Below are 72,089 nucleotides of genomic sequence, written 5' to 3' on the forward strand. Positions count from 1 at the left end.
ACTCAATTCACTCCCTCTTGAGTGGCCATACCCTAAGGGACCAACAACTTAGGCCCAAGGTGATGTACTATGGGACCTTCCAACACTTAGTGTGTAGGTTGAGAAAGTTCTTAGAAGTATGATGATATTATCACAAATGGCATCGCATGGTAGAAACTTGCATTTTCCTACATGCACGCATTTTATATGCATTAATCACTTAGAAGGTTCATCTTCTAATTTGATTTTATCTCCTAGAATATTTAAACATCCTAGGTAAAACAAGTAGTTCAAAGGAAAAGAAAGTTTTTGATGTGTAGTTTTGAAAGCTTCATTATTTCCTTTTGTTGGTATGTCATGTTTTGTAAATATTATGTATGTTTTTATGTGACATACTAGAATCATGTATAGGTCTATTTTGGTGATATCAAATGTATCAAGTATGTCAAAACTTATTGTATGAACTAGTTTTCATTTAAGACACGTCATTTTATTTTGGTAGAAATGAATGACTTTTTACATTCATATATTGGGTTATACTGATTTAGAAATTTATTTTAACTATTTCTAAAGATTTATGCTTCAGACGCTTGAAAAATTCTTTTTTTAAAAAAGAAAACTTGGTATATCAAAATGAATCGAAAAATTATACTCTTTAATATAAGTTATGAGTTAAATTATGTTTAATTCGTAAAAATGAGTGCACACACAAAGATTTCGCCTTGATAAAGTAAACCAAACATAAGAGTTTAGGTAGAAAGATAGGGCCACTAGAGGTAAACCTTCATAAGTGTCACTCAATAGAATACTACTATATTTGGAAAAAATAAATAATAAAAATAAAATATCAAGCAAATAAAAGTTTTGAAAGAAAAATAAAATTTACCAGAGTCGTTAATGAAGGCATATGGAGAAATTTGAAAAAAGATTTTAATTTTTTTTCAAGTTATTATGACATGAAAACATACTCCGAAGAGAGTGGTGCTTCATTAATTCGGGGATGGATAAGAGCTAAATAAGTTCAAGGAGTCTGAATCATTATTTTCCCTAACTTCATGAGGACATGGTAGAAGTTGGTTTACCAAATGTAAAGATATAAAAGATAAATTGTAATACCCCAAGAGCCCAGAGAAGTTAGAATATATCGAGGATAGTGTAAGAAATGAAACAACACCAGCTGGATACCTTTTGGGCTGAATGTTGGCAAAGAACTCCCAAGTTAAGCGTGCTTAACCTGGGGTAATCCAGGGATGGGTGACCCCCCCTGGGAAGTTCGTGTAGGCCCATCAGGGTAAGTTGTTCCGGTTTTTCCTATCGCTCGAGCGGGATGTTACAGGTGGTATCAGAGCCAACCCCCGAGCCTCTGAGCGCGGTGGTGGGGCAAACCTCAGCGAGGAGGCTGAGTCCCGAGGGGGGTGTGAGGCCCCTATGGGGGGTGCGTGTAGGCACCTTAGGCGAATCCCACATCGGCCATGCACGGGGGGAGATCTGGGACTGGTTGTAAGGTCGCATGACGAGGACGTCATGTGCTTAAGGGGGGGAGAATGTAATACCCCGAGAGCCCAGAGAAGTTAGAATATATCGAGGATAGTGTAAGAAAGGAAACAACACCAGCTGGATACCTTTTGGGCTGAATGTTGGCAAAGAACTCCCAAGTTAAGCGTGCTTAACCTGAGGTAATCCAGGGATGGGTGACCCCCCTGGGAAGTTCGTGTAGGCCCATCAGGATAAGTTGTTCTGGTTCTTCCTATCGCTCGAGCGGGATGTTACACAAATATCCAAATCAAGTTATGGAAAAGAAGGATTAACCCACTTGGTGATAAGTACACTAATCCATCAAGGAAAAAACCAAGTCACAAAGAAGGGAATGACTAGGGTACACCTTGGCTAAGCTAGGGTCGCATCTTGGCTAAGTCACCCCATAGCCTAGCTAGGGCCTCAACACATTGTTATGCCTCGTTGAGCTAACTGTTAAGCAGCTGCACTATTGTGCACGCCTTGTTGAGTTCATTGCCTACTTGAGCTTTATCACCATCAACCTTCTTTGCCAAGTTGGGTACCACTGTTATCGAGTTGGGCACATTTTGTCACACCATCATTACTAAGTTGTTGCTTTGCTTCCTCGAGCTACTGAGCTACTACATTATAAAATTTCACCTCTACAAAAGCCTTTTATCATTTCACACTCAAGGTTCTCTAATACTACATAAGCTCCCTATTTATAGGGTTCAAGAAAAGTAAGGAAACCATAAATCAAAAAATAATATCTCTTCTAACAGAGCAGTCATCCACATCTCCATCAACAATTATCATGAATAAATGACTCTCAAAAAATTAAAAGATATTAGCTTAGTTATTCCTCAAGTTAACCAAGTTTCTTTGTAAGCGCCCCTAACTAGGGACCCACAACAAGATGACAAAAATGCCAAAACCCATTAAAACATTACACATCCTCATTGACAACGGAAGCCACACTCATACATTCTTACTCATAGACAAACACAATAGTGTTCACATGCTCACATAAACAAAAGTAACTTAATATTACACACCACAAAATACCCTCAAGGACCTTTGATTAAGACGGCTCTGTACACACTGCTACCCCATAGATGCTGATTCACTTGGCTCAGCCTCTACTTTAGCCTTACCCTTACCTGAAATGATACGAGCAAACATGAGCCACAAGACCCAATAAGTATAACTGGAAGAAAGCGAACATAAGAGTCATGGGTATCAAAAAGCAAAGAGTCATGAATGCCATTTAAAGCACTTTCACATGATAATATGATGAAACATGCATCCATGCTCATATGCAATCTTTTTAAAACCATAAATATGGGATCAAAGTCCAAAACTATGGGACCAAAGTCCATAACATAAACTTGGGACCGAAGTCCATAACATAAACTTGGGACCGAACTCCAAAACATAAACTTGGGACCAAAGTCTATAACATAAACTTGGGACCGAATTCCAACTTTGAGCTCAACACTTTCTCTGCGAATATATCCTGCAGACTTATTCGCTGCGCGCATTATGAGGCATTTACATATTTTTAAAAAATCATTTTCATGTATATGCTTCATGCATTATCATAACATGCATATTCGTAATAACTTCTCATAACTGACATGCAATTAACGAAGCAATATGCACAATAGGGTAACTTTCATGCAAGATAACATCAAACCCTTGCATGTCTACAATAAAGCATCATTTCCAAGGAAAGATAGGGTGATACAAAACCCTATTTGAGATTCAATAGGTATAAATGAAAATCATGGAATAATTTACTAGAAAAAGGGAAATAACTTGTAAAATAGGAAAAAGACTTGAAATTTAAAACATAAGAGCTAGGATCTTGCAATAATAAGAGATAGAGAATGGAACTTGCAAATTAAAAACATGAACTTGAGAAGAGGGAGAAACTGAACATGCCAAATTAGGAATAAGAACTTGCAATTTAATAAGGAAGCTAAGATCTTCCCTCTTAAACAAAAAGGAAGAAGAACTTGCAAAAACTAGGAAGAGAACTTACCTTTAAATGATCGATTCTCGTCCTTATTGTTCTCTCGCTTGTTGCAAAAACTCCTCCTCAAGTTCACGACCACTGCTTCATTTCGTCCTACAATTGCACACCCATATTCCATATTTATACTCCAATTGTTACCCTCAATTCAATGTAACTCCACTGAATTATTCTTTGCACAATTCATCATTTAATTCTCTGCAAAGCCCCTTAATTTATTCTCTGCAAGGCCCCTTTATTAGAAAACATAATCATTCATTTTATTTCTTCAAGTTCCAAAAATTTTTGCATTAAAATTAGAGAACTAATGGGTGTGGCGGACAAGGGCAGGGGGCAGCCCAGCTGCTACCACTTGGCGCGACTAGAAGGGTCGCGCGGCCACGTGGTCGCGAGCATGGCGTGCGATCGGCATGGTCTCTTGCGCCCGTGCGTATGGGCACCATGAGGTGCCTTGAAACGACGTCGTTTGGCGCCTTGCTAGGAGCAAAATCCCAGCCTATTTTCCTTGCTCTCCCAACAACTCGAACCTGCGCCTTCTGCCAAGAACCCCTTGCGCTCGACCGCTGGTTTGGCTGCCACCCTTGATAAACATATCACCTAATTTATTCTTAAGGTTATTTTCTTCCCTCCAAGTTTCATTATTTCACTTACGCCCCAATTGTCCTAAAATCCACTAATTTAATTCACTTCATTGCTTCCAATTAATTTAATTTATTGCCTTAATTCCTCATTTCCTGAATACATCATAAATAACTATCTTCTCTAAATCTCTAAATAGTCAATATTAACCTCAAATACCATAAATAATTAATTTCTCTAAAATTTCCAAATAATAACCTCAAATAATTATAAATACATTAGTTTAATTCTAACAACATACCAAATTTAATATAAACTTCACATAACTCAATAAACCACCATAAAATCCATGAATTAAATATTTTTCTTAAACCCTCGAATATTCAATAATCAATTCAAATGCCAAAATTAAAAGTTGCTAATTATCTCAAATTTCGGGTTGTTACATTCTTAGCTCAAGGATTGGGGGCAAATGATGAGGGAACATGGAGAGAAATTACTCCACTACCCCTTTGGGTCCATCAATCACCATGCAACACACATGTGCCAAGGAAAGCCAATTTGAAGTCGCCATATGTTTTCACCTGAGAATGCCGCATGTCCTTTAGATTCAACTCAGCTCGAATTTGGATCCATTGTGGACATAGAAGATTCAGAATGACTTAGCCTACTCTTTTGGACTTGGTCAACTAGAAATTTCTCTAGCAGACTCAATCAACTAAGGATCTTTTTAATATCTCAAAAATCTCTACAACTATTTTAAAATCTCAGCCCAATAGTCAAATTATACCTTGAATGCCAATCCATGTCATCTATAAATAGGATTGAATTCCTAAAGGTAAAAACACATTAATATAAGAATATTCTATATTTGTTTATCTTTTCTTTATTAATTTGAGACTCTTTCGGAGGATAAAACCCCTCCACTTATAAGTATTGGATTAGAGGCAAAATTTAAATGATTCGTCCAACATCATCCTACATGCATAAAACGTGTTGCACTAGGTGCATGAATTAGTTTTCTTTGGGTAATGGAAGGCTTCTCATGTAGTCTTGTTATGGATCTATACATATTGAATCACGCAGCGAATTAGCACATAGAAACTAGAAACCACAAACAAAGAATGTTCTCCTAACTTTATTCAACCAAAAAAAATTGTCTTCTACATTCTTAGGAATCCTCACTATATAGGAACTCCATGAATAAGGAAAGTTGAAAATTAAATAAGCAAAATCAAAGCACTAATTGAAACAAGATCAGTGCCGCAAACGACAATCAAAACAAACCTTCCTACCAAAAGTTATTAGCTAATTAAACCTTCCTACAAAAAATGGAAATTGCCAAAGTATAGTAGAAATAACCAAGAAGGGAAGTGTCCATTTACTTCCTTCACGCCTGCATCAGTCTCTCCCACCTAAGAAAAACTCGACCTCGAGTTTGCTGAAGTCTCAAGATATAAGGGCTCGTAAGAATCATAACAAGGGTAAAGGTCTGCCACATTAAAGGTCTTGGATATCCCCATACTTTCTGGCAAAGCTACCACATAAGCATTATCATTTACCTTCTTAAGAATCTGGTATGGCCCATACTTCTTAGGCTGCAAGTTGTTGTATTCACCCATCGAAAACCTTTCTTTGCGTAAGAACACCATCACTTGGTCTCCAACAGTGAAAACTTGATTCCTACGATGCTTATATGCTATTGCCATGTATTTGGCATTAGACTGCTCAATTTTGCTCCTCACCTCTGCTGCAACTAACTGCCACTGCTCTACCATTTGTTTAGCTGCTACATTCCTCACACCAGAAGCTATAGGTAATTTGATCAAATCAACAGCATGCCTAGGAACCTGGGTATACACAACAGAAAATGATGACCAGCTAGTAGTGCAATGAATAACGCTGTTGTAAGCAAACTTAGCCTGTGCCAAGACAACATCCCACTGGTTGGGTTTATCTCCACAAATGCTTCGAACCAAGTTGTCTAATGTCCTATTAGTTGCTTCGATTTGGCCGTCTGTTTGGGGATGGGTCGTGGTACTATAATTCAAAGAAGAATCAAACAGTTGCCATAAAGTCTTCCAGAAATGGCTAACGACTTCCTTGAAAAACAATTTAGCTATCCCCATAGCATCTGAAGTCTTCTTGCATGGAATGAAATGCGCCATTTTTGAGAATCTGTCAACAAAAACAAAAACAAAATCGACGCCTCTTGGGGTACGAGGCAGTCCAAGTACAAAATCCATTTACAGATCTTCCCAAATATTTCCTGGGACAGGCAAAGGCATATACAAACCGGTATTCTGTGCTTATCCCTTGGATGTCTGACATACGTAGCACCTTTGCACAAATTTAGACACATCCTTTCTCAAGTGAGGCCAATAAAACCTCTTCTCTACTACAACAAGTGTCTTGTCTCTACCTAAATGTCCAGCAAGTCTACCACCATGCAGATCACGAATGACCTTTTCCCTCAAGGATGTTCTAGGGACACAAAGCTGATTTCCTCGCATTAAATAGCCATCCTGAATATGAAAATCTCCACATGGCTGGTTCGTAGAGCATTTTTCCCAAATGGCCTGAAAGTCTTCATCCTCCCTATACACCTCTTTCAGCAGCTTAAAACCCATGATCTCACTGCTTAGAGTCACCAGCAAATCTGTGTGGCGACTGCGCGCATCTGCCACTTTGTTTTGTACCCTTGCTTTATGCTGTAACTTGAAAAGGAATTTCTGTAGAAATTGTATCCACCTAGCATGCATATCTTTGCTAATTCGGGTTTGGCTACTCAGATGCTTCAAGGCGTCATAATCTAAGAATAACACAAATTCTCGCCCAACCAGGTAATGCTCTCTTGTCTTAAGAGCACGAACAATAGAATAAAACTCTTTATCGTAGGTACTCCATTTCTATCTCGCTTCACTTAATTTTTCACTAAAGAAAGCTACTGGATGCCTTTCTTGAGACAGGACGACTCCGATCCCCACACCACTCGCATCACAGTCAACCTCGAATATCTTGTTGAAATCCGGCAATGCTAAAACTGAGGCATTGCAAAGCTTCTCCTTCAGCAATGCAAAACTGTCTTCAGCTGCCTCCCCCCAATTGAACTTCCCCTTCTTTAAGCACTCTGTGATTGGAGCTGCAATACTGCTGAAATTTTTAATGAAACGCCCATAGAAGGTTGCCAATCCGTGGAAACTTCTCACTTCAGTCACTGTCTTTGGGATTGGCCAGTCCCTAATCGCCCTTATTTTTGCATCATCAACCTGGATCCCTTCAGCACTAATAACAAAACCCAGAAATACCAATTTTCTAACCATAAAACTACACTTTTTTAGGTTGGCATACAGTTTGTTTACCTGCAGGGCAGCCACTACTTCGCACAAATGCACAAGATGCTCCTCTTCCGACTTACTATAAATCAAAATATCATCGAAATAAACAACAACAAACTTCCCATGGAAAGGCTTTAATACCTAGTTCATAACTCGCATGAACGTGCTAGGAGCATTAGTCAGCCCGAAGGGTATTGCTAGCCACTCATACAGCCCATCTTTCGTTTTGAAAGTTGTCTTCCATTCATCGCTAGCCCTTATTCAAATCTGGTGGTACCCGCTCTACAAATCTATCTTGCTAAATATAGCAGCACCACTCAATCTATCCAACATGTCATTCGGCCTAGGGATGGGAAACTTATACCCCACAGTTATTTTGTTAATAGCTCTGCTGTCCATGCACATTTGCTAACTGCCATCTTTTTTTGGGGTCAATAATACTGGGATTGCGCATGGGCTCATGCTCTCCTGAATGAATCTCGTGCATAACAACTCCTCCATCTTCTCCTTTAATATCTCACTGTCCTTAGGACTCATCCTATAGTCAGGCAGATTAGGTAAACTAGCCCCCGGGATGAGATCAATATGATGCTGAATGTCCTACATTGGTGGTAGCCTATCGGGCAGGTCTTCGGGCATCAGCTCTTTAAACTCTTCTAATAATGGTCGAACAGACTCCGGATATTCCTGCTCCTTCTGTTCTTCATTAGCAACTAACACCTGCTTCGCAATCAAGGCATGAACTTCCCTCGTCTCCCCAATTTCTACCTTTATCCCACTCCTAGATTGGGCTTCCTTTATCCCACACCTAGATTGGATGATAGTAAGGAAAGAGCGTGCTTCTACCTTAGAAGCTTTAGGGCGGGATTTCCCCTTTAAAGGCAACAAAGTAAACTTCATTCCTTTTTTTTTTCTAGCTTGTACATGTTATCTCTCCCTGCATGTTGGGCATCTACATCATACTGCCAGGGTCTCCCAAACAGGAGGTGACATGCATCCATATCAACAATGTCACAGTATACTTCATCACTATATTTTCCAATGGAGAAAGGCACCTTACAACGCTCTCTTACCTCGATCTTCTCTATTGCTTTGATCCATCCTATACAATATGGATTATGATGCTTCTTAACTGGTAATTGCAACGCCTCCACAACTCCATTGCCAATGATATTTTCGCAGCTACCACTGTCAATAATCAAATCGATATTTTACTCTTAGTAATAAAATGGTTTTGATAATGACTATATGAAAATCAATCTCTACAATATGGATTATATGAATGAGAAAATAACTTTTTAATATGTGAATTTTGAAGCAAGGTATGGATTATATGAATGAGAAAAGAAATTTGTAATACATGAATTTTGAAGCAAGATATGAAAACCTATAGAAGAAATATTGAGTTTAGTTGAGTGATGTTTATTTCAAAATATACTTTTGATAATCTCAACTTGCTTTCAAAAAGATCAAAATGAGGATTTGTTAAGTTTTCTATGTTTTCATAAGGATAGTCAACTATGTGGTTTTATGCTGTTGACTATGCCTAAAAATAGTCGACTATGTTATATGGATAGTCGACTATGCATAAGGATAGTCGACTATACTGATTTGATCTGTCGACTATTTAAGGCATCTGTCGACTATTTTTACATCTGTTGACTATCAATAAAGGATAGTCGACTATTTTTGTTCATAGAATTCAAAATTCTCTTCACATTTTTACATCTGTTGATTATGCATTTGTATCTGTCGACTATGAGATTTTTGTGTTAGAAATAGTCGACTATCACTTTCTGTTTGTCGACTATGCTTAGCTTTATTTGATAAAATAGTCGACTAACCTATTTTCTTTATCGACTATGTGTTTCACATAAACTTATAACGGCTAGTTTTTGGCGCATTAAATGCTCGCCCAACCACCCACAACGATCCAAATTTTGAACTTGCCCACCATCAACTATAAATAGGTGGTTGAAGACGCATTGAAGGTTGCTGAAACATATTGAATATCTTAATCGACTGTGCCTTCACTGTTACATCGAGCTTTTACCTTTTTCTCTCTATATTTCCATTTAAGAGGCTTTGATATCTTACTGTTCTATTCTTTTAAGCCTCAATCATTCATTTAAAGAGAGAGCTTGTAACTAAGAGTTGTACTCTTAGAATCTCTCACATTCTATATTTCTTATGCTTCCTAGCTTGTGTAGCTAGAGGGCCCATTTTGAGTGGGAAGTTTTGTATTTTTCTAGCTAGGTGCTAGAGGGCTTGCTTGTATAAGCAAGAGGTTGTAATTCCTAGTCTTGGACTAGAGGACCTACTTGGTTTAAGTAGGGGGTTTTAGTAGATTGTTTGCAAAATCCTTAGTGAGGAGCTAAGGTAGTGGATTAGACTTGGGTTAAGCCGAACCACTATAAATCCTTGTGTTTCTTGTGCTTGTGCTATTTGATTTATTTATCTTTCTAAGCATTTCGTTTTTCCTCACTTGGTTCACATATTTATTTTTTGTAAACTTTCTTCTGTCACTTTTATATACTTCACGTTTTATTTCATAAAACCTCAATTTGTGTTAAAAAGCTTTTCAAGTTCAATTAAGTTTTTAAAATAACCAATTCACCCCCCCTCTTGGTGTGTGCCATAGCACCTCCCGTTCTAACACAAATCAAATACTTGATTATCAACAGTGCATCTGGTTCGGAACAGACAATGACGCTGGTTGTCTTCTTCTTGTTTTGGGGTCAGCATTAACCTTCTCACTACATAATTCTCCCATTCTTCTTCCTCATCATATTCATCGTCATCTCCATCAGGCTCACAAGCTACTTCATTTTCATCATCTCGATCGACTATATGGACTGCCTTTCTAAGAGGGCAATCATTGGATCTGTGACCTGGTTGGTTACACTTGAAACACTTCCCTGTCATCGGCTTTGCATAAGGATTCTCTACCTTCCTGGCTATTTGTCCCTCATTTCCACTTGGTGCTTTCTGCTTTCCACCTGATTTATCTTCACTTCTCCCATCATTTCTTGGTTGTATTTCTTGCACTGCCTTATTTCTATCGGTTGGTGCCTTGCATGCTTCAGTATTGTAACTCCTGCGGGAAGAATCAAACTTCCCCTTTTCATGCATCATCAGCTCTGCCTTTAAAGCCATATTCTTGGCTTCATTCAAGGTGAGCAACACCTGTACCCCTATTTTATCTTTAATTTGCGGCTTGACCCATCCAGGTACCTAGCAACCTGTTGTCCTTCAGTCTCTTTTAGGTCGTTCCTTTCAGCAAGCTGCATGAATTTGGCAGTATATTCATGGACTGAATTTTGCCCCTGATGACTTTGGTACTACTGGAATAAAATCTGCTCATAATCTGGTGGAAGGAAACTACTTCATCCTGTACCAAGTTCGCACAGGTAATTTTCCTTCACGCTGTCTCCTGGTCTGCAATCTCTCCCAACAAGCAAAGGCTCCACCTTTTAACCTGCATGCTACTAGCCGCACCCTCTTCTCCTCAGGGATCTCCATGTAATCAAAGAATCTATCTACATCTGCCAACCAATTAATAAAATCTTCAATGCCCAAGTTCCCATTAAAATAGGGAAATCTACCTTCAATCTGAAGTCACCACCATCTTGTCACTCTCACCCCTACCACCATAGTTGGGGCGACCACTAAAGTCATTCCTATGGCCGTTGTTATTTATGAACCCATAATTCTGCCTGCCTCTGTTTCTTGTAGGCCTATAGTTATTGATATAAGCTCTATTTCTTCATCTGACTCTTCATCTTTTTCATAGATGGGATGCCTACGTTCATAGATAGGTTCGCCTTGGGCACCATCCTTCCTTGGTCGTACTCCATCACCATTCCTATCTCTGTTGGCACCTACGGCTAGGACATCCAACCGATCCACAATCTCGTCAAAGCGTCTCTCCAACGCCTGGAATCTGCGATCAACATTCTGCTCCAAAGCCCTCAATGCCGCATCTTGAGCTTGGAATCCAGCCTGCGAGGCTTCCACATACTGATCACCGTCGCGAACATGACCGCCAACTGATTAGTGGTTAATTTTGTAAAAATTTTGTTATAATTATACCCTTCTTTCGATCTTAAATATGGTTTAAATTAGATATTAATATATATTTTATGGTTATATGTAAATTTAAATTGAAAGATGAATGAAATGAAGTTCTAAAATAAATAATAATAATATATAAAATTATATATAATACATATATATCATTATATGCATGCATGTAATATATATATAATATAATCTAATATATATATATGTGCCATGTGTAATACATATATATAATATATAATTTATTAATAACATTAAATTATTTTTATTTTTTTTAGGCATGAAGAATTCAAGCCCATGAAGACTTAAAGTCCATGAAGAATTCAAGTCCATGAAGAAATCAAAGCCATGGAGAAATCAAGTCCATGAAGAAATCAAACCCATGAAAAATTAAAGTCCATGAAGAATTCAAGCCCATGAAGAATTAAGGCCCAATTTGAGCAACCCATGGAAAATATTATTTAGAGAAGGCCCAAGGATTATTTTTAATCCTAATGAAGATTAAAAACCAATTTATAGAAATCTATTTTTATTTTTTATGTGAGAGCTTTATTAGGTGTGTTTTTTAGCTAAAATCCATTTAACTATTAGGTGGATATTATAGCTAAAATCCATTTAACTTTATGAGTGCTTTATTAGGTATGTATTTTAGCTAAAATCCATTTAATATTAGGTGTGTATTATACCTAAAATCCATTTAACTTTAAGTGTGTGAGTGCCCATTAGATATAATTATGTCTAATTGAATAATTGAAATTGTGTGGTTTGTATTGCATCTTGTGGCCTATAAATAGCTCACTTGATTGCATTTGTAAGTGTGATTATTATTCTTGAATAAAAGTTTAGTTGTTTCCTTATAATTCTCTCTTTGATAATTGTTCTTGTTCTTTCTCATTTTCTTTAGTACTTTCTCTTATAATCTTACTTTTTTTTCTTTCTTCTTTTAAATTCTTATGTCATTTATTATTACTTTAATTATTCACCGCCTAAATGGCCGATTAATTTGTGCCTTTAAATTTCTGCAATTTTAATTCTTGTCATTTAATTATTCACCGCCTAAATGGTCGGTTAGTTTATGCCTTTAAATTTCTTGTCATTTTAATTCTTGTTATTTAATTATTCACCGCCTAAATGGCCGGTTAGTTTATGCCTTTAAATTTCTTGTCATTTAAATTCTGTTATTTAAATTACGTCATTTAAATTTATGTCAATTAACTTTCAAATAAAAATGAGTAGTTAAATCTAATCTTGGGTTAAGGCAAGGACAGTGTCCAACGCCAATGATTCCCAAAGAAAGCTGCGCTTTAAATAAGTAACATTAATTTAAATTTCAGTATGAGTGTGTATTAATTATTAAAAAATCACTAGGTTTGGATTGGAGCGTAAGCCTAACTTAGAGCTTTCATGCTATGTATGAGAGTTACTAGAACTGGAAACGCTATCATACCCAAATCCGGATGATTAATTTAGTTGTTTTGTATATTAATTGTAATTGAATTTATGGTAGTTGCTTAAATTAGAATCCCGCATATCATGTATGGGGATTGCTTAACCTAGAACTATCATCATCTCTAATTGCATTTAATAACAAATCCTCATATCTGAAATTAAATTAATGTTGCTAATCTTTTATGCTAAAATTTGGGAATCAACGGGTTGGTACTGAAATTGTCTTAACTCAAGCACTATCCAAATTCATATTTTTACGTTTAATGTTTATTTCAATTTTTGCCTTACTTTATTTTCTAGTATCTGTTGTCTAAAAACAAAACCATAAAAAATCTTGTTGTCAATTTGTCCAAATGCGTGTGCGTGTGTGTGACATTCTTTTTCTTTTGCCATAAATAAATCTCTCAGTGGACAACCTGGATTCATCCAGAAAATATAAATTTAAATTTGAACTACAACTGCACTCGTACACTGGCGAGTATAAACCTCTCACTAAAATAAAAAAAATATAAAAGTTTTATTATGATTTGTTCTTATTATGTTTTAATTGCAGGGTGAGAGTGCAGTCACCAACTATGTTGTTGCCTCATGTCATCAGATTGGGTGAGTTTTAGCCCACTCTGATACCACCTGACGCAGCGAATTAACGTTGAGAAACTAGAAACCACAAACAAAGAATGTTCTCCCAACTTTATTCAACCAAAAAAAATTCTCTTCTACATTCTTAAGAATCCTCACTATATAGGAGCTCCATGAATAAGGAAAGTTGGAAACTAAATAAACAAAATCAAAGCACTAATTGAAACAAGATCAATGCCGTATACGGCAATCAAAACAAACCTTCCTACCAAAAGTTATTAGCTAATTAAACCTTCCTATCAAAAATGGAAACTGCCAAAGTATGGTAGAAATAACCAAGAAGGGAAGTGTCCATTTACTTCCTTCATGCCCGCATCATATAGATTGGATAACACTTCATTCAAATAAGAACAGACATGACCACAATAATTAAATTTGGTTTGACGTCTGTGATCTTCACACCAATCAAGTTAACCATTGCATACCAACAAGGACAAGGATGTTAGAAATAGAAATAGACCAAAAGTTATACGGTGACCCTTTATAAGTGTGAAATCATTATAATAAAAGTAAATTACATTTAGCATCAATAATAGTTTATTAAATTACAATATGAATTCTTATATATTAAAAATTACACTAATCACCCTTCGGTCAAATGTTTGTTAAGAAATTTCAACAATTTTATAAACTTTAAGGTACCTCATGAAACTTAAGTATAATCTTAATGGATAATTTGATAACACTTTATGTGGACTTCTCTCTCTCTCTCTCTCTAGATATATATATGTATATATATATTATGGGGAATATGCAATTCACAACTCTAAAGTAAGGATTCATGCAATCTATTTTTTTTCTCCATTGTAAGTTTAAAAGAAGTATTTTCTTGGCAGCGGCGGATTTACATGTGAGCTATCCTGGACAGCTCATAATTAAAATTAATTTTTTTAATATAAAAAAATTAATAATAAATTAGTTCAAAAAAAAATTTCAACCCACTCCAAAATCTATGATGTACAATTTTACATCTCAAAAAAAAAAAATTTAATCTCTTCCTAGATAAATTTTTAGATTCACCCCTATTTTGTGGAAACATCAAATATATTAAAGAGACAAGCTTTTAATTAATTTGAGTCATTTTCCTTATTGTAAATGTGGGGAGCCAGACATGACAAGTGTCAAGTCTGGTCCTCGTTTAAGAATCTAACTTCACCTGCATTCACCGACCTATCCAATGCTTTGACAGTTGAGAGTGGGTAATTGCCCCTAATTAATTTTGTAGAAAATATATTTTGTGCTAAGTCCAATCTTTTTCGAGATTTCCTTCCTTTCTCACTAAATTTCAAGCAAGGTGGCATGTCCAATCACATCATGGTAATACATTATTGGAAATGCTAGTTGTACAGAATGGTTTAGAGAAGTATTTGTCGGAAAAATTATTTTATTTTTTAATTTTTTTCATTTTTTCCTAAATTTCTGCCCAATTTCCATTTTCACTCTCTTTCTCTCTCTCAATCTAGCCATTGTTGCTCACACTGTCATCACCCCACCCGATCGACCACAGAAACCCGCCATTATCGCTCATACCGTCGTCATTTCTCTCTCTCTCTCTCTCTCCACTGCTTCTTCTTCGCCTCTATCCATCGCATCTCCACTACCTCGCCTTCTCCACCTCGCTCGCCTGCACTAAAGAAAGAACCCATCCCTTAAAAAATCAAGTTTAGTCAAAAATTTAAATTTAGATCTATGGAGATTCGACCATTGGATCTGGTTAGTTTTTTTATATGTAGGTCGATGGAGATAAGTATGTCGGGTGGTTGCCTCTAATCGTCGATAACCATTGACCACGGTGGCTGGTGGTGACTGCCAATGTGTTTATGCGCATGTTGGGTTTGGTCAAAAGTTTAAACTTAGATCTACAGAGATACGACCGTTAGATTCTGCTAGTTCTTGAGTATGTTGGTTAATGGGAATAAGGATGTCAGATGGTTGCCTCTAATCGCTAAAAACCACTAGCCACAGTGGTTAGTGGCATCTGCTAATGAGTTTTTTAATATTGGCCAAAAATTAAAAATCAAATGTACAAAAATCTAGCTGTTAAATCTAGCCTACTTTTGTATATGTTAACCTCCTTGACTTGATATTTCTAATGGTAGGTTCTGATCGTGGAAATATCTGTCTGGCGGCGATCATCCGTCAATCGCTCACCTGTATGTGTAATGTAATTAATTTCATATTGTGGAATTCATGTATTTGAAAAGTTAGAATTCATGTAATGTAATTAATTTCATATTCTGTAATGTACTTGAAAAGCTAGAATTCATGAATTCTATAATTACATGAATTTTAGCTTTTCAAGTACATTACAGAATATGAAATTAATTACATTACATGAATTCTAACTTTTCAAGTACATGAATTTCACAATATATATGAAATTAATTACATTACACATATGGCTAAGCGGTCGACAGATGACCACCGCCAAGTAGATATTCCTATAATCAGAGCCTAGCTACCATTAAAAACATCAAGTTAAGAGGGTTAATATACACAAAAGTAAGCTAGATTTAAGATTGAATTTTTGTAAATTTAATTTTTAATTTTTGCCCTGAACTGAAAAACGTATTGGCCACCGACCATTATGGCTAGTGATTTTTGGGGATTGGAGGCAACCACTCGAAATCTTTATCCCCATCGACTCATATATCAAAAAACTGGAAAAATTCAATGGCTAAATCTCCATTAATCTAATTAAGCTTAATTTTTTTGCCAAACTTGATTTTTGGGCAGGTGAGTTTTCGCTTTAGTGAGGGCGGGCAAGGTCAAGGAGACGTGGTGAAGTGAGAGAGAGAGAGAGAGAGAGAGAAACGGTAGTAGCAGGTTTCTATGGCCGGCGAGTGTGGACGACTGGGCCGGTGTGAGTGGTGACTGCGTTAGCAGTAGTACAGGGTTTTTATGGTTGGTTGAGTGAAGACAACGATGATGTGAATGACAGTGGTGGGGGCGACAGGGGTGGCAGGATTGAGAGAGAGAAAGTGTATGTGAGAGAGAGAGAGAGGAGGGGGGGAGTGAAAATGAAGTCAAGCAAAAATTTAAAAAAGAAAAAATAAATAAATAAATAACACCGCCACTAAAGTCCTTCCTCACTAAAGTCCAAGCAAGGTGGCATGTCCAATCACATCAACTATTAAGGCCCTGTTCTCTTTGTCGTTTTCGTGCCATTTTCTGTTTTCAATTTTTCAAAACACTCAAAACGTGTTCTCTTTGTTATTTTCAAAAACGCATTTTTGAAAACAAGTAAAAATTTTGTAAAGGAAATCCAAAATAATAAAAACTCATTTTGGCTGTTTTCAGCCAAAACACAGGTAAAAGATGAAAACATGGAAAACAGCAAGAATTTCTTCTCACGCAGTGGCAGACGCTCCCCCCTCCCGCCCTAGCCTCCATTCTCAAATCTCTTCTCTCTCTCATCTTTTTTCTCTCTCTCTCAAACCTCGGCCAAACATTGCGCCTGCCATCTCTGTCGCAGCAAGAGCCTCCATCGGCCTCGCGCGCCATCTCCGTCGCTCCTAGAGCCACTGTCGACCTCGCCCGCCACTGCCGAAAGTTGCCATCGATCCACTCCTCTCCCCCCAAATCTGGCAAACCCCATCCATTCTCTCTCTTCTCTTTTCTCTCCAAAACACCCAAAAACACAGCATCGCCTCCGCCACCGGCTATGCGAGCCGCTGTCTACCACCCACCGTCGCTCTCCTTGCATCTCGCGTCCACCATCATCGCCTCCCCTCCGTGCGAGACCCCATCCATTCTATCTTCTTTGTTTTGAATTCTTTTTTTATTTGATTTTTTTTGTTTTATTTTATTTGATTACGAATGTGTAATATGATATGTAATATAATTTTTTTTATATTAATTTTTTAATAATTTATAATTTATTAATAATTATTTATAATTTATTTTAATTAAATTTATTGAATAAAATATTATAAAATGATGTTTTTCAAACTTTCAAACCAAACTCGTTTTGTAATTTTTTTATTTAAGAAACAGTTTTTCAAAATAACAAAAAGAACACGTTTTCAAAAATCTTAAAATGGACAATAAAATCACAAAATTAAAAATGAATTCAAAATTCAAAATTAAAAACTGAAAAACTAAAAAACACCACCTAAATTAAAGAGGGGAAGGCTGTATTACTGAACGAACTCACACAAGAAAAGGCTGTATTACTGACCCAACAACTAAGTCCTGCAAATTTTTAGTTTATTTAGGTGAACTTCTCTCTCTCTCTAGATATATGTATATACATATATATTATGGGGAATATGCAATTCACAACTCCAAAGTAGTAGAGGATTCATGTAATCTGTTTTTTTCTCCCTTGCAAGTTTAATTAAGAAGCATCTTCCTGGAAAATGTCGTCTTCATCGTCTCTTACTTTCACCGTGAGAAGGCAAGAGCCTCGACTGGTTGCGCCGGCAAAGCAAACGCCTTGTGAACTCAAACCACTCTCTGACATTGACGACCAGCAGGGCCTCCGGTTTCAAGTTCTCGTGATAATGTTTTACAGGAAAAATCCTTCCAAGGATGGAGAGGATCCCGCCAAGATCATTGAAGCAGCACTCGCTGAGACCTTGGTTTTCTATTACCCGTTAGCCGGCAGGCTTATCGAAGCCAGCAACCGGAAACTCATGGTGGCCTGCACCGGCGAAGGGATTTTGTTCCTAGAGGCGGACGCCGATATCGAGCTTGAGCAGGTCAGCGACCCGCTTCAGCAGGGGTTTCCGTACTTGGCGAAGCTTCTGCAGGATGTTCCCGGATCCGATGGAATCGTCGGTTGCCCACTCCTTCTCATTCAGGTATTTTTTGTATATAAAGAATGATAGCCTATTTATAAAGATTAGTGACATTGAGATAAAAGAGCAATAATATATTTGTCGAAATTCTCCGTTTAATAAAAGGGCTTGGTCAAAACGATGCCAATAAACCTTAGAACAATCATTGGAAGCTTGAATTGGTCGTTTTAACGGATTCACGGCCATATTAACTTCCTAAGATTTGCTTGATAAACTGATAGAATATTAATGATTCTTAGTCTGAATTGAACCGAAAATCTTAGAGTGTTGGGTTAATTCGGACCAAACATTATGGCACAAAGTTACAAACTAATTAATGAAACAATACTAATTAATTTGGATTGTGATCAACACAGGTGACTCGTTTCCAATGTGGTGGCTTCGCCTTTGCAGTTCGCCTGAACCACACCATGAGTGACGGCTCTGGGCTAATCCAATTCCTGAACGCCATTGCCGAGTTTGCTCAAGGCAAAGCAGACTCCCCTTCTGTTACTCCCGTTTGGCAAAGGGAGGTTTTATTCGCGAGAAACCCTCCTCGGGTCACTTGCTTGCACAATGAATACGAGCCAGAGCTCGACCTCGAAGACCAATCCAACGGTGATGGTAATGAAACGATGATCAGTCGATGGTTCTTCTTCGGTACTAAAGAGATAGGTGCCCTTCGGAGCCATCTTCCCCCGCAGAAACGACCGAGATTCACTAGGTTCGAGATAATTACAGCTTGTATCTGGAAATGCCGCACAATTGCGCTCGGCATTGGCCCGAATGAGAGCGTTCGAATTTCATGCATTATCAATGGTCGCGGCAAGGCTGGGCTAGATATACCGGATGGATACTACGGCAACGTTTTTGTCTGTCCAGCATCGGTTTTGAAGGCCGAAACGGTTTCAAAATACCCACTGGAATATGTTGTGGAGCTGGTGAAGAAGACGAGGAGCCAAGCGATTGATGGCGAGTATTTCATGTCAGTGGCTGATCTTATGGTGACTAGGGGAAGACCGTTGTATGCAAGGAAAGGGAACTTTATTATTTCTCATGCGGCTCAACTTGGATTCGACAAAGTCGACTTTGGGTGGGGGAAGCCGGTGTACGGCGGGCCGGCTGCGGCCTTCTCTCTAATGAGCTTCCTCTCGAGTTTCAGGGACAATGAAAGAGGAGATGGGATTCTGACGGCGATATGCTTGCCGGGGTCGGCCATGCAGAGGTTCGAAGATGAACTGAAGAAGATGACCAAGGATGCTTTGAGAGATGTGAACGGTCACATCCCAGCGAGAATTGCATCTAAGCTCTAAAGTAATTGGTTGAAGATTAATTTGAATTTTCAAGATGCATGTATGTGTCTTGGTTTATCTGTGTATGCAAGTTCAATGTCACTTTATTAATTATGGGTCATGTATTAGTTATTTTGCTTCATGTAATTAGTGTGCCGAATAGATTCATATACTTGGACATATTAAGAATCATGTTTGTACCTGTAAGCACCCCATTGTATTTGAGCTTGATTAATCCTCCTCCTAAACACTCTTCTCTCTTAAAAAAGTCTCTTCCTCCTAAAGATCCCTCTCTTCTCTAACAATAATTAGGTTGTGAAACAAAATGGTTAATTAATTCTTACATAGAATAGAGATTAAGGGTATCATGTAGCAGTGGAAGTTTTTGTATTTATTAGCTAATACATATGTGTTTTTTTTTTTTTTCTAGTTAAGTTGGATATTAAGGAATTTTTTGAGTTTTAAATTAAGATCATAATTAACCCTAGCCTTAGAAGGTTAGGCTGATCTAGTTTCTTGAAGTGTCCTCTTTCACCTAAATTTGGAATTATCTAATACATGTGTTGGTTTTCTTCCTCTACTTCTTATTCTTTTTATTAATAATTTAATGCCAGAATATTATTTAAAGCAATGTATAAATGTTTTATTCACGACAAAGTTGATATGCTTATTTAGTAAAATTTAGCCTTTTATTCTCATCTTCGTTTATAAACAATAACTAATACTGTATTCATGTTAAATAAATATATAATTAGCCAATAACAAATGTCCAAGCTAAAAAAGTCATTAAGTATTTTTTTTTTTTTTTTTGCTAGGTAAACCACACTGTATTTTAGTGAACTTTTTAATATTTTTAGTACTAAATTGCACGCAGACAAATGTAGCAAAATATAAATGTGCTTCGTACACAAAATGATGCCAAGAAATTATTAAATGAATTTAATACAATGTCATATAACTAATTGATGGGGGCATCTCATTGAATTTATTTTTGTTTATTGTATTATTTAAATATTGTGGAAGGTGATTGCACATGACTGAAAAAGTTGTGAGGTTAAGGTGGAACCATGGGAAAACTTTTGTAACTGATAATGGCATGAAAAGTTATGTTGGGGGCATTCAAAATATAGACACTGTGGACCCAAATAAGTTGTCATTTTTTGAATCACAAATTTATGTGTCAGAGAGTTGAGTTACGCCAACCATTGGACATTTACTATGGGTGGGTTATAGGTGGTGATGTCCAACATTACACTTTAATTGAAGGAGATTAGGATATGATAAATTTCTATGAGACAAGTGTAGTGGTGATACGTGGATGTATTTGTTGAGCATATAAATAGTAGCGTTAATCCTTCAAAAACTGAGGGAAGTAGGTGCAAGAATCTAGTTTTGAGGGTTTGAGGGAGAGCACTGAGGAAAGTAAAGGACTGACTCCTAGGGAATAGATTATGAAAAAAAGGTTAAAATGTTACCTTTTGTAGCGCAAAGTCACTGAAGGAGAATGATCGCCTTTAACTACATCTTCCCCGGTAAAACAGTTTGAAAGAGTCTAAATGCATCTTTCTCTTCAGGAGAGTCAAGTTGTACCTATAAGTACCTCATTGTATTGAGTTTGATTAATCAAGAAAAATTCTACAATTTCTCCTCCTAAACACCCTTGTCTCTTAAAAAAGTCTCTTCCTCCTAAAAGTCCCTCTCATCTTCGACAGTTACCAGGTTGTGAAGCAAAATGGTTAATTAATTCATAAAAAGAGTAGAGATTGATGTATCATGTAGCAGTGGAAGTTTCTGTATTTATCAGCTAATACATATGTGTTTCTTTTTCTAGTTAAGTTGGACACTATGGAATTTTTTGTGTGTTAAAAGATCAAAATTAACCCTAGCCTTAAAAAGTTAGACCGATCTAGTATCTCAGAAGTGTTCTATTTTACCTAGATTTGAAATTACCCAAGTCAAATAAGTCTACATTGAAATATTTTTGATTGTAATGAAATTATATCTTATTTCTAAAAAGTGTTCTTAGGCGACAAATAAGCAGAGGAATAAGAAAGAGAAGTTGCCCCCGGGGCCGAGCCGCATGGCTCAAGGGTGAAAACTTAAGTACTTGCTGGGCACCCCCTAATTGGTTGTGCACGGATTCGATTCTTTGGGTGCGTGGCTTCCCGTGATTTATCTTCTCTGTAAGAATTAATGGGTTAAGCAACGTGGGCAATAGTAATGGAGCGTTATTAAAAAAAAAAAAAAGAGAGAGAGAGGAGCATAAACACAAGAATACAGATAGTAAAGGTGAAAAAAGCAAGGACAGGGACGATGAAAAGAAACGCAAATCAAAGGATAATGGCATAAAGAGAGAGAAGGATAAGGAGGAGAAAGCCCGTCCGCGCAAGAGGGCCGGCCAAGCACTGCCATTCGCCCCTTCTTGCGCGCAGTGCCCCTTGGCCAGTTTTCCTTGCACGAGGGCTGAATCTTTTGATTAACGAGGTATTTTGTTTTGGTTTCCTTCCTCTAGTTCTCATTCTTTTTATTAATGTTTTTTTAATGCCAGAATACTATGAAAAGCAATGTATAAGTGTTTTATTCGCAACAACGTTGATATGCTTATTTAGTAAAATTTAGCCTTTTATTCTCATATTTGTATATAAACAATAACTAATATTGTGTTCATGATAAACAAATATATAGTTAGTGAACTTTTTAATATTTTTAGTACTAAATTGTTGTCAAATTATAGCAAAATATAAAAGTGCTTGCTACACAACATGATGCTAAAAAATGATTAAATGAATTTAATACAATGTCATGTGACTAATTCACCGACACAATTATTATTTATGAATGTCAATGATTTAAGAGTTGGAATTGTGGTAATGATAAAAGACACTAATGCAAAATTCATTAATTTAAATGTTTTAGCAAGTTTTTGTAGTTTACTTTTATGGCCGATACACATCTTCCGTTAATTTTAAGTAGAGATAACATAAATTAAGGTATATTTTACCCATTTCTCCTAGAATCTTCTTCTTCTTTCTCTTTTTTTTTTCTAGGGTTTTTGAGATGACGTCCAATTAATTTTTAGGTGACCTTCCCCCTATTACATTTCCCATATTAATTTAGATGCAATCACAACTTATACACATTTGGGATAAATTTTCGAAAAGTAACTACCTTCACCGTGGACCTCTCTTTACATGTGGTCGGGACCTCGAGAGGGGCGACAAAATACACCGTGACCATGCCTTCATAAAGATTCGAACCTTCAATACTTTTATTAATCTTTTAATACTTTATCACTGTGCCAACTTTTATTAATCTCTTAATACTTTACTAGTGTGTCAAGTGCATGAGAATTTTTTTCCCCTTCTTCTTCTCTCTTTGACTGTTAGAAGTCACCACCAATTGGACTCATCTTCAGCAATGAGTTCCAGACGGCAAATATTTTATTTTATTTTTGATTGGTTTTTGTTTTTATTTTGATTTAATGAAAGCTTATTTTAACTTAATTAATATTTAACTAAAATAAAATTTAATTTAATAGAGTAAGTAACAAGGAGGGTGTTTCGCCCAAAAACTAAATCATAAAGACTAGTAAAAATATCTTCAAATCAATCCAATGATACAAATCACGTGCTTTAAGTTGATTTTACCCTAGAAGTAACTTATTTGAGTATGGTGTTATATTTTTCAAAAAAAAAAAAAAAAATTATATGGTGCTGTACTTATTAATTAAAAGCATTACTTTGGTTAATCTATATGGCATTTCTCCACTTCCAGATCCCCTTAGAACGCACACACACACATGTAGCATCATATATAAGAATAACATTTGTTCCTGCTTGCAAGACCTGCGCTAATCCCAGCATTTGGTTTGGTGTTTAAAGCATTAGCTGCTAGCCATTTTAGTTACTTAAAAACTTTTTAAAATATTTTATGACATATTACACAAGCTGATTATCCTATAAGCAGTTACTATGCATGCTTTTAAGGGCTTAAGCAAAGAACTATTGAACCTTAAAAATGGGTACGCTAGCAAATGACAATTTAGGGACTTAAATTAACCCAGTTGAATTAAACCATCGACCACGTGACCAATTAGCCTCCATAAATGCAATTCAGCCCTATGGTTGATTTAGATAATTTAAAATATAATTTTAAAATTAAACTCTCGTTAACAATTTGTCAATTTTCTAAAAATAATACTAAGAGTCATGATTGATGATAGTATCATCAGTTATATAACACCTCCTCATAGAATGAGATCAAGAAAACCAAATGCTATTGTCTCATCTACTTAGCAGCTCATCCCATGAGAATGCAACACATGATTGGTGACACTATTATCAGTCATAATTCATAATATTCCTCATTTTTTAAACCATCTCAAAATTAACTAATGCAGGAGCATAAATGCCTTAGACTAAATATTTTCATTCCAAGATTAAATTCACATCATTAGGCTTTTGAGTTTCAAGAACTTTTTTAATTTTTCCAAATGACTCTTCAGAAATTTTTGGGACTTTCATAACTTTTACTTTTCTTTTGAATTTCTCAGTAGTTAGAGGGTTGTTCCAAGATTGCCTATTAATATCACCAATCAGAATGAAAAAGGAGATTTTCTTTTGATCAACAAATAGATTGAGTGAGTGATTCCGCTACCCTTGGTTAACCAAAAATAAAGTGAGTGACTTGGTTACGTGAGTGATTCAATAAACAAATAGATTGAGTGATTCCAATTAACCAAAAATAAAGTGATGACTTGGTTACGTGAGTGATTCTATAACCAAAAATAGCCTGCATCATTAAGAAGCTGTTTGGCTTACCCTTCCCCTTTCACTTATAAGTTGTATAAAGTTTAAAAACTCACTAATGTTTAAGTTGATAATATATTTGAATAAATATGTTTTAAACTGTCATTTACACAATTATGTATTTAGTTTAAAAAATTTGATAAACTATTAGAATTTAACAAAAATATTAAAATGAACATTTTGCTAAATAATACGGATAAAATTTATAAAAATACTAATTTTTAATAAAAATAAATTATAAATTGATGTCCAATTGATAAAATTGTTACAATTATATGTTGATAAATTATACACAATTATTAAAAAATATATTAATATAATATATATATATACACACAAAGATGGAAAAGGCAGAGGCACTAGCCAATGGAGGAGGAGGCGGTGATGGAGGAGGCGACAGACGACGACGAACAATGGAGTTTGGAGGTAGCCGTTGATGGGGATAGGGTTGAAGGTAGCGATCTATGGGGATAGAGATGGGGTTGGAGGCATCGACTGTAATGGAAGAGATGGAGGTGGTGATGATAGAAGCTAGAGGGAGGTGGCGACAAAAAAGCCAGAGAGATAAAAGAGATTGGTAGAAGTTGGAAAGTAAGAAGTTGTTTTGAGAGCAAATTTGTCATTTACTTGGTCAACAAAATAAGCTACGAAGAGCTTATTTAGAAAAAACTAGGGGAGTAACTTATTGAAAACGTTGTAAAATAGGTTATAAATTTGGTAGCATTTAAACTCTTGGAGTTTTAACAAACGCATAAGTAAATAAACTTGATAATTTATAAGTTAAAGAAAGAGTTTATAAGCGGTCAAAACAAGATCCCCAAACACCCTCCAACCCTACCCAATCCTGGTATTTTTGGGTCTAGAGCAAAAAATACAATCCCACCCCATCTCATCAAACCCAATCCTTCTATTTTTAGGTTTTGTACTTGGGGTATCATCGTCTTCTTCCTGTAATAAGAAAAAGAACAAAAACACTTCTAATTATATTTATATTTCTTTTTTCTTTGGTAGAACCAGAAGCCCTAATCCTAAATTTCTTCTTGAGCAGGGCCCTCTCGCAATGGATCCTAAGCACAATGTTTCAAATTTCAATGACTTTCTCATGTAGGAGTGGACAATAGTTAAAATAATTATATATAGTCGAAGTTATAATCTTGTAATATGTGATAATTTTGATAAATTTGAAATGGCCAATTTGCATCTCCTACATGAATCTTAGTTAGTCTTTCATTAAAATGAAAATACAATTGAAATAGTTAAAACAATATTAAGTTGTACTGTCTGAAGACCTTATTTAGAATATGTTACTTACATTGTTAGAAAAAATATAGAAAGAAATTATTGTATTGAATTGTGTATAATAATACACAGTACACATAGTAAATATAAACTTAAATAAATTAATCTTAAATCTAAAACAAAGATAAACCAGGTTTAATTAAGATGTAATATAATCTAAACGAATTCAAAAGATAAATGCAATCATAAATCAAAAGATAATCTAAATGCAATCATTAATTAATGCTTCATAATTTGAAGAATAATAACAAGACATCATCTTAATTTCTATCTTGAAGAAAGATTGAAACAAAATTTTCTTTTTGCTTTGCAGTAAGTCTTTCATGCAAACACATTTTTTTCTTAAATAAAAACATTTTTGCTATGAAAGTTGACTTGTCATCGGCTTATGATTCGGTGGAATGGGATTTCCTTTTAGTCGTCCTTCATTTGATGAATTTCCCGCCTAGGTTTTGTGGTTGGATTCGTGAGTGTGTCACCACCCCTTGCTTCTCAGTCAAGATTAATGGCCAGCTCCATGGGTTTTTTCAAGGGGGTAGAGGCCTTAGGCAGGGGGACCCATTATCCCCTATCTATTTGTGTTGGTCATGTAAGTGTTACAGGGTATTGTCAGTCAGCACACTCAGTCTCCCAACTTCAGGTTTCATTGGAAGTGTGATCAATCCAGGACGGTAATGCTTATGTTTGATGATGACCTCTTATTATTCTCTAACGGAGATGTTGCTTCCATTAGAATCCTCAAAAAGTGCTTAGGGAATTTTGCTTTGATGTCTGGTCTGCGTGCTAACCTAGTGAAGAGTGACTGCTTTGTGTCCTGTCAGGATGAGGACTTGAGGGAGAGGCTGTTTCTTACCTCGGCATTTCGTAGAGGTCAGCTCCCCATGAGATACCTAGGTGTCCCTTTATTATCGACGAAGCTTGCCTATGGGGACTGTAAGCACATTTTGGATAGAGTCAGGGGTCGGGTGTCCTCATGGCGCAGTTAGTCGTTGTCATTTGGGGGTAGGCTTTGTTAGAACGGGAGGTGCTATGGCACACACCAAAAGGGGGGATGAATTGGTTATTTTAAAAACTTAATTGAACTTGAAAAGCTTTTTAACACAAATTGAGGTTTTATGAAATAAAACATGAAGTATATAAAAGTGATAGATGAAAGTTTACAAAAAATAAATATGTGAACCAAATGAGAAAAAACGAAATGCTTGGAAAGATAAATAGATCAAAGAGCACAAGCACAAGAAACACAAGGATTTATAGTGGTTCGGCTTAACCCAAGATTGAAGAGAAATGAAGCCGTTTGTGACCGTTGGAGAATGAGAAACTAGCCGTTGGAGATTGAAAAACTAGCCATTGTAAGTTTCTATGAAACACATAGTTGACAGAGAAAATAGGTTAGTCGACTATTTTATCAAATAAAATTAGTCATAGTCGACAGACAAAAAAGCATAGTCGACTATTGCTCAACCAAAACTTCTCATAGTCGACAGATCCTTTTACATAGTCGACAGATCAAAAATTACAAAGAAAATTTTGAATATCATGTACAAACATAGTCGACTATCCTTACACAATAGTTGACAGAATGAAATATAGTCGACAGAGGCCATATATAGTCGACAGATTAAACAAGCATAGTCGACTATCCTTATACATAGTCGACAGCACTAAACAACATAGTCGACTATCTTCTTGGAAAATCTGGAAACTTAACAGATAACAGTAGAGGCACATTTTGTTTAATTTATATTTTACCTTCTATTTACTTTAATACATAAATGTAAATAAGAAAGTACCCCCCATTTGGATTCAATAAAAATATCAAAAAAATCAAAATTCATAAGAATAAAAAAGTAGAATTTGGATTTTAGTAGAAAGTTAGAGTTTTGCGATTTTACCACCTCTAAGATATACACTTTCTATTTCTTGAAAAATTAGTTAAAAATTATTTTATCACTAATGAATATTAACTATTGAATTACCGGGAGTTAGTTTTCTAAAACTAAAATATTTTCATATATGTCTCCTTATAAGGTGCTCTAGCATTCCAAACTTAGAAAAATATGACTTTGAATTCTCGATACTTGAAATTCATTTGGTTTTCATTCTCATAAAATAATACTTGATATTGAAATTGATTTATGTTGAAAACCACAACATTGATTCATAACTTAGGGATTAAATAAAATATTATTTTTCATCATCAAAACTAAGTATATAAAAGTAAAACAACAGGCTTCAACTGGCTCATTCAGTCCTTGCTACGATATACCTTTATTAGTCTTCTGTATTTCTGTTGCCCAAGCGGGTTATTAAGGAGTTAGAATGCATCATTAGAAATTTCCTTTGGAGTGGGTCAGGTGAGGATTCCCATAAAGCTAAGGTTGCATGGCATGATGTGTGCTGTCCCAAGGAGCAGGGAGGTCTTGGTTTAAAACCTTTTTTTCTATGGAATCAGGCTATGTTGACTAAGCTAATTTGGAGGCTCCTATCAGGCGAGAGTGAGTCCCTATGGGTTAAATGGATTCACACGCTCTGGATTAAGAATAGGTGCTTGTGGATGCTCCCAGTGCCGCGTTCGTGTCCCTGGTACTGGCGAAAACTATTATACGTCCGGAGGGTGGTCAGAGATAAGTTTGGGTGGAAGGTAGGGGATGGTAGTCGTGTTTTTCTGTGGTATGATAAGTGGCACCCCCTTGGGATCCTTGTCGATCGTTTCTCCTGCCAGCTCTCCCGGCAGCTTGATATCTCGATTACAGCTCGTGTCTCTGAAATCATTATGGATGGTAGGTGGGAGTGGCCATCAGACTGGACATCTCCATCCCTGGAGCTTATCCAGCACCGAATGCTAGGTCCCCCTAGGGTGGGTTGCCACGATGTGCTCGTTTGGACCCCAGCTCATGATGGTGCCTTCTATATTAAGTCTGTCTTACAAGGGTTATTACAGCAACAAGACCGGGTCCCTTGGTATCGGCTTGTGTGGTTTGGTTATGGATTCCCTGTGCGTTCATTTATACTATGGTTAGCTATTAAGGAACGATTATATACTCTTGATCGTGTTAATCTGTTTCTTCCTTTTCCCAATAGGTGTTTTCTTTGCAGGGCAAAGTCTGAGAGTCACAACCATCTATTCTTTGAGTGTTCTTATTCTAGGCAGGTGGTGTCATTTTTCCGTTGTGTAATGAAATTTGCATGGCCCTGGCATCGATGAGAGACTAGGGTCCTATGGGCGGCGGCTCGATGGAAAGGTAAAAATCCTTGGCATGTTGTTAATTGTTTAGTTTTGCAAGCTATGGTATACTTTTTGTGGTGTGAGCACAACAACCGGTGTTGGCGAGATTCCAAGCGGTTTGCAAACCAGCTCACCCAGCCGATACAGTGTGCAGTGCGGGCTCGGTTGGTCACCATCCTATTTTCACATACTCTACAGAGCTGTGCGCTTCAACATGTCTGGCGGCTCCCTGCCGACCAGCACTCTTGGCTTAGGTCCACATACTGACGGTTATGGTCCTGAGTGTGTGTCCCTGTATGGGTCCTGGGATCAGTTCATACATGCTTATCCTCCCAGTCCTATGGTTTCTCTTTGTTTACATTGTCAGCTTGGTAGCTCCTTTGTGGCTGCCTTCAAGTCTGTTATTTGCTCCTGGTCTTCTCTTTAACCACGATGGCATACTTTGGAGCGCCTTATGCATGCCTCAATTTGTTGTCTTCATGTTGGAGTAGTTACTTTTATGTACCTCCTTTGTGTTCCTTGTATGTTATTTTGATCCAGTCGTGTGTGGATCTTGAGTATTTGTTTTCACTTTTGTGAGTGTGTTATCTAGAGTATGCCCTAGATAGTATTCTGTACAGACTCTTTAGTTATTTCTATATATATCTTTTTTATTTAAAAAAAAAAACTTATTTGAAAAATGTCACATAAGAAATTATTTGACTTCTTTTTTTAAAGATTATTAGATAAATTTAACAAATACATTAAAAATGATAAAATTTTAAAATATTTTTTATATCTTACATTTTTAATTTATATTTTAGTTAACAAATTGTCTCAAGTACAATATATTCAATCACTTTGGAAAATGAAACAAGAGAAGAATTACATAAACTTAACCAGAAATAGAAATCTATCAAGCCTAACAAATTAAGTACAGAAATTATCAAGTGATAATCACCATAGTACCCTCTATGATGCAGAATCTGTTTGGCTTACCCTTCCTTTTTCACTTATAAGTTGTGAAAAGTTTAAAAACTCACTAATGTTTAAGTTGATAATATATTTGAATAAATATGTTTTAAATTGTTATTTATATAATTATGTATTTGATTTGAAAAATTTGATAAACTATTAGAATTTAATAAAAAGATTAAAATAAATATTTTTCTAAATAATATAAATAAAATTCATAAAAATACTAATTTTTAATAAAATAAATTATAAATTGATGTCCAACTGATAAAATTATTACAATTACATGTTGATAAATTATACACAATTATTAAAAAATATATTAATACAATATATATATACACACACAAAGATGGAAAAGGCACAGGCACCGGCCAATGGAGAATGAGGCGATGATGGATGAGACAACAGACAACAATAGACAATGGAGTTTGGAGGTAGTCGTTGATGGGGATGGGGCTAGAGGCAGCGATCGATGGAGATAGGGTTGGGGTTGGAGGAATCTACTGCCATGGAAGAGATGTAGGTGGTAACAATAGAAGCTAGAAGGAGGTGTCGATAGAAAAGCCAGAGAAATGAAAGAGATTGGTAGAAGTTGGAAATTAAGAAGTTTTTTGAGAGCAAATTTGTCATTTACTTGGTCAACAAAATAAGTTATGAATAGCTTATTTGGAAAAAGTAGGGAGTAGTTTATTGAAAACGTTGTTAAAATAGGTTAATTATAAGTTTGGTAGCGTTTAAACTCTTAGAGTTTTAACTCTAACAAACGCATAATTAAATAAGCTTAATAACTTATAAGCTAAAAAAAGAGTTTATAAACTGTCAAAACAAGATCCCCAAACACCCTCAAACCCTACCCAATCCTGGTATTTTCAGGTTTAGAGCAAAAAATACAATCCCACCCCATCTCATCAAACCCAATCCTTCTACTTTTAGGTTTTGTACTTGGGGTATCATCGTCTTCTTTTTGTAATAAGAAAAAGAACAAAAACACTTCTAATTATATTTATATTTCTTTTTTTTCTTTGGTAGAACTAGAAGCCCTAATCCTAAATTTCTTCTTGAGCAGGGCCTCTCGCAATGGATCCTAAGCACAATGTTTCAAATTTCAATGACTTTCTCATGTAGGAGTGGACAATAATTAAAATAATTATAGTCGAAGTTATAATGTTGTAATATGTGATAGTTTCGATAAATTTGAAATAGCCAATTTGCATCACCTACACGAATCTTAGTTAGTCTTTCATTAAAATGAAAATACAATTGAAATAGTTAAAACAATAATAAGTTGTACTGTCTGAAGACCTTATTTAGAAGATGTTACTTACATTGTTAGAAAAAATATGGAAAGAAATTATTGTATTGAATTGTGTATAATAAAACACAATACACATAGTAAATATAAACTTAAATAAATTAATCTTAAATCTAAAACAAAGATAAACCAGGTTTAATTAAGATGTAATATAATCTAAACGAATTCAAAAGATAAATGCAATCATAAATCAAAAGATAATCTAAATGCAATCATTAATTAATGCTTCATAATTTGAAGAATAATAACAAGACGTCATCTTAATTTCTATCTTGAAGAAAGATTGTCCAATCAATCCATGCTCTAATTAAACCGCCTGCAAAACAAAATTGTCTTTTTGCAATAAGTCTTTCATGCAAACACATTTTTTCTGAAATAAAAACATCAAATATATTAATGATAGGAGCTTTTAATTAATTTTAATCATTTTTCTTATTGTAAACGTGGGGAGCCAGACATGACAAGTGTCAAGTCTGGTCCTCCAATTTAAGAATCTAACATTCACTTGCATTCACCGACCTATTCAATGCTTTGACAGTTGAGAGTGGGCAATTGCCCCTAGGGCATGGGTCGACTGGTAGGGGGGGACCATCGCATGCTAGGTGCCCTTCTATTGGCCGGAGCCGTGGACGGCATAGAATTTCCCTATATATATATATATATATTATGGGGAATATGCAATTCACAACTCCAAATTAACTAGCAGAGAAGTCATGTCGTCTTCATCGTCTCTTACTTTCACCGTGAGAAGGCAAGAGCCACGGCTGGTTGTGCCGGCAAAGCTGACACCATGTGAACTCAAACCACTCTCCGACATTGACGACCAGCAGGGCCTCCGGTTTCAAGTTCCTGTGATAATGTTTTATAGAAAAAATCCTTCCAAGGATGGAGAGGATCCCGCCAAGATCATCGAAGCAGCACTCGCCGAGACCCTGGTTTTCTACTACCCGTTCGCCGGCAGGCTTATCGAAGCCAGCAACCGGAAACTCATGGTAGCCTGCACCGGCGAAGGGGTTTTGTTCGTAGAGGCGGACGCCGATATCGAGCTTGAGCAGGTCAGCGACCCGCTTCAGCAGGGGTTTCCGTACTTGGCGAAGCTTCTGCAGGATGTTCCCGGATCCGATGGAATCGTCGGTTGCCCACTCCTTCTCATTCAGGTATTTTTTGTATATAAAGAATGACAGCCTATTTATAAAGATTAGTGACATTGAGATAAAAGAGCAATAATATATTTGTGGAAATTCTGCGTTTAATAAAAGGGCTTGGTCAAAACGATGCCAATAAACCTTACATTGGTTGGAACAATCAATGGAAGCTTGAATTGGTCGTTTTAACGGATTCACGGCCATATTAGCATCCTAAGATTTGCTTGATAAACTAATAGAATATTAATGGTTCTTAGTCTGAATTGAACCCAGAATCTTAAGAGTGTTGGGTTAATTCGGACCAAATATATTGGCACAAAGTTACAAACTAATTAATGAAACAATACTAATTAATTTGGATTGTGATCAACGCATAGGTGACTCGTTTCCAATGCGGTGGCTTCGCCTTTGCAGTTGGCATGAACCACACCATGAGTGACGGCTCTGGGCTAATCCAGTTCCTGAACGCCATTGCCGAGTTTGCTCAAGGCAAAGCAGGCTTCCCTTCTGTTACTCCCGTTTGGCAAAGGGAGGTTTTATGTTCGAGAAACCCTTCTCGGGTCACTTGCTTGCACAACGAATACGGGCCAGAGCTCGACCTCGAAGACCAATCCAACGGTGATGGGAATGAAACTATGATCAATCGATGTTTCTTCTTTGGTACTAAAGAGATAGGAGCCCTTCGGAGCCATCTTCCCCCGCAGAAACGAACGAGATGCACTAGGTTCGAGATAATTACAGCTTGTATCTGGAAATGCCGCACAATTGCGCTCGGCATTGGCCCGAATGAGAGCGTTCGAATTTCATCCATTATCAATGGTCGTGGCAAGGCTGGGCTAGATATACCAGATGGATACTACGGCAACGTTTTTGTCTATCCAGCGTCGGTTTCGAAGGCCGAAACGGTTTCAAAATACCCACTGGAATATGTCGTGGAGCTGGTGAAGAAGACGAGGAGCCAAGCAATTGATGGCGAGTATTTCATGTCAGTGGCTGATCTTATGGTGACTAGGGGAAGACCGTTGTATACAAGGAAAGGGAACTTTATTATTTCTAATACGGCTCAACTGGGATTCGACAAAGTCGACTTTGGGTGGGGGAAGCCGGTGTACGGCGGGCCGGCTGAGGCCGTCTCTCTAATAAGCTTCTTCTCGAGTTTCAGGGACAATGAAAGAGGGGATGGGATTCTAACGGCGATATGCTTGCCGGGGTCGGCCATGCAGAGGTTCGAAGATGAACTGAAGAAGATGACCAAGGATGCTTTGAGAGACGTGAACGGTCACATCCCAGCGAGAATTGCATCTAAGCTCTAAAGTAATTGGTTGAAGATTAATTTGAATTTTCAAGATGCATGTATGTGTCTTGGTTTATCTATGTATGCAAGTTCAATGTCACTTTATTAATTATGGGTCATGTATTAGTTATCTTGGTTCATGTCATTACTGTGATGTATAGATTCATATACGTAAATACAATGGGGTACCTCTAAGCACCCCATTGTATTTGAGCTTGATTAATCCTCCTCCTAAACACTCTTCTCTCTTAAAAAAGTCATTAAGTATTTGTTTTTTGCTAGGTAAAGCCACACTGTATTTTAGTGCACTTTTTAATATTTTTAGTACTAAATTGTACGTAGTCAAATGCAACAATATAAATGTGCTTCCTACACAACATGATGCCAAGAAATTATTAAATGAATTTAATACAATGTCACATAACTAATTGATGGGGGCATCTCATTGGGTTTGTCAAACCCAATGGCTTATATATAATGTGAGCCCCGCGCACATGCATGGCCCACCCCCTCTTTCTCAGTCGGGCAACTGTTATGTTGCCCGACGATGGGAAACATAGCAGTGCCTTGTTTTTAGTTCTTTTGTCTTTAAATTTAATTAATACGCATATACAATAACGGGAAATTAGGAAATCATGCAAGACAAATATAGCCGAGACACGGACACCTCTTTAGTTGATTTTAAGTAGAGATAACATAAATTAAAGTATATTTTATTAAATTTTATACTAATTTATCTAAAATCATAAAAAAATAAAAATAAAAATAAAAGAAGAAATAAGGCAGAAGATGCAATGTTGGTGGCAAGAAGGAAGAGAGATAGAGATGGTCTTTCCTTTTTCTTCTTTCTTTTTGTAAGTTCTTCAAAAAAAATATGGCTAAGTGCTCACTACAAGCAACGCTTGAACCTTAAAAATGGAAACTCTTTAACACATAAAAATTTAGGGTCAATTTAGATAATTTAAAATATATTTAAATTATTCAGTTGAGTTAAACCATCAAAGAGGTGACTAATTAGTCTCTTTTAACGCAATCCGACCCTATGATCGATTTAGATAATTTAAAATTTACTTATTAAATTAAACTCGATCTGATTAACAATTTATCTATTTCTTAAACCTTCTCAAAATTAACCCTATCACGTCACATCCTTGTATTTTCGATTTAGAGCAAAAATACTCTATCCCACCCCATCTCAAACTGAATCCTTCTATTTTTAGGTTCTTTTTTTTTAAATGGAATCAAAAGCCAAATTAACCGTGGGCTGCTCTTTTGGGCGCTCATTGGAGGGTCATTTGGCAGCCACCATTGGCCCAGCCCAAGCCCTTTGGCTTTTGGCTTTTGTTGCGTAGCCTACCGTTGTTTCTTTTGCACGAATTCATCCAGGCCGTTGTAGCTTCTTTATCTTGTGCGATCTCAGCCATCCAGTAGCATTATTTATCTCTTGCCTCGAGATTGATGATCGGATCGTGTGGAAGACGAAAGAATAGAGGGGTTGGCCGATAGAGTTGTCATTTAGGGTTTTTTTTTCTTTCTCTCTCTCTCTCTGTGTGTGTAAATTTCTGTATAGTTCGTCTTCTTCTTGTCCATATGTGTTCTTTGTTTTTGATCTAAGGTAAGCTCTTAATCTGTTAGTGATTCTGAGCATTTTGTATAAAGAATCAGGGTTGTTTTTGGTTTCAATTTCGTTGTAATCGGATTGAATATATATAGTGGAGTAAGCTCTTCTCACCGAAGCTCAAGTGGACATAGCCCTTATTTGGGGTGAACCACTATAAATCGTGTGCCTCTTGTTCGTTTATGCTTTTAATATGTTTCGTGTTGTCTTTAGACTCTCGGTTAGATTTATCGATATCATCAGTGTTTGATTTTGATTGTGTGTGTGGAGATTTGCTATATCTGTTTATTCGCAACAGTGGTATCAGAGACTCTGATTTGCGTATCCAAAGTTTTTGAGTCAAAATCGTGTCCAATTCTTTTTCCTGAAATCTAGGGTTTCCTTTCTTTCTCTGTGTCGATGTTGTTTTAAAAATCCTAGGGTTTTTTGAAGAGACTTTATCAGCGGGAGTTTGCTATACAGGTCTCAGTCAGTAATCTAGGGTTTATTTTGGGCATTTTTCGTGAAACACAAAAATGACAACAACCCGATTTGAAATCGGTACATTCGATGGAAAGAGGGATTTCGGAAGTTGGAAAAAGAAGATTGGGGTTTTTCTCTCTCATCACAAAGTGCTTATAGCACTCGAGCTAGATGATCGCAAATGGTCACTTGAGCAGCTAGCTCGAACTGATGAAATCAAAGAAGAGGCTTTTAATCTGATATTCCTCCACCTCGGTGATTTTGTAATCCGTAAGGTTGACGGGATATCTCTACCTCTTGATCTTTGGAATAGATTAGAATCTTTATATTCTGTAATATCTGCTCCAAATTTGGTTTATTTAAAAGGCATGTTGTTTAACTTTAAGATGAATACTTCTAAATCTATGGATGAAAACATAGATGAATTTACTAGACTTACTTTACTATTAAGAGGTACTGATCAGGCTTTAGGTGATACTAGTGAAGCCATAATTTTGTTAAACTCTCTACCTGATGATTATGATGTAGTGAAGCATGCTTTATGTTATACTGGTATAGTCCCTAGTATGGAACTTGTTATTTCTGATATTAAGGCTAGAGAACTAGAACTTAGTACATCTAAGAAACCGGAAAATAACCTGTTTGTAAAAGGGAATGCTGATAAAAGAAATTATACTGTGAATATTAAACAACTTAATGGGTCAGGGCCGAAGGGAAAAAAGAAAGATAAGGAGGGAAAACAAAAACAAAAATGGAAGTGTTACCACTGTGGGAAAGAGGGACATATAAAGAAATATTGTTATGATTATTTGAAAAAGCTAAAGCAAGGGGGCAATGTAACAGTAGCAGCTAGTAGTTCTAACTGTTTAGCTGAGGTGCTTAATGTATCTGTTAATTTTGTTAAAAATGAATGGATTATGGACTCTGACTGTTCTTTTCATATGTGCCCTAATATTGACTGGTTTCATAACTTTAATAACAGAGATAATGGAATAGTGTATATGGGAAACAACCACTCATGTAGTATTCAGGGTAAAGGTGACATAACTCTTAAGTTGCATGACAATAAAGTAAGAACACTCACTGATGTAAAATATGTACCTGGTCTTAAAAGAAATTTGATTTCTCTCGGAACTCTTGATGAGTTAGGATTTTCTTACAAAGCTGAAAATGGTTCTATGAATGTTTTTAAAAGAGAAGAGTTAATCCTAACTAGTTCAAAGAAAAATGGCTTATATGTTCTAAATGGTTGTTCTCACTCCTCTGTTATATCAAACTTTGTATGCTATGTTAACACTGATAAGACAAAACTATGGCACTTGAGACTTGGTCACATGAGCCTGGAAGGTTTGCAAGCACTGTCAAACCAAGGATATCTTGGTTCAGTGTCTGCTGAGACCCTTGATTTTTGTAAGCCATGTGTGCTAGGCAAGCAACACAGGATGAGTTTCCATAAGGGAACTCACCTGGCGAAGGCATGCCTTGAGTACTTACATGCAGATCTCTGGGGGCCTTCCCAGGTCCCCATCCATGGCGGCAACAGGTATTTTCTCTCTATCATAAATGATTTTACTAGGAATGTGTGGGTTTTTCTATTAAAAACTAAAGATCAAACATTAGAAAAGTTCAAAACATGGAAGATCTTAATAGAAAACCAAGCTGACAGGAAAGTCAAAACTCTTAAAACAGATAATGGGTTACAGTTCTATAATAAAGAGTTTGATGAATATTGCAACTCCCAAGGTATAATTAGACATAAAATTGTTAGGAACACACCCCAACAAAATGGGGTGCCTGAAAGGATGAACCGAACCCTCCTTGAAAAAGTAAGATGCCTTTTGTTCACATCTGGTTTGCCCAAATCCTTTTGGGGAGAGGCCTTAGCTACAGCTTCACATCTAATAAATAAAAGTCCTTCAACTGCCCTTAATTTTAAATGCCCTGAAGAAAAGTGGACTAGAAGGAAATTAAACTTAAATTACTTAAGAACCTTTGGCTGTGAAGCCTATACTCACCAGTCAAAAGGTAAACTGGAACCTAGATCCACAAAGTGTGTTTTTGTTGGGTATCAGGAAAGAACTAAGGGATATAGGCTATGAGAAAGACAGTCTAAGGGTGTAAAAATTATCATTAGCCGAGATGTTACATTTAATGAAGCAATCTTCCCTTGCAAATTATCTAACACTGAAAAATCAAACCAACATAGTAACATAGATAATTTTATCAGCTTAGGAGGAACCCAAATAGAGGTGGAGCACCCAGTTATAAATGATAACCCTCCTGGTGCTCAAGTTATACCAGAACCTCAACTGGAAGGTGATCCCTCACCTATATCAAACTTAGACCAGACCTCTGATCATGAATCTGATCATGAGGAACAAAATGATGAAATTGAGATTGAGGTGGAGCATCATGACTCCCCTCAACATGATCTTGGTGACTACCAACTTGCCCGAGATAGAAGCAGGAGGTCTATAAGACCACCTGCCAGGTATGCTTTCTCAGATTTAGTATTCAGTGCCCTAGTGGCAGGTGTTGAAATGAGGAACAGTGAGCATTCCTCTTATGAGGAGGTTGTCAACTCAAAGGAAAGTAAAAAATGGCAACAAGCCATGGACGAAGAAATGGCCTCTCTGATGGCCAATAGAACTTGGGTTCTTGTCCTTCGTCTAGAAAATCAGAAGCTGATCCAATGTAAGTGGCAGTTCAAATTAAAAGAAGATATGTTTTCTAATGACCCTATTACATATAAAGCAAGACTAGTAGCTAAGGGGTTCACACAAAGGGAAGGGATAGATTATACTGAAATTTTTTCTCCTGTAGTTAAATTTAAGACAATCCACATGATACTTGCAGTTGTAGTTCAATTTGATTTAGAACTTGAACAGTTAGATGTTAAAACTGCATTTCTGCATGGAGACCTTGATGAACATATTTACATGGTTCAGCCCACTGGTTATGTGGTTTCTAAAAAACCTGATCATGTCTGTTTATTGAAAAAATCTTTGTATGGCTTAAAACAGACCCCAAGACAATGCTACAAAAAATTTGATAATTTTGTTCTAGGGGCTGGTTTTGTTAGAAGTCAATATGACAATTGCTTCTATTTTATGCTCACCAATATTCCTGTTTATCTACTGTTGTATGTAGATGATAACCTACTTATTAGCAAGAGTCTAAGTCAAAGATTAAGGAGTTAAAATCAATGTTAAATGCAACCTTTGATATGAATGACTTAGGCCCTGCTAAGAAAATATTAGGAATGAAAACTGAGAGAAATAGAAGCAACAGTAGCCTTAAAATACATCAGCATGATTATTTGGTAAAAGTTATTCATAAATTTGGAATGCAAAACTATAAAATTGTTATAGTTCCCTTGGCTGGACATTTTATTTTATCTAAATTACAGTGTCCCGCATCTAATTCTGAAATAGTAGAAATGGAAAATGTCCCTTATGCAAATGTAATTGGAACAATTATGTATTCAATGATAAGTACCAGGCTAGACCTTGCATATTCAATTCCATTACTTAGTCGATATATGTCAAACCCTAGGAAAATTCATTGGGATGCCTTAAAACATTTTCTTAGGTACATAAATGGTTCTGTATGCATTGGTTTAAATTTTAAGAAAAGGTTTGATACACTTGATCTTGTTGGGTATGTCAACTCTGATTTTGCAAGGGATAGAGACTCTAGAAAATCCACCACTGCATTCTATTTCACCTTGGGTGGAAACTGCATCAGCTGGAAGTCTCAGTTGCAGCCACTTGTAGCTCTGTCCTCTACTGAGGCAGAGTACGTGACTGTAACTGATGCCTTTAAGGAAGTCATATGGCTTCAAGGTAGTCTCAAGGAAATCCATTTGCTTCAAAGCAAAGTGGTGGTTTTCTCAGATAGCCAAAGTGCCATCCACCTGTCCAAAAATCCTGTGTATCATGATCGAATCAAACATGTGGATGTGAAGTATCATTATGTAAGAGAAATGATAGCCAATGGAACTGTGGGCATCCAGAAAGTTTCAACAACCAACAATCCTGCTGACATGGACACCAAGGTATTAACTGCAAATAAATTCAAGCATTGCTTGAATTTGTTGCATATTGACGATGGCTAAATTACTTTAGTCATCTAGAGCAGTGAATGTGAGAATTGTAGCATGCTACACTTATATTTCATATCTGATTACTTAGTCATTTGATGTTTCAAGGTGGAGTTTGTTATATTTTTATGAAACACCAAATGAGGCCCAAAGGTTGGGGGGCTATAATTGGCAACCATGGGCTGCTCTTTTGGGTGCCCACTAGAGGGCCATTTGGCAGCCACCATTGGCCTAGCCCAAGCCCTTTGGCTTTTGGCTTTTGTCACGTAGCCTGCTGCTGTTTTTTTTGCTCGAATTCATCTAGGCCGTTGCAGCTTTTTTATCTTGTGCAATCTCAGCTATCCAGTTGCATTATTTATCTCTTGCCTCAAGATTGATGATCGGATCGTGTGGAAGACGAAAGAATAGAGGGGTTGGCCGAGAGAGTTGTCATTTAGGGTTTTTTGCTTTCTCTCTCTCTCTCTGTAAATTTCTGTACAGTTTGTCTTCCTCTTGTCCATATGTGTTCTCGGTTTTTGATCTAAGGTAAGCTCTTAATCTGTTAGTGATTCTGAGCATTTTGTATAGAGAACCAGGGTTATTTTTGGTTTCGATTTCGTTGTAATCGGATTGAATATATATAGTGGAGTAAGCTCTTCTCACCGGAGCTCAAGTGGACGTAGCCCCTATTTGGGGTGAACCACTATAAATCGTGTGTCTCTTGTTCGTTTATGCTTTGAATATGTTCTGTGTTGTCTTTAGACTCTTGGTTAGATTTGTCGATATCATCAGTGTTTGATTTTAACTGTATGTGTGAAGATTTGCTATCTCTGTTTATTCGTAACAAAGATAAACCTAGTTTAATTAAGATATAATATAATCTAAACTAATTCAAAAGATAAATGCAATCATCAATTAATGCTTCATAATTTAAAGAATAATAACAAGACATCATCTTTCTGTCTTGAAGAAAGATTGTCCAATCAATCCATGCTCTAATTAAACCGCCTGCAAAACAAAATTGTGTTTTTGCAATAAGACTTTAGAGTCACTGATAAAAAAAATAAAAAATAAATAAAATTTGATTCGCGGGAGATTATTCTCCTGTTTCATAGAAACACATTTTTCATAAATAAAACATCAAATATATTAATGATAGGAGCTTTTAATTAATTTTAGTCATTTTCCTTATTGTAAACGTGGGGAGCCCGACATGGCAAGTGTCAAGTGTGGTCCTCCAATTTAAGAGTTGAGAATAAAAATGCAAATTGGATTGGTGTGGGCTGCAGAAAGCAATAATGTAGGCTGGGGATAGAATTTCCCTTTTCTTTATTGTAAACGTGTGGAGCCCGACATGGTGTCAAGTGTGGTCCTCCAATTTAAGAACGTAACCTTCACTTGCATTCACCGACCTGTTCAATATTTGAGAGTTGAGAGTGGGCAATTGCCCCTAATTTTGTGGAAAATATTAGGTATTAAGTTCAACCTTCTCCAAAATCTCTTCCCATCCTCACTAAAAGAAAAAACGTGCATATATATATATGTGCAAGTTTGAAGTAACTAGCACAATAGCTAGCAAGTACCCATGCGTGCCTATAACTATCATCGTTTCCTCATCGGTGAGTTGTGCTCCGATAACCCAAATCCAAGAACACAAACTTTAATGGCTCCTCCAAGCTCTTCACCCTTCTACGTGAGGATACGCAACCTGGAATTGCTGCCTCCGGCGAAGCCAACCCCTCGCGTTCTGAAGCAACTGTCCGACATAGACGACCAGAAAGCCCTCCGGTTCCAGCTTCCGGTGGTGATGCTCTATGAGAACAAGAGGAATGCTCCAGGAACAGGAAGAAGGGATCCGGTGAGGGTGATTCGAGAAGCCATAGCAGAAGCTCTTGTCTTCTACTACCCGCTCGCTGGAAGGCTCATTGAGGGCCCAAACAAGAAGCTGGCCATGGACTGCACGGGCGAAGGCGTCTTGTTCTTAGAAGCCGACGCCGATGTGAGTCTCGAGCAGCTCGGCGACGCCATTCAGCCGCCGTGCCCTTATATGAACGAGTTTCTGTATGATGTTCCTGGCTCGGGAGGAATCACCGATTGTCCTTTAATGTTGTTTCAGGTATTTAACGGAAATTAACTAAAATTGAGTAAATTGCAGCTTGAGGGTTTATGATTACATAGTGATGTTGAAAGACCAAAATGACCTTTGGTTTCAAGCTTATATAACACAAGAAAAGATAGATCAAATTGCATTGGTTTGCCTCCCACTCCAAGCTACGCCTGCTGAGCAAGATACATTTATATTCTTAATTATTATTTGTTGTGTGAAATCCTGCTGAGAAGCTATTTGTTGATGCAGATAACACGTCTATCATGTGGAGGATTTGTATTTGCAATACGACTGAACCATGTGATTAGTGATGGTCCCGGCTTAGTCCAATTCTTAAAGGCCGTAGCAGAGATAGCACAAGGTTCTTCTGAGCCATCGTTGCTACCGGTTTGGGAAAGAGAGCTCCTGAACGCAAGGCACCCACCAAAGATAACGTGCGCGCATCACGCTTATGAGAATTTGAGCAACCACAACAGCAGATTAGTCTCCATGGCCAGCAACAACACGGTCCATGAATCTTTCTTCTTCGGCCATACAGAGATAAGAGCCCTTTTGAGGCATCTCCCCCCACGCCTTCAATCATCCTCTACATTCGACGTGCTCACCGCGAGTCTGTGGAGATGTTGGGCAATTTCGATGGTGCCAAATCCAGAAGAGATTGTTTCCTTGTGCTTCTCCACCACTGTGCGCGGCAAGAATGGCGTACGCTTGCCTCGCGGATATTATGGCAACGCATTTGTTATGGCGTCAGCCATTTCAGAGGCTGGAAAGCTGTGCAGGAACCCGGTAGGGTATGCGCTAGAGCTAGTGAAGAAAGCAAAAGCCCAGGTGAATGAAGAGTTCATTAGATCATCGGCAGATTGCATTGTGATGAAGGAGCGACCCTCATTTTTAACACCATGGAATTTTGTTGTAAATGATACGACAAGGGCTGGTTTCACAGAGGTGGATTTTGGCTGGGGAATGCCAACTTATGGCGGTCCTGAACACACAGACACGTCTCTTATGAACCTCTGTACAAGGTTTAAGAATGGTAAAGCGGAAAAGGTGATTATGGTGCCCATGCATTTGCCTGTGGCAGCCATGGAAAGGTTCGAGGAGGAGATTTGGACAATGACCCGTGAGCCTGTTGAACATTCAATTCTTGTCGAGTCGGCTAATCAAATTCCATCTAGGCTCTAATTAACCAAGGAGCTTGGTCTATGATCCATCTTTCAATTTTTAAAATTGTTATCAGAGAAAAAAGAAATCAATTATTGTAGGGATGTTTGTTTTAGCACTAATAATTAATAAGAGGCATTTCGTAGTAAAAGCATAACTATATGTTGCTCATTTGTTTTTGGTTGCGATCAAGTTGGTGTTTTATTTTAATTCCTTTCGGTAATCTTCTCACGAAAAAAAAAATGACTAAAAGCTTGGAGAAAACAACTTTATACTACTAAAGCAACCTACCAAATAGAGTAATATAGTCGAAACAAAAGTAAACATGTTACTAAATTAAAGCAAACAGCACTAAAATGAATCATCAACAACCTCTTTTTTAAGTAGCGTTTATTAAAATGAGTAAAATAAAATTGTATCAATATAAGATTTAAATATTTTTTGAACCAAGTTAAAAAAAAAAAAAAGTCAAGAAAAGGCAGAAAAATATTTTTAAATTTTTATCAAATTGTTTATTAAATTTTTTGAAATACACTAAAAAATATATGCATCATTTTTTTCTTATCTGTAAGATACAAGATATACTTATTTAGAAAGGGGAGAGATTAACATATTTAAAAAATGTCAAATAAGAAGTTACTTAACTTCTTTTTCAATTATTATTAGATAAGTTTAACAAACACATTGAAAATGACAAAAGTTTAAAATATTTTTCATATTTTACATTTTCGATTTATATCTTAGTTAACAAACATTAACTTAAGAGTACAATAAATTCAATCATTGGGAAAAACAAACAAAAGAAGAATTACAGAAATCTAACTAGAAATAGAAATCTATCAAGTCCAACAAATTAACCAAGAAATTATCAAGTGATGATCATAGTACCCTCTATGATGCATGATGCAGAAACATATGTCTCCATCTAACCTCCAAAATTTCAATCAAAATCGAAAAATAAACCCCATCCAATTGAAGTAATCAGGATCACTAATCAACACACATTTTTTTTTATTTCTCTTTAATAATGGGGGTTATTCCAATCTTAAAGAATTATTATATACGTAAATAAATAAATAAATCTTTTAAAAGAGTAAGTTAATCATTTTTTCCTTATATCTTTTTCTCTAGTCGAAAGGAGTAACGGCCCAACAATGGTTGATCACGACCAAAAATGGCTTGGAATGGTTGAAATCGACCATGGCAGTAGCAGCCATGAAAACGAATAGTGACCAGGGAAGGGGTCGCGGTGGTGGCCTTGTGTGGCCAGCAAGTAATGGCAGTGGCCGACATGGGCGGAGGTGACCGACAGGGCGACCGCTAGGTGTGGCTATTCGCTCAAGCAAAGAAGAAGTAAAGGAAAAGAAGAAAAAAGGAAAAGAAGAAAGAAAAGAAAAATAAAAATAAAAAAAAGAAAAGAAAGAAAAATAGGAAAAATGAAGAAAAATAGGAAAAATAGGGAAAAAGTCTCCAAAAAATCTAGAAATTAATTTGGGGTTAGAGAAGTATACCCGAGGCCAAAAAAACATCCGAGTACGTGTTTCGAGGTCATGACATGCATACCGAGAAAGCATAAAAGGTTAAGTTAAGGTGAGTGGTACTATCCTATCTAATGATTGACCTATCTATATTCACGATATTCCATTTCAAATGCTTTAGCTTGTGAGAGGTTTAATTGTTTCCAAATTTAGATTATTTTACGCATATTGATCATTATGTGTTGTATTAACTGGGCATGATATTTTGATATGCATGACACATGATTTATATGTTATTGTCATATTCGAATCATGTCATTGTTATGACCAGTGGGTCGGGATTTGGGGTTTCCTTGTGGACGAGGCGATGTTCGTTCCTACGAAAAGCATGGGAATGGTGGTTCCCATAGGCAGTGGCCAAATTACTTTTCAGGAACTAAGTACGCCAAGGTAATGTCCCAAGGTTAACATATTGAGTTTGATTTATGCCATGCACATGATCACTCATGCATTTCATGGAAATTGCTTTTATGCCATTCACTTAGATGATTCAGCATTTAACTTGGTATTAAACATTCAAATGTTTCAGTTAGAACTTACAGCTAAGGCAAAGAAGAAATTGAGGTGTAAGAGCATGAGATGACGTGTCCGATGAGTTTGATAGGTTATTATGGTGTTTTGTTTTTTCTTAAAGATTTAGAATATGTTTTTAGTCATGTTGAGAAACTTATGTTTCATTGATGATTAGTCTTGCTAAGTGTTATGTATTACAATTGATGTTTGAGAAGTTGATCATGTAATACTATTATAACTCATTGTATATTTGGGTATTCAGTTGTTATCTCTGATAAATGAGTCTCCATGTATTTTGTTTGAGGATATGATGTTATATTATGGTACGAATTCTTATGTTATAATTAAAGTGAATTCAGTATCGTATCATTTAAGGTTTCGATCTAGTTTCTGCATTTGTGAATGACATGTTGGGGGTTTTTCTCTATAATACAGTATTTGAAGTTTAAGAAATGTAATTTGTAAAGAAAATATGTATATATATGTTGAGCCCCAATATAATGGCACGCCCTGAGAAGACAGGGTGTTACCATCAATATCTCTTCTAATATAGCAATCATCCATATCTCTATCAATGATTATCATGAATAAATGGCTCTCAAAAAATTAAAGATATTAGCTTGGTTATTCCTCAAGTTGACCAAGTTCCTTAGCTCAAAGAGTAGGGGGTAAGTGATGAGAGAACACAAAGAGAAACTATTCCACTACGGCCTTCTGGGCCTACCAATCACCATATGCCACATGTGCCAAGGAAAGCCAACTTGGAGGCGCCATGTGTTTTCACTAAGGAATGCCATGTCTCCTGGAATCAACTTGGCTCGAATTTAAATCCATTGCAGACATAGAAGATTCAAAAGGACCTAACATATTCTTTCGGACTTTGTTAACTAGAAATTTCTCTAATAGAGTTGATCAACTGGGGATCTTTCTAATATCTCAAAAATCTCTACAACCACTTTAAAATCTTAGCCTAACAGTCAAACTACATCTTGAATGTCACTCTACACACTACAAAAAAACAGGCATTTAGCGGCGATTTTTAATCGCCACTAAGTGATTTAGCAGCGATTTTCAAAACCGCCGCTAAATTAGCCGTCGCGGAGTATTTAGTGGTAGTTTTGACCAACCGCTGGAATAACTGCCGCTAATCACATTTTTTTGCGGCGGTTTTAAAATCGCCGCAAAATTAGTGATTTAGCGACGGTTTATAAAATATATAGCAGTGGTTTTCCAACCGTCGCAAAAATAAAAAAAAATAAAAATTTTAATTTTAGCGACGGTTTCTAAAATCGCCGCAAAAATAAAAAAAAATTAAAACATTTAATTTTAGCGGTGGTTTCTAAAACCGCCGCTAAAATTAAAACAAAATTAAAAATTTTAATTTCTTCCACCCGCCCGCCTGTGCCGCCCAGCCACGTGGCGAGGCTGGAACCCCTTCCCTAGAGTTTCGATCCCTCAACCTCCACTGTGTACGTGTGTGCGCGCGACCGTCTAATCTGTCAAGCCCCCTTGTTATATAACCACATATATAAATTATATACCAAAACAACCACTACTTTCCATAATTATATTTTATATTTTTTAATATAAATTAAAAAATATTAATTAATTTATTATTTTTTAAAAGAGTAAAGGAATAAATTAAAAATAAATTAATTGAATTAAATTAACTAAATTAATTGATTAAAAATAAAAAAATTATATATTTTTAAAATTATTAAAATTTTGTTAAATTTATTTTTATTTTAATTTTTTAAATTAAATTTTTAATTAACTAGTGGTAAACCCATGTGATATATGGGAGAGTTTAATTTAAAAATAAAAAAATAAATTTATTATTTTAAATAATTTTAACAGAATTGATAATTATAATTTTTTTTTAATCTTTAATCATGTTGAAAAAATTTAAGTTTACTTAATTATTCACTATTCAATATACTAATGGAAAACACTTTTAATTTAATATACCGTCATTCAATTAATGTATTAAAGAATAATTAACATATTAAATAGGTCACTTTAAAAAATACTTATAATTTTTTTTATTATATAATATTTATTTATAAATAAATACTTTCACTTAAAAACGTTCGTTATTTTCTATTTATTATATGATAATTATAAATATAAATTAAAACTCTTAAATATGAGTAAGAATAAGTTTTTTCAGTAATAACAAAATTTTAAAAAAATTAATTTTGATTTCTTCCATAATCTTAAAAATGTGATACTTTAAATATTAATTAGCATTAAAAAACCATAGCATTTGACAACCTTAAATAATTTTTTATGAATTTGTTAAGACATCACATTTTCAAAACTATAATATAATTATTAAAGTAATTAATAATTAATTAATCACTACCTTTGATTTGATGCAAGTTTTTGAGGAAAAAAATTCATCATTGATTGACACTTGGAAAAATACTTTATTTGACTATCATATTTTAATATTATATAAATATACATAGAATAAAGATATAAAAATAATATTTTAAATAAATAAATAATTTTCTATGACTTAATTAATAGTTTAAGTTGTCTATTAATATTTCTCATAAAACTCATGCAAATTTAATACAAAACAATTAGCATTGAAAAACTCTTATATTTAAAATTTATTATTAATTTTACAATAATTAGTACATATTAATGTAAATTATGTAAATTATTAACGTAATAAGTACTAAATGCAAATCATTAATGCAAGTTTTGGGGGAAAATTTTATTACTACTTATTATTTCAAAGCAATTGAAAATTTTAAATTATTAATGCAAAATTTATTTTTTAATATTTAATTAAAAAATATTGCAGCGGTTTCCAAACCGTCGCAAAATTTTATTTTAATTTTTTTTTAAATTATTTGATTATACTAAAAATTTAACGGCGGTTTCTTTAATTGAAATCGCCGCAAAATTTATTTTTTAATATTTAATTAAAAAATATTGTAGAGGTTTCAAAACCGCTGCAAAATTTTATTTTAATTTTTTTTTAAAATTATTTGATTATACTTAAAATTTAACGGTGGTTTAATTGAAACCGCCGCAAAGTGTTACAAAAAACGCCGCGAAAACTGCATTTTGCGGTGGTTTGAAAACCGCCGCAAAATATCCAGTTTTGCGACGATTTTTGAAACCGCCGCAAAGAAACCGCCGCTAAAATGCTTTTTTTTGTAGTGCAAGTTTTGGAAGAAAATTTTATTATTACTTATTACTTCAAAGCAATTGAAAATTTTAAATTATTAATGCAAATTACAAAATGTAAATTATTAATACAATAAGTATTAATTGCAAATGATTAATTGATGCAAGTTTTAGGAGGAAATTTCTTTTTTCAAGACTATCCTACTTTTATATATATAAAGATTTTGTAATTAATTTAAATTAAATTTTTAATTTCTTTTTAAGATTTTATATTTCTTTTTAATAATTTAATTCAATTTAATTTTAATTTTGAATTATTTAATTATTTTTAAATTTAGCGGCAGTTAAAAACTGCAGCTAAATTAAAATTTTTAATGAATTTTGAGGCGATTTTTAAAAATCGCCGTTAAATTATATTATTTAATGAATTTATAATTTAATTTTAAATTATTTAATTATTTTTTAATTTAGCGGCAGTTTTTCAAAACCGCCGTTAAATTAAATTTTTTGATGAATTTTGCGACGGTTTTGAAAACCACCGCAAATATTAATTTAATTTTAATTATAAATTATTTAAATATTTTTAAATTTAGCGGCGGTTTTCACCGCTTTTTCAAAAACCGCTGCTAAATTTAATTTTTTAATAAATTTTGCGGCGGTTTCGAAACCGCCGCAAATATTAATTTAATTTTAATTATAAATTATTTAATTATTTTTTAATTTAGAGGCGATTTTTCAAAAACCGTCGTTAAATTTAATTTTTTAATGAATTTTGCAGCGGTTTCGAAAAACCGCAATAAATATTAATTTAATTTTAATTATAAATTATTTAATTATTTTTAAATTTAGCGGCGGTTTTTCAAAAACTTTCGTTAAATTTAATTTTTTAATAAATTTTGCGGCGGTTTCGAAAACCGTCGCAAATATTAATTTAATTTTAAATTTTAAATTATTTAATTATTTTTAATTTAGCGGCTATTTCTCAAATACCACTGCTAAATTTAATTTTATTTTTTAATTATTTAATTATTTTCTAAATTTAACGGCTATTTTTTAAAAACTGCCGCAAAATTAAATATTTTAATGAATTTTGCGACGATTTTTCAAAATCGTCACAAAATACTATTTTAGCGGCGGTTTTTTTAACATTTTGCGGTGGTTTTAAAAACCGCCACAAAAAAACCACTGTTAAAAATCAATTTTTTTGTAGTGACACTATTTATAAATAGGATTGAATTTCTGAAGATAAAAATACACTAACGTAAGTATATTCCATATTTGCTTGCCTTTTCCTTATTGATTAATTTGAGAGTCAGAATTTTTTCAAAGAATAAAAGCCCTACACTTATAAGTATTGAATTAGACGCAAAATCTAAGGTTGCATTCTCTTTGCTTCTCAATTTTCAGTTTTGAGTTTTGAATTCATTTTTAATTTTCTATTTTGGTAGTTTGTCTTTAAAAAATTGAAAACGTGTTCTCTTTGTTATTTTAAAAAATTATTTCTCAAAACAGAAAATTAGAAAACGCGTGCGTTCTCTTTGAAATTTTGAAAATAATTTTTTAATAATATTTATTCAACAAATTTGATTATTTAGTAAATTAGAAATATTTAGTGTTAATATATTATTAAAAAAATATATACATTTAAGGTTAATAAATTTTGTAATATTTTTTTCCATTACAATAATAAAATATAAATAAATAAATGTGTTTTGAGTTTAGAATTTGTTTTGAATGAAAATATTCAAAACAACTTTTTGTTGTTTTGAGTTTTCTTTACAATTTTTTTTTTATTTTCAAAAATATATTTTTAAAAACAACAAAAAAAAACGCATGCATATATTTTCATTATTTTAGAAAATTAAAAATTAAAAATGACTTAAAAACAATAAAGAGAACGCAACCTAAATCATTGGTCCAACATCATCTTGCATGGATAAAACATGTTCCACTAGGTGCATGAATTAGTCCTTTGGATAATGGAAGGCTTCTCATGTAGTCTCGTTATTGATCTATACATATTGAATCACATAATATATATTGGATAACACTTCATTCAAATAATAACAGTCATGACCACAAAAATTAAATTTGGATCCACTTCTGTTCACTTCACACCAATCAAGCTAACCCTTGCACAACCGTTAATGACGAGGATGCTAGAAATAGACCAAAAGAATATTGTGATCCTTTTACAAGTGTGAAATCAATATAATAAAAGTAAATTACATTTAGCATCACTAAGATTTTATTAAATTACAATATGTATTCATATATTTTAAAAATTACGCTAATCACCCTTCGGTCTAATGTTTGTTAAGAAATTTCAACAATTTTATAAACTTTAGGGTACCTCATGAAACTTAAGTGCAATCTTAATGGATAATTTGATATAATTTTTTAATTCTATTAGAAGTAATCAATATAATTTTTGAAAAATAAAATGTACATTTAAACTTATATCAAACCTCCAATATTTTTGTGCATACCAATATAACCATCCTTAATCACAAATAGATTATTAAGAAAAACGCATAAATAGATTATTATGTATATAACTGAACGAACTCACACATGAAAAGGATGTGACCAACTGACTCAACAACTCAAGTCCTGCTAATTTTTAGTTTATTTATTTTATTTTACAAATTGTTGAAAGTAAATTTGAATTGACAAATGACGTGTACAAATAGGGAAGAGAATTTTGGAATGACATAATTTTTCTTGAAAAATGCTATTGGTACATCACAGCTTGGGCTATATAATAATGTACTAATGTTTAAAATGCTCTCATCCAAGACGTTAAGGTACAGTGAAGTACAATAAGACGAGGAATATATATATTATTTATATATTTTATATATAAATAATGTACAAATAGCATGACTCATTTTTCTTTTACGTTATAATATGAACTTCTATCAGACCATCTACGCCCCATTTGTTGACGGGCCAACAGGAGGGCGCCACCTGGCATGCACACCCCCCCCGGGGGGCGGTGATCCCCTCCTCCTCTGTTGCCACGGTCCCCAACTAGCAGTCAACCCACCCACTCATATGATTGGCAAATCATATGTGATTGATTGGAAATTACCCAATCATATCTGATTGATTGGCAATTAGTGGCAAATCATATGTGATTGATTGGCAATTAGCTAGGAGACCTAGTGGGTGGGTTGACTGCTAGTTGGGGACCGCGGCAACAGAGGAGAAGGCGCGCACGCCAGGCGCCCTTCTATTGGCCGGGGCCGTGGACAAGAGAAATTCTATTCGCATATAATTTCCCTATATATATATATATATATTATGGGGAATATGCAATTCACAACCCCAAACTAGCAGAGAATTCATGTCGTCTTCATCGTCTCTTACTTTCGCCGTGAGAAGGCAAGAGCCACGACTGGTTGTGCCGGCAAAGCTGACGCCATGTGAACTCAAACCACTCTCCGATATTGACGACCAGCAAGGACTCCGGTTTCATGTTCCCGCGATAATGTTTTACGGAAAAAATCCTTCCAAGGAAGGACAGGATCCCCTCAAGATCATCGAAGCAGCACTCGCCGAAACCCTGGTTTTCTACTACCCGTTTGCCGGAAGGCTTATCGAAGCCAGCAACCGGAAACTCATGGTGGCCTGCACCGGCGAAGGGGTTTTGTTCGTAGAGGCGGACGCCGATATCGAGCTCGAGCAGGTCAGCGACCCGCTTCGGCTGGGGTTTCCGTACACGGCGAAGCTTCTGCAAGATGTTCCCGGCTCCGATGGAATCGTCGGTTGCCCTCTCATTCTCATTCAGGTATTTTTTTACTATAAAGACTAATAGCCTATTTATAAAGATTAGTGACGTTGGCATAAAAGAGTAATAATATATTTGTCAAAATTCTCCGTTAAATAAAAGTGCTTGGTCAAAACGATGCCAATAAGCCTTACATTGGTTGGAAGAATCATTAGAAGCCTCAATTGTTCGTTTTGACAGATTCATGGCCATATTAGAATCCAAAGATTTGCTTGATAAACTAATAGAATATTAATGGTTCTTAGTCTGAATTGAACCGAGAATCTTAAGAGGGTTGGGTTAATTCGGACCAAACATTATGGCACAAAGTTACAAACTAATTAATGAAACAATACTAATTAATTTGGATTATGATCAACACAGGTGACTCGTTTCCAATGCGGCGGCTTCGCCTTTGCAGCTCGCATAAACCACACCATGAGCGATGGCTCAGGGATATGCCAGTTCCTGAACGCCATTGCCGAGTTTGCTCAAGGGAAAGCAAGCTCGCCTTCTGTTACTCCTGTTTGGCAAAGGAAGCTTCTATTTGCGAGAAACCCTCCTCGTGTCACTTGCTTGCACAACGAATACGAGCCAGAGCTCGACCTCGAAGGCCAATCCGACGGTGATGGCAACGCAACTATGATCAACCGATGTTTCTTCTTCGGTCCTAAAGAGATGGGGGCCCATCGGAGCCATCTTCCCCCGCAGAAAAGGACCAGATGCACTAGGTTCTTGAAAAAACAAAGAAAAAATCAAAGAAAAAAACAAGCAAATGTTATTGAAAAATCAAAACTCCTCCTTATGTAAATTATTTATTTCTCTTCCAACTTTCATACCCTTTTTTATATTATTTAAAATTTAAAATATATGTGAAAATATAATAATTTTATATAATCTAAGTAAATTGATGAGGCACCCTTTAAACTTCGGTCAATTGGACACCCAACACTCCCTACCTAAATTTTAAAATCACCCATTCATTTCCTAAAACTTTTTAAAATTAATTAAAAAAACCTCCTAAACTTTGGCCCTTTGAGGTATTGTAACTAATTTTGAAATGTTTAGAGAGTGATTGAAAAAATTTTAAAGTTCAGTGATTATCTAATTAAACCAAAAATGATTAAAATTTAAGATGGTGCATAGTCAAATTACTTTTTTTATCCACTTACAAGGCATCATCTCCTAATTAAGATATGTGAAATTACAACTTGGAGGTACTTTCAGTTGGGTGATTGCGAGGTGAATCGTCAGGAGGCTGGTGAGTCATTCTCCAAATTTCCTCCTTGAATCTCTGCATGGCTGCTGCAGGCAAATACACGGGCACCAGAATCCCCCTCTCTCCTTCATTGTTTCTGAACTTTACATAGAGGTTTATAGGAGACTGGCTTCCGGCAGGACCCCCATAAACCGGCGTTCCCCAGCCGAAATCCACCTCTGTGAAACCAGCCCTCGACGTATCAGCGACGATGAAACTCCATGGTGTTGAAAATGAGCGGCGGCCCTTCATCACAATACAATCTGCCGATGATCTAATGAACTCTTCATTCACCTGGGCTTTTTCTTTCTTCACTAGCTCTAGCGCATACGCTACCAGGTTCCTGCACAGCTTTCCAGCCTCCGAAATGGCTGACGCCATAACAGAAGCGTTGCCATAATATCCGCTAGGCAAGCGTACGCCATTCTTGCCGCGCGCACTGGTGGGGAAGCACAAGCAAACAATCTCTTCTGGATTTGGTGCCATCGAAATTGCCCAACATCTCCACAGACTCGCTGTGAGAACGTCGAAGGTAGAGTATGATTGAAGGTGTGGGGGGAGATGCTTCAAAAGGGCTCTTTTCTCTGTATGGCCGAAAAAGAAAGATTGATGGGCCATGTTGTTGCTGGCCATGGAGACTAATCTGCTGTTGTGGTTGCTCAAATTCTCATAAGCGTGATGCGCGCATGTGATCTTTGGTGGGTGCCTTGCGTTCAAGAGCTCTCTTTCCCAAACCGGTAGCAACGATGGCTCAGATGAACCTTGTGCTATCTCTGCTACGGCCTTTAAGAATTGGACTAAGCCGGAACCATCACTAATCACATGGTTCAGTCGTATTGCAAATACAAATCCTCCACATGATAGACGTGTTATCTGCAGGCAGAAAACCAGAAAATCTGTCCACCAAGGGATAATTTCATACAACCAATTAAATGGTTCATTACGATATAGAATATAATAATATTATATATTTAGGTTAAATGAATATATATGGGGCAATATAAACATTTAAAAAAATAACATAAATACTTAAAAAGCTTGAATCTGATTTTGATTAATTAGTTTATACGGATCTATCCATTCACCTTCTTACCAAAGAAAAAAGAAAATATTATTAGTCTATAAGATGCTTATTTATTTAATTTTTTAATTTATCTTGAACTACCTGGACCAACAACAAAGGGGAATAGGTGATGCCTCCGTAAGCAGGGTCATCACACAAAAACTCGTTTATGTAAGGACACGGGGGCTGAATCGCGCCGCCGAGCTGGTCGAACCTGACATCGGCATCGGCTTCTACGAACAAGACGCCTTCGCCGGTGCAGTCTACAGCAAGCCGGTTCGGCTCTATTTCAATGAGCCTTCCGGCGAGTGGGTAGTAGAAGACAAGAGTTTCAGCTATGGCTTCTCGAATCACCCTCACCGGATCTTTTCTTTCTGTTCCTGGAATAATACTCTTGTTCTCATAGAACATAGTCACCGGTAACTGGAACTGGAGGCCTTTCTGGTCATCTATGTCGGAGAGTTGCTTCAGCTCGCGAGGGGTACGCTTAGCCGGCGGTAGCAATTCCGGCTTGCCTAGTCTCACGGAGAAGGGTGAAGAGCTTGGACGAGCCATTGTGTTCTGGATTTGGCTTGTGGCTGCACAGCCGTACGTGAAGAGGAAAGTGGAAACCGAGCTGTGGTATTCATCTAGATTTGAGATGGATTTTTAGTCTAAGTGGCACCTTTCTATTGGGGGAAATTCTATCAGCAACCCGGTGAATTTCTTTTCACAGCCCGGTCAAATATTCTCTCAACTACTCTCCATTAATGAGATTTTTAGTAATGGGATTTTTATTAATAGAGAAATACTTATGAGAAATTCCATCAGCAGCCCGATGAATTTCTCTTCACAGCTAGTCAAACTTTTGTTAGTAATGAGATTTTTAGTAATAGAGAAATACTTATTGAATGGGTTAAGGCAGTTGGAAAAGAAAATGGAATGGTTATTGTTATAAAGAGTTCTGAATCTGGGGGTATAGAAAGAAAACTTAGAATTCGTCTTGCTTGTGAACGGAGTGAAAAGTATAAATCATCAAAAAAAGGAGATGAGACAATAGGAGAAACAAACCGTAGGATGACAGGTTCTAAAAAATGTGGTTGTCCATTTGAGTTATTTGGTGTTAAATTGTCAAATGAACACTGAATGTTGAAGGTTGTATGTGAAGTGTACAACCATTTACCAGCAGCTCAACTTTAGGGTCATTCATATGCTGGCCGACTTACAGAGAAAGAGAAACAAATTATGATAACAATATCTAAGAATCTTGTGAAGTCTAGAAATATTTTGATGACGTTAAAGGCAGAAGATGAAAAAAATGTGAGTACCATCAAAACTATATATAATGCACGAGAAAGATATAGAGTCATGGATAAAGGTGGTCGATCACAAATACAACAGTTGATGAAAAAATTAAAAGATTGTAATTATGTGGAGTGGTATAGAAGTGATAGATTATCATATTGTATCACAGACTTATTTTAGGCTCATCCGATGGCTATAGAGTTATTTAAAACATTTCCTCATGTGTTAATAATGGATTGTACATACAAAACTAATAGATATAAGTATCCACTGCTAGAGATCGTTAGTGTGACGTCAACTAAGCTAACTTTTTCTATTGCTTTCGCATTTATGGATCATGAATATGAGGATAATTACACATGGGCAATGGAGAAATTAAAGAGTCGAATGACTCATAAGTATCCAGGAGTAATTGTAACCGATAGAGAATTAGAATTGATGAATGCAATACAGAAAGTGTTTTCAACCACGAGCACCTTGTTATGTAGGTGGCATATATCAAAAAATGTGCTCGCCAAATGTAAGAAATTATTTGATAGAAAGGAGACATGGGAGAAATTTATGTTAAGTTGGAACCTGGTTATTTTTGCTTCGACTAAGGATGAGTATGAACGTCATCTGTATGAGTTAACACTTGAGTATCATGCATATAAGGGTGCACTTAATTATGTAAGAAAGACATGGTTGAATGATTATAAAAAAAAATTTGTTGCAGCATGGACAAATAGAATAATGCATTTCGGCAATGTTACTACGAACAGAGCTGAGAGTGCACATGCAAAGTTGAAGAGACATCTTGAATCTTCTCAAGGTGACTTAGAGTCATCATGGACAATTATCAATAGTCTTATTGAGTTGCAACATGTAGAGATTAAGGGGTCGTTTGAAAAAAGTTTAACGTTGGTGCAACATAACTTCAAGCCAACAATTTTTAGAGAATTGCGAGGTGTTATATCGAAAAGTGCATTGAATATGGTGCCAATGCAATCGCAACTTACTCATAAAATTGGGATAGACAAAGTTTTATATGGATGCGTGATTAGAAGCACATATGGTTTATCTTGTGCATGTGAAATTGCAGAGTTCATGGTACACGGACGACCAATTCCTTTGTCAATTGTGCATCTTCATTGGACAAGGTTGCAGGTAGTGCAGTCAGCTTATGATGGTGTGTCATCGCAGGTAACGATTAAGCTAGAGATGGAGAGTATATATAAAATGTTTTATTCAAAACCAGAGCCAGTGAAGTTAGTATTAAAGCAAAAGTTGAGATAAATAGTTAATTCAGACACGACTTCACTACAGCCACCAACCATGAAAGTTAGGACGAAAGGTAAGCCAGCATCAAAGAAGAAAATTCAGGTTGATACATCCACCAAACGTGATTCGTTCTTGTTTGAAATAGTTCAATCTGATCAAAACAGTACATCCCTAACAACATGGATATCGAAGAGAAACACCAACCGACTCAAGGGTATGATAATTGTTTCCCACCACAAATACAATCGTTCGTGCATAGTATTGTTAATGTAGAATCAGATGGACATTATGAATTTCGCGCGATAGCAGGGCTACTTGGTATGAGTGAGCACAGTTGGAGAGATATTTGTTTTAGTCTGATAAAAGAGTTGTAATCTTTTCGTGCGATGTATACGCAATTATATGGATTGGACATACGTGTGGATGAATTACTACATATATTATATCGCTTTGATGACATTGCACCGTGCGAGCATTGGATGACTTTACCTGACATGGGCCATTTAATTGCTTCAAAAAACAATGTCGTATTGGTACATTTGTCATGGATCCAGTGTCTTACATATTTTCCACTTAGAACGATCCCTCCTCCAGCATTACAAAACAGGATGATTACTATAGGATTTGTGAATGACTGTCATTTTGTGCAGGTATTCTTTCTTATTTTATTATTTATTTATTTATATAGTTATTTATTCATATGTTTGTTTTAACAACAATTTTTGTTGTATATGTTATTTATCAGGTATTCCTTAAACCAAGCTCACCAATTCCTCCCGTCGCACTGAATTGGTACAAATTTCAATGTGATAATGCACGTGATTGGGAAATGCCATACATATCCAAAATTCAGGCATTTTTATCTCTAGTTGGTCAAGATGTCACAACACATGAAGTTTTTGACTTATCTGATACATGATTCTTAGGTTGTGCTTCCGAATAAGGCCCAAGGCAATATGATTTTTTGAACAAGTTTAATCTTCATAGGCTTCTGCCCGTAATTGAAATATTAACCCATATCACCACTTATTGGCAGCCCAATTTGAAGTCCATAGCCCATTTACTATCTTTTTAGAGGAGAAATGGGCATAAGCCCATTTGCTCAAGAGATGAAGAAGCCCAGCCCATTACGTATGTTAGCCATGCTTTCGGCTGAGAAAGGAGGACAGTTGGGTGATTCAGGCCTGGGTTTCTGATTAGTGGTTAATTTTATAAAAAATTTGTTATAATTATACCCTTCTTTTGATCTTAAAAATGGTTTAAATTAGATATTAATATATATTTTATGGTTATATGCAAATTTAAATTGAAAGATAAATAAAACGAAGTTCTAAAGTAAATAATAATAATATATAAAATTATATATAATACATATATATCATTATATGCATGCATGTAATATATATAATATAATCTAATATATATATGTGCCATGTGTAATACATATATATAATATATAATTTATTAATAACATTAAATTATTTTTATTTTTTTTTAGGCATGAAGAATTCAAGCCCATGAAGACTTAAAGCCCATGAAGAATTCAAGCCCATGAAGAAATCAAACCCATGAAGAAATCAAGCCCATGAAAAATTAAAGTCCATGAAGAATTCAAGTCCATGAAGAATTAAAGCCCAATTTGAGCAACCCATGAAAGATATTATTTGGAGAAGGCCCAAGGATTATTTTTAATCCTAATAAAGATTAAAAACCAATTTATAGAAATCTATTTTTATTTTTTATGTGAGAGCTTTATTAGGTGTGTATTATAGCTAAAATCCATTTAACTTTAAGTGTGTGAGTGCCCATTAGATATAATTATGTCTAGTTGAATAATTGAAATTGTGTGGTTTGTATTGCATCTTGTGGCCTATAAATAGATCACTTGATTGTATTTGTAAGTGTGATTATTATTCTTGAATAAAACTTTAGTTGTTTCCTTATAATTCTCTCTTTAAAAATTATTCTTGTTCTTTCTCATTTTCTTTAGTACTTTCTCTTATAATCTTACTTTTTTTTCTTTCTTCTTTTAAATTCTTATGTCATTTATTATTACTTTATTATTCACCGCCTAAATGGCCGGTTAGTTTGTGCCTTTAAATTTCTGTAATTTTAATTCTTGTCATTTAATTATTCACCGCCTAAATGGCCGGTTAGTTTATGCCTTTAAATTTCTGCAATTTTAATTCTTGTCATTTAATTATCCACCGCCTAAATGGCCGGTTAGTTTATGCCTTTAAATTTCTTGTCATTTAAATTCTGTTATTTAAATTACGTCATTTAAATTTCTGTCAATTAACTTTCAAATAAAAATGAGTAGTTAAATCTAATCTTGGGTTAAGGCAAGGACAGTGTCCAACGCCAATGATTCCCAAAGAAAGCTGCGCTTTAAATAAGTAACATTAATTTAAATTTCAGTATGAGTGTGTATTAATTATTAAAAAATCACTAGGTTTGGATTGGAGCGTAAGCCTAACTTAGAGCTTTCATGCCATGTATGAGAGTTACTAGAACTGGAAACGCTATCGTACCCAAACCCGGATGATTAATTTAGTTGTTTTGTATATTAATTGTAATTGGATTTATGGTAGTTGCTTAAATTAGAATCCCGCATATCATGTATGGGGATTGCTTAACCTAGAACTATCATCATCTCTAATTGCATTTAATAACAAACCCTCATATCTAAAATTAAATTAATGTTGCTAATCTTTTATGCTAAAATTTGGGAATCAACGGGTTGGTACTGAAATTGTCTTAACTCAAGCACTATCCAAATTCATATTTTTACGTTTAATGTTTATTTCAATTTTTGCCTTACTTTATTTTCTAGTATCTGTTGTCTAAAAACAAAACCATAAAAAATCTTGTTGTCAATTTGTCCAAATGCGTGTGCGTGTGTGTGACATTCTTTTTCTTTTGCCATAAATAAATCTCTCAGTGGACGACCTGGATTCATCCAGAAAATATAAATTTAAATTTGGACTACAACTGCACTCGTACACTGGCGAGTATAAACCTCTCACTAAAATAAAAAATATATAAAAGTTTTATTATGATTTGTTTTTATTGTGTTTTAATTGCAGGGTAAGAGTGCAGTCAAATTTTGGCGCCGTTGCCGGGGAGATTAAGGCAAAAATAAAAAAAAATAAAAAAATAAAAGAATAAGCATCTCTTGATAAAATCGGTAACTCTATTTCTCTTTTACTTTATTTTTGTTTGTGCATTGTATATAAGACTGAGATCAGATAGAATTTTGAAACAGTATTTTCATATCATTCTGAGTCTTTACCTGCAATTGGATTGTCAACTTTACACTCATGTCTCAAAATTACTACAATCTGTCTGCACAAGATACTTATCATGATGAAAATTATGATTTTGAATCTGATTTGTCTAGACCTCTTAAGGATTATCTATACCCTCTTAGGCAAACCACTTTTGATTTGCAACCAGACACTACCCATTTGTTACCTACTTACCATGAAATTGAGGTTTGGTGTGCTGTGTGTGAGACTTCAGCTCATTTAACGGATGATTGCCCTATAATACCTGCTTTTAAAGAGGTATTGTATGGTCAATCCAGTTACACACACACACACAACTATGAGGGAATGTATTACCAGAACCATGAGGAAAACTACCATTCGGACTTTGATGCATATCACCTTAATTCACACTTTCATCCAAATTTCTCATGGGAAAATGATTTTATAGCCCAACCACATGAGCACTTCCTTTCCCAGCCTCAATCATTTCAAACGAATGAAGGGTCTACATTCGATGCATATCAACCCCCTCATGGGAGTTCATTAGAAGATACCTTCAATCTATTTATGCAAGGCCAAATGGAAATTTTTACACAAATGTCCAAATGTCAAGAACATACCATTAGAGTTACGGAGGACATTAGGAACCAATTGACACAGCTAACCCAGACTTTGAGCATGTCAGAGCCTGTCCATCGCAACTCACTCCAAATCCCAGTAATAAAACCCATCATCAAAAGTGAAAGTCAGGAGCAGGACATAGGAGTGACTGTCTTAAGGAATGAAGAAATAATTGAGAAACTTGATGCCCCTAGGACAGTACACCATTTGGTGCAAGAAGAGAGAGTGGTTGATCACAGTGAGGTAGATGTCAATGAAGCCTTGGAGGAAGAAAAAGACCAAAATGATGTAAGAAAAAAAGAAACCTAGGAGGAAGAAGAGGATAAAATTCGAGAGCCAAAAGGTGAAAAAATCATAAGTTTATCCATATTTATCCCTCAATTTCTATCTTTTAGGTTAGTCGATATTATTGAGGATCAAATTAAACCAAACACGTGTGAGATGTTTGTGCAAATTAATGTGCCATACACGGATATAATAAAACCAACACCTCCGGACGATATTTTTTCAAAATATGTATGTGCATTCATGAGAAAAATCAATTTACATAATTTTGAAAATAACTTTAAAAGTGGTGTAGTGAATGGGAGATATTATACGATTAGGTGGGCAACCACTCATTTGATTCTCAATTGGAAGAAAAGAAAAAAAAAATTCTAAAAAATAAATAAATAAAAATATATAATAAAATAATTTTATATATACATATAAGTTGTTCCTTTTCTGCATTACTTAACTAGTGTTTCTCTATGTGCAGTCTAAATAAAATTTCTCCATATGAGTTTATGTATTGAAGACCGCCAGGTATGCCTATCTTCTATCCTTTTATTGCCAATTGAGGACAATGCGCAATTTAAGTTAGGGGGTAAGGTGTCTAAAAAATTTTACCAAAAAAAACAAAAACAAAATTAATTAAAAACAAAAATTGAATTGAGAGAGACAGAATTGACGCTGGTGGTAGCCATCTTTTCTTGGGCAGTGCAATCACACTGCCCTATAAAGAAAGAAGGCACACTGCCAAATGTTAAAAACAGAGGCGCCGAGCGTTGAAAAAAAAAAGGCACACTGCCAAATGTTGAAAAATGAGACGCTAAACGACGTCAAGTCTGACGGTGCAATTATGGCATGCCTCGAGTCGAGTGTAGAATAGTGATGCCCATTGCTCTATAAGAGACTCCATATCTGTATGAGGTAAGTCACCCCTCTTGAGCTCAATCTTCTCTCCTTTGTGTTATTCTCTGATCAGGTACTCTCATCCCTTTTGTAAAGTTTATAGTTCTTTACTTTCTTCTTAGTATAATTTTTTTTTTTAAAAAAAAAAATGGATCTTTATCTCTCAAAAATTCAAAAGTACTATCCATCTCTCCCGCATAATGATTTGAAAAAAATTTATGCTGCTAGGTGTGAAAGACTTAGGCTGTTGATGCGTAATAACATCCCTGAAGATATTCGTTGGTTGATCGAAGCAAAAGTTCGATTAGCTGGTGAAACTTCACCTAGTTTTAAGCATTTTTCAGGCTTATGGAAGAGTAGTTTTGCGAAGAAAAGAAGAGCGAAAAGAGTGAATGGTTGTTACAAATGTGCTCGATGGACCTGTAACACACGATGCAAATCTGTGGGGTTTACGTCCATAAATCGAGAAGATAAAATTAGTTTCATAAAGGATGGACTGAGTAAGGAGTCTTTGGATGATATCCGATTGACTCTTGAGACGCATCCATGTGGAATAGTGCAAAGAGAACTTCTTGCTTTATGGACCCAGTTCAGAAGTGACCACCAACGCTATAGTCTTGGGAATCTGACTAAAAACGACCATGTTTGCCAATCTATAAGAAAATTGGATGGGAAGCTTATCCCCGCTTCATAGAAAGTGTTTAAGCCGTTTCTGGACGTAAAACCAGAGGAAGATGTGAGCCACAATCACAACTACTTATACATACGCATGATTTTTGTTTGTATTTATTTCTTGTTGAATTGTTGTATAGCTACTTTTGATCGCCAAACTTCTTTTCAGGACATACAAAAGGAACAAACATGGAAGGCCAGTTAGTTCGTTGAATCAATACCATATGTGTACTTTGTGGCTCTCAACTTGGGAGCGATATTTGTTACACACTTGCAGCGAGCGAACTTGGTAAAAAATTAGGAGAGAAAAAAAATTAATTTGGTATATGGAGGGGGAAGTCGTGGATTGAATGGTTATGTTTCACAAGCTGTACATCTTGGAAATTCATCTGTGGTAGGTGTAATGCCAATCCCTTTAGCTGAACCACATATTTCCGGGATTACACGCGGTCAACTTATAGAAACGACTTCTATGTCTGAGCGCATGGCTTGTAAGATTTATCAGTCAGATGCCTTCATTGCTTTACCAGGAGGTTTTGGAACACTTGAAGAAATCTTTTGTATAATCTCCTGGGCCAAGAGTAATCTCCATACCAAACCCATTGGACTTTTAAATGTTAACCATTTTTTCGATGGGTTACTCTCTTTTCTTGATCAGGCTGTGGACCAACAGTTCATTTCTCGTTCAGCAAGAAAGATTCTCATTTCTGCATCCACCATTGATAAGTTGCTAGAGAAATTGCATGCTTATGTTCCACAGTACGATCCTCATGAGCCTCGGATAGACTGGTCTAAGGCAATTAGTAACAAGCGCCAAAGGGGTCCGATTAATTTAGATTTATCACTGTGAGAAATACTTTTTATTAAGATGGCTGAGTAAGGAGTACTTTTTGTACTCTTGAGACGCATCTAGTTATTGTACAACTTGCAGGATTTTTCTTGGTTGTGTTCTTAAAAAAAAAAAAAAAACTGTGGAATGTTGTTGGGCAAAGTCTTTGATAAGATGGCTGAGTAAGGAGTACTTTTTTGTATTCTTGAGACGCATTTTTTTTATCTTATGACTTGCATCAATTTTTATTTTGGTATGAAAATATAAATATATATATATGGTGTGCTCATTTGTTGTTTAAGTTTTAGCAGTTCACAGCAAATCTATGGACTTGTGGAGTTACAGGTATTCTTAACAACCCTAATTTATTACTGCAATTCAAGTTGGGGGGTGTAAGGTTTAGTTATGAATTATTTGGTTCATATTTAACTGTGAGTTTGCTATTGCTAGTTTGTTGTCTTGTGTGAATTGATTATCTTTATCTGCTCTTATTAAAAAAAAAATTGTGTTTTAAATAATGCTATTCCTAAAGTTTTGAAGTTATGCACTGATAGCCGGTTAAGTTTGCAATACGAAACATGGATGCGTTGATTTCTTATTTGAAAACGTATGTGCATTAGAATAAGTAATTTGCCTTCATCGGGGATTCAAAATTTAAAAATTGGTTATCGGTCATAAAGTCAAAGGTAACAGTAATTAGCTGATTAGTACATTGTATGATCCCTCAACAGAAGTGGAGACTATTACCCAAGTAAGTGTTTGAGTCTAATAACCATTAATTCTGAGTGAAATAACACTTACTCTAAATATGCTCTCTTGTTTATCTTATCTTTTCAATGGCTTCAAAATATCAATTCGCTTTGAATGTCTAGTATGATAGCGGATGAATTTGACTGGTTTCAAACTTCGACTTAGATGACTGAGAAGCATGATAGGGGGATCAATTTCTTTCAGTTTGAGCCTATTAAACCTTTTTCTTTCTTTAAATTAACCTCCCTTGCTATCCCATTTGAGCCATTTGTAGTATAATTTCTTTCGTTACTCTCGGTTAACCCATAACCATATGAATTTTATCCAACCTGGTGTGATTTTGGGAATTAATCTGTCTTTCTATTTTCATATTTAAAGAGAAAAAGAAAAAAAAAGAGAAAAAAAAAAAGAAGAAAAAGAAAAAAAAAAAAGGGCAAATTCTCTTAGCTATTCAGTATAACTGTTTCAAAATAAATGTTAAAAAAAAAAAAAAATCCCGACACACCCTTTGCACACTCTACATTTTCTTTGACAACCCGTATTAACCTTATAGCCCCATTACAACCCAGTCTGGTCCCTGTTGATGCTATAAATCATGTGATCTCAGAATTCGAGTTTGGAGTAGGGAATCATGTTTAAATTCAAAAGTTACTCATCTAGAGCATTATTCCAATCATGAAGCTATGTCAATTTTCTTGTTCTTTCATGAAAATACGTTCCTTGTATTTGGGATGGCACCGATTTTTGAACTTGTTCTGCATTTACTCTTATAACGGTGCACCCCCTTGTGTGTACACCTGAGGAATCCTTTTTATTGGAGAGAAAATCCATAGTAAGATTTGAAGTCAAAACTTCGAGGGAATAAGCCTGTGTGTTGGTTATCCTAATTTCCATTCCTGAGATTATATGACCTTTAACCAAAAATCTGATTTAGAATGCTAAATTATTTATTCAATTTTATGCATTTCGGTTTCGAATTTGAAATTTTTACATTCATACAGTTATTAAAACTTGGCATGTGTATAGTCTGATTGCTAAGGGACTAGCAATGTTTAAGTTGGGGGTATGATTAGTGGTTAATTTTATAAAAAAATTGTTATAATTATACCCTTCTTTTGATCTTAAAAATGGTTTAAATTAGATATTAATATATATTTTATGGTTATATGCAAATTTAAATTGAAAGATGAATAAAACGAAGTTCTAAAGTAAATAATAATAATATATAAAATTATATATAATACATATATATCATTATATGCATGCATGTAATATATATAATATAATCTAATATATATATGTGCCATGTGTAATACATATATATAATATATAATTTATTAATAACATTAAATTATTTTTATTTTTTTTTAGGCATGAAGAATTCAAGCCCATGAAGACTTAAAGCCCATGAAGAATTCAAGCCCATGAAGAAATCAAACCCATGAAGAAATCAAGCCCATGAAAAATTAAAGTCCATGAAGAATTCAAGTCCATGAAGAATTAAAGCCCAATTTGAGCAACCCATGAAAGATATTATTTGGAGAAGGCCCAAGGATTATTTTTAATCCTAATAAAGATTAAAAACCAATTTATAGAAATCTATTTTTATTTTTTATGTGAGAGCTTTATTAGGTGTGTATTATAGCTAAAATCCATTTAACTTTAAGTGTGTGAGTGCCCATTAGATATAATTATGTCTAGTTGAATAATTGAAATTGTGTGGTTTGTATTGCATCTTGTGGCCTATAAATAGATCACTTGATTGCATTTGTAAGTGTGATTATTATTCTTGAATAAAAGTTTAGTTGTTTCCTTATAATTCTCTCTTTGAAAATTATTCTTGTTCTTTCTCATTTTCTTTAGTACTTTCTCTTATAATCTTACTTTTTTTTCTTTCTTCTTTTAAATTCTTATGTCATTTATTATTACTTTATTATTCACTGCCTAAATAGCCGGTTAGTTTGTGCCTTTAAATTTCTGTAATTTTAATTCTTGTCATTTAATTATTCACCGCCTAAATGGCCGGTTAGTTTATGCCTTTAAATTTCTGCAATTTTAATTCTTGTCATTTAATTATCCACCGCCTAAATGGCCGGTTAGTTTATGCCTTTAAATTTCTTGTCATTTAAATTCTGTTATTTAAATTACGTCATTTAAATTTCTGTCAATTAACTTTCAAATAAAAATGAGTAGTTAAATCTAATCTTAGGTTAAGGCAAGGACAGTGTCCAACGCCAATGATTCCCAAAGAAAGCTGCGCTTTAAATAAGTAACATTAATTTAAATTTCAGTATGAGTGTGTATTAATTATTAAAAAATCACTAGGTTTGGATTGGAGCGTAAGCCTAACTTAGAGCTTTCATGCCATGTATGAGAGTTACTAGAACTGGAAACGCTATCGTACCCAAACCCGGATGATTAATTTAGTTGTTTTGTATATTAATTGTAATTGGATTTATGGTAGTTGCTTAAATTAGAATCCCGCATATCATGTATGGGGATTGCTTAACCTAGAACTATCATCATCTCTAATTGCATTTAATAACAAACCCTCATATCTGAAATTAAATTAATGTTGCTAATCTTTTATGCTAAAATTTGGGAATCAACGGGTTGGTACTGAAATTGTCTTAACTCAAGCACTATCCAAATTCATATTTTTACGTTTAATGTTTATTTCAATTTTTGCCTTACTTTATTTTCTAGTATCTGTTGTCTAAAAACAAAACCATAAAAAATCTTGTTGTCAATTTGTCCAAATGCGTGTGCGTGTGTGTGACATTCTTTTTCTTTTGCCATAAATAAATCTCTCAGTGGACGACCTGGATTCATCCAGAAAATATAAATTTAAATTTGGACTACAACTGCACTCGTACACTGGCGAGTATAAACCTCTCACTAAAATAAAAAATATATAAAAGTTTTATTATGATTTGTTTTTATTGTGTTTTAATTGCAGGGTGAGAGTGCAGTCAGTTTCGTTGGGGCTTAGTGGTCTTGTTTTTAGAGTTACCTAAGTGGTGATTTGTTGCCTATATTTGAGCCTTCCTATACTTTGTATATATTTTCGCATTTTATTTTGTGGATTATATTGCACTAATATCTTATTTGGCACAAGATGTATTTGATTTAATTGATCCATAATTAAAGTTTATGATATAAAGGAGTTTCAATTTTGAAAAAAAAAATTATATTCTGTAATGATAAAATTACTTGTTAGAATAACACGGTTAGTTATTCGAGTTATGAAAATAATTTTTAAAGAAACAAACATAGTTTCGACATTTATATTTTTATTACCATTTCATCGATTAACTACCCTCTTCATCAGCCTAACTTACAATAATAAATCAGCCAACTGTATCATTTTATTTTATTAATGTAACTTCTAACTATCTATCACTGATTTTTTTTTTAAAGACTATTATTTTGTTAATAAAAATAATGTTTACGTATATGCTATTCATACATTTTTATTTTAAAGTATTTATAGAAGCAACATTATGGACACAATATTTAATTTTTCATTTTTAACGAAAATAAAAACAAATACAAAATTCATAAATAATAACAAACACATGATAACTAAACTATATAGAGTGTAAAATCCTGAAAGGGTAAAAATTACTGACATTGCACTAAATACAGATAGTCTCATATTACAATAAAAATCTAATCTCTATCAGTTCTTTTTCTTGTCTTTTGAGGGGGCCTGGGGTTGAATGATGTGGATCTAAATTTGTAGGTGGTGGATTTATAATTGGTGCCGGAGATGATGTAACCACTGTCGATGTTCGTACCATACTAGAAGACGCTCCGCGGAATACTGTATATATGCATGAGACCCAGTAGGAATAGTTAAAATATTATATACCTGAAGACATATCCGTCTCCACGCATCTACATCCTGAGTGGATCCACCTGATGTGACGTGCTTAAGAGGAGACAGTGATGCCATGATGCGCTACAAGACACAATTATTTTAAAAATGAAAAATTAAACATAATATATTTAAAAAAATTACAATTACAAAATTAATCTTACCACATCAGCAATGGTCACTCTATCTTCATCATCTCTGTCAAACCCAGATCTATGTGCAGGGTTTTATATGACTCGATGCATAATGCGATGATACCACCCCAAGTTGTCTTCACTGCACTCCCATGGCACTCGGGCAAGTCCACCCCGTCGGTGTGTTGGCAATAAGTGAAAATCCCAGCGAGTTCAACTATCATTGATAAAATCATAAATTACCTTATATCTTGCCGTATAGTTGTACCCCGCTTGGCTTCAACAGAGAATAATGAAGGTGGAGGTATATTTTGCATATACCCAAATTGTCGTAGAACCCTCTCCAGATGATATGGCTTAATAACGCCTCCACATTTAAGACATCCAGAGAAGAAAGCAATCTCATACAGTAGGTGCTGTAACACCCCGCTTCCCGGGAACGTTATGTAACGTAAGATTTCAGGGATATAAAATTTGTTTCCAAATAAACAACAGAAACCCAACACAAACACCTTTCCCCGAAGATCCCGTTACACCTTCTCAGTATATCAATTATGAACTATCAATAAACTAAGACAGGTTCACCAATTCAAATGCGGAAGTCAGATCGAAACCTTAACAGGTCATAACCGAAACCACTTTATTTATAATATAAAGTTGCACCAACGTTACATGACGTTTTCAAAATAAACAACATAACTAAAAGGACATAATATAAAACATCATCTATCCCCGTCGTCCCTTGGCAATTCCTTTTCCTTTTGCACCGCTGCCTTCACCTGGAACGTTTGAATATTCCAGGGACATAGTTCAAATTAGATGCTGAATCATCTAAGTGAGAGTTCAAAATCACATTTTTCATGAATGAATGCAAGACATGAAATAAACCAATACACCCGGTAAGCCCTAGCCCAAGAGAATCCCATGCGCTTAACCCTACCACGGGAAAAGAGCAATCTCTTTAAAAGCTATGCCACCGTACCGACTCGACGACACGACATGATTCTAGTTTAAATGGGGCTGCCAATGCATCTCACCAGAATACGTTCCCACCTTAAGCATCCAGGAACCACCATACAATCCCAACTCCAAAATTTCGCATGGACCACCTAGCTATCCTAACATGCACACCAGCATCAGATACCCTTATTATTCCGTCACGCCCTTGGAGAATTACAGCTACACTATTCAGACAACATCCTAGGCTGACATCCCATATGAACAATATAGTATGGACCACCCAATCGTCCTAGTGCAACTTCCCTAACCAAACGGTCCGGCACGGAAACCAAGGTGGCTATCCTGACATGCACACCAGTATCAGATACCCCTATTATTCTGTCACGCCCTTGGAGAATTCTGGCTACACTATCCAGACAACATCTTAGGCTGACATTCCATACGTACACACAAAACTCAAGACAATGCCACATTTCACAATTCAATGCATCATATAAACAACATTTTATGAAATGCAATGCACCAGTTTAAAACGTTTAGGGATGAACCTTCCTCATAAAAACCAACCGTCACCGGTTACCATTTCAATGCACAAAACCATTTTGCATGAAATCACACGCATGTTCAGATAGAACAAGTATAATAAATCAAGTTTTGGGGGGCGAACACTCACAACTTAAAACCAAGTTTTCAGGTAGAACACTCACCTTGAACAAAACTCAGAACACTTTGAATCTTGTGCCCAACCTCAATTTTCGTGCAACTCCTCAAGTCTTTTAACCAAACCATCTCCTTACACTTTCTCACACGCTACCCAAGTGCTCTATGCGTGTGATGTTTCACGTATGTTTAAAAAGCCCTCTATCCACTAAACCCAAAGCATTCTTATTTAGCATGAACTTCTCACAATTTCGAATTAGAGAATCCTTAGCCATGAACCCCTATTTATAGGTTTTGGAAACTTAGCTACCAAGAAACATATATTCTGCAATCATTTCAAATCTTCCAAAATCTTTTCCAATCATTCCAAATCTTCTAAAAATCTTCTGCAATCATTGTAAATCTTCTAAGATATTATATAATCATTATCAAATCTTCTAAGATATTGTGCAATCATTTCAAATCTTCCAAAATCTTTTACAATCATTTCAAATCTTCTAAAGATCTTCTGCAATCATTGTAAATCTTCCAAGATATTATATAATCATTACCAAATTTTCTAAGATCTTCTGCAATCATTCTAAATCTTCCAAGATTTTATATAATCATTGATATCCAAATCAAATCTTATTCAAATCAAATCTTTATCCAAATCAAATCATATCCAACAAAATCTTATCCAATTAAATCTTACTCAATCAAATCTTATCCTTAAAGTCATCATAAGCCTTCATCTTATCTCTAACGTCATCATAAGGCTTTATCTTATCTCTAACGTCATCATGAGACTTCATCCTTATCTCTAACGTCATTTATAAGACTTTTCCTGAATCTCCCAAATACCCCTAGTAAAAAGGTTTCAATAATTACACTTTAGCCTAAACTTTTGGATAATTGCACTTAGACCCTTTTCAACATGGTCCCCGAACTAATTTTTAATTGTATTTTAGTCCCTAAAAAATGGACTAATTACGCTAATGCCCCTAATTTTTAGGTAAATTACACTTTTACCCTAACCTCAAAAATTACGATTTTGCCTCTAGCTTAAAAATTGAACTTTTATCTCCAAACATCCACAATCCCTTAAAATATCATATTTCCTCAAGTATTTGAATCTAAAAATCTCGAGTATTACATCCCTTACGATCATTCGATTTTCTCAACCTAGTAGATAGCTGTACCGGAAACTGTTCTCGATCCAACTTCTTTTGATGCCTAAAATCATAACTCGTATTACTTGTCATTACCATACTATTTCCCTTAAAAATCTAGGGTCCAGGGTACTCCCTCCGGTCAATTCGGCAATTACTTAACTAAATTCTCAAATTGATTTTCAAATCCTTGGACTTACTTAACACTTTGTAACATGGGGTATTACAGGTGCTATGCACGATGCCTCTTATATGGTGTCCATATGATTTGCACGTGTTTCAGAATTTCAATGACAAGCTATATTAAGTTGTAAAATATAATGTGTGAACAAAATACCTGATGTAATACCCCATGTTGCAAAGTGTCAAGTAAGTTCAAAGAATTGAAAATCAGTTTGAGAATTTAGTTAACTAATTGTCGAATCGACCAAAGAGAGTACCCTGGACCCTAGATTTTTAAGGAAAATAGTATGGTAATGACGAGTAATACGAGTTATGATTTTAGGGATCAAAAGAAGTTAGATCGGGAACAGTTTTCGGTACAACTATCTACCAGGTTGAGAAAATCGAATGATTGTAAGAGATGTAATACTCGAGGTTTTTAGATTCAGATACTTGAGGAAATATGATACTTTAAGGGATTGTGGATGTTTGGAGACAAAAGTTCAATTTTTGAGCCAGGGGCAAAATCATAATTTTTGAGGTTCGGGTAAAAGTGTAATTTACCTAAAAATTAGGGGTATTAGCGTAATTAATCCATTCTTCATGGACTAAAATGTAATTAAAAATTAGTCCAAGAACCATGTTGAAAAGGGTCTAAGTGCAATTATCCAAAAGTTCGGGCCAAAATGTAATTATTGAAACCTTTTTACTAGGGGCATTTGGGAGATTCAAAAAAATCCTCATAAATGACTTTAGAGATAAGGATGAAATCTCATGATAACGTTAGAGATAAGATAAAGGCTCATGATGATGTTAGAGATAAGATGAAGGCTCATGATGATTTTAAGGATACA

At 35.3% G+C, this 72,089-nt stretch overlaps 6 protein-coding genes across 6 annotated transcripts; 5 read left to right on the forward strand and 1 right to left on the reverse strand.

Moving 5' to 3' along the window:
- Nucleotides 1-17,784: 17,784 nt before the first annotated feature.
- On the forward strand, nucleotides 17,785-19,953 carry LOC127812481 (alcohol acyltransferase 16-like). The gene is made up of 2 exons (XM_052352879.1): nucleotides 17,785-18,401; nucleotides 18,755-19,953. The coding sequence occupies exons 1-2, from the start codon at nucleotides 17,958-17,960 to the stop codon at nucleotides 19,688-19,690; spliced, it is 1,380 nt and encodes a 459-aa protein (XP_052208839.1). The 5' UTR covers nucleotides 17,785-17,957; the 3' UTR covers nucleotides 19,691-19,953.
- Nucleotides 19,954-31,948: 11,995 nt separating this feature from the next.
- LOC127812482 (alcohol acyltransferase 16-like) lies at nucleotides 31,949-33,994 on the forward strand. Its single transcript, XM_052352881.1, has 2 exons — nucleotides 31,949-32,431; nucleotides 32,797-33,994. Exons 1-2 carry the CDS (start codon nucleotides 31,988-31,990, stop codon nucleotides 33,730-33,732), a joined length of 1,380 nt encoding a protein of 459 aa, XP_052208841.1. The 5' UTR covers nucleotides 31,949-31,987; the 3' UTR covers nucleotides 33,733-33,994.
- Nucleotides 33,995-41,308: 7,314 nt separating this feature from the next.
- Nucleotides 41,309-43,313, forward strand: LOC127813363 (methanol O-anthraniloyltransferase-like). Its single transcript, XM_052354303.1, has 2 exons — nucleotides 41,309-41,990; nucleotides 42,231-43,313. Exons 1-2 carry the CDS (start codon nucleotides 41,460-41,462, stop codon nucleotides 43,161-43,163), a joined length of 1,464 nt encoding a protein of 487 aa, XP_052210263.1. The 5' UTR covers nucleotides 41,309-41,459; the 3' UTR covers nucleotides 43,164-43,313.
- An 8,346-nt stretch (nucleotides 43,314-51,659) lies between these two features.
- LOC127813726 (alcohol acyltransferase 16-like) lies at nucleotides 51,660-53,091 on the forward strand. The gene is made up of 2 exons (XM_052354848.1): nucleotides 51,660-52,130; nucleotides 52,494-53,091. The coding sequence occupies exons 1-2, from the start codon at nucleotides 51,687-51,689 to the stop codon at nucleotides 52,917-52,919; spliced, it is 870 nt and encodes a 289-aa protein (XP_052210808.1). The 5' UTR covers nucleotides 51,660-51,686; the 3' UTR covers nucleotides 52,920-53,091.
- A 138-nt stretch (nucleotides 53,092-53,229) lies between these two features.
- LOC127813724 (methanol O-anthraniloyltransferase-like) lies at nucleotides 53,230-55,072 on the reverse strand. Its single transcript, XM_052354846.1, has 2 exons — nucleotides 54,533-55,072; nucleotides 53,230-54,240 (listed from the first exon to the last, which is right to left on the reverse strand). The coding sequence occupies exons 1-2, from the start codon at nucleotides 54,983-54,985 to the stop codon at nucleotides 53,314-53,316; spliced, it is 1,380 nt and encodes a 459-aa protein (XP_052210806.1). The 5' UTR covers nucleotides 54,986-55,072; the 3' UTR covers nucleotides 53,230-53,313.
- On the forward strand, nucleotides 55,040-58,163 carry LOC127813725 (protein FAR-RED ELONGATED HYPOCOTYL 3-like). Its single transcript, XM_052354847.1, has 2 exons — nucleotides 55,040-57,624; nucleotides 57,720-58,163. Exon 1 carries the CDS (start codon nucleotides 55,904-55,906, stop codon nucleotides 56,987-56,989), a length of 1,086 nt encoding a protein of 361 aa, XP_052210807.1. The 5' UTR covers nucleotides 55,040-55,903; the 3' UTR covers nucleotides 56,990-57,624; nucleotides 57,720-58,163.
- The last annotated feature ends 13,926 nt before the right edge of the window (nucleotides 58,164-72,089 follow it).

The sequence above is a fragment of the Diospyros lotus genome, chromosome 11 (genome assembly GCF_014633365.1).
Source record: "Diospyros lotus cultivar Yz01 chromosome 11, ASM1463336v1, whole genome shotgun sequence".
Lineage (NCBI taxonomy): Eukaryota > Viridiplantae > Streptophyta > Magnoliopsida > Ericales > Ebenaceae > Diospyros > Diospyros lotus.

Bases quoted from the DNA above. Each gene is read 5' to 3' on its own strand.
- LOC127812481 (XM_052352879.1), top strand. From the start codon at position 17,958: ATGTCGTCTTCATCGTCTCTTACTTTCACCGTGAGAAGGCAAGAGCCT. The intron at 18,402-18,754 runs GTATTTTTTGTA...TGATCAACACAG, and splicing joins GCCCACTCCTTCTCATTCAG to GTGACTCGTTTCCAATGTGG.
- LOC127812482 (XM_052352881.1), top strand. From the start codon at position 31,988: ATGTCGTCTTCATCGTCTCTTACTTTCACCGTGAGAAGGCAAGAGCCA. The intron at 32,432-32,796 runs GTATTTTTTGTA...ATCAACGCATAG, and splicing joins GCCCACTCCTTCTCATTCAG to GTGACTCGTTTCCAATGCGG.
- LOC127813363 (XM_052354303.1), top strand. From the start codon at position 41,460: ATGCGTGCCTATAACTATCATCGTTTCCTCATCGGTGAGTTGTGCTCC. The intron at 41,991-42,230 runs GTATTTAACGGA...TTGTTGATGCAG, and splicing joins GTCCTTTAATGTTGTTTCAG to ATAACACGTCTATCATGTGG.
- LOC127813726 (XM_052354848.1), top strand. From the start codon at position 51,687: ATGTCGTCTTCATCGTCTCTTACTTTCGCCGTGAGAAGGCAAGAGCCA. The intron at 52,131-52,493 runs GTATTTTTTTAC...TGATCAACACAG, and splicing joins GCCCTCTCATTCTCATTCAG to GTGACTCGTTTCCAATGCGG.
- LOC127813724 (XM_052354846.1), bottom strand. From the start codon at position 54,985: ATGGCTCGTCCAAGCTCTTCACCCTTCTCCGTGAGACTAGGCAAGCCG. The intron at 54,241-54,532 runs GTAGTTCAAGAT...TTCTGCCTGCAG, and splicing joins CCCCTTTGTTGTTGGTCCAG to ATAACACGTCTATCATGTGG.
- LOC127813725 (XM_052354847.1), top strand. From the start codon at position 55,904: ATGGCTATAGAGTTATTTAAAACATTTCCTCATGTGTTAATAATGGAT.